The 72089-nt window shown below is 37.5% G+C and overlaps 3 pseudogenes; all 3 read left to right on the top strand.

Moving 5' to 3' along the window:
* Nucleotides 4315-4422, top strand: RNU6-493P (RNA, U6 small nuclear 493, pseudogene; annotated as a pseudogene).
* On the top strand, nt 32982-34765 carry VDAC1P1 (voltage dependent anion channel 1 pseudogene 1; annotated as a pseudogene).
* RNU6-995P (RNA, U6 small nuclear 995, pseudogene) lies at nt 39992-40098 on the top strand (annotated as a pseudogene).

The following is a 72089-nucleotide window of genomic DNA, read 5'->3' on the forward strand; positions in this document are numbered from 1 at the left end:
AACAAAGTATCAAAAAATATGGGCTTATGTAAAATGGTCAAGCATAAAAATAATTTATTTTTCTGAAAGAGAAGAGAAAGCAATAATTTGAAAATTTGAGAGAATAATTGAGGGAAATTTTCCTGGCTTTGCTAGAAATTTAGATATCCAAATACAAGAAGCTCAATTAAATCCTTGGAGATTCATTACAAAAGTCATCACCAAGACATATAGTCATCTGTCTATCTAAAGTTAAAATTAAGAAAATAATTCTAAGAGCAGTGAGACAAAAGCACTTGGTAACCTATAAAGAAAAACCTATCACTAACAGCAGACTTCTCAGCAGAAACCTTACAAGCCAGAAATAATTTTGCTTATATCTTTAGCCTTGTTAAACAGAATAACTGTCAGCAAATAATTTTGTATGCAGCAAAACTAAATTCCACAAATGAAAAAGAAATAAATTAATTTTTAGACAAACAAATTCTGTGAGAATATGCCACTACCAAACCAGCCCTACAAGAAATGTTAGAATGATTTCTAAATCTTGAAACAAAAGCTCAATATGCACCAAAATAGAACCTCTTAAAATCACAAAACTCATGTGACCTAAAAAATAATAACATAATGAATACAAAGTAGGTAACAATTAACATGATGAATGGAACAGTGCTTCATATCTCAATATTAACATTGAATGTAAATGGCCTAAATGCTCTACATAAAAGATACAGATTATCAGAATCAATAAAAAATTATACTGAGATTGTGCCACTGCACTCTGCCTGGGCGAAAGAGCGAGACTCCATCTCAAAAAAAAAAAAAAATTATAAACCAAATATCTGCTGTCTTTAAGAGACTCAGTTAACACATAAGAATTCATATAAACTAAAAGAAAAGGTGTGAAAGAAGACATTCCATACAAGTGGAAACCAAAGTGATCAGGAGTAGCTATTCTTTTTAAATTATTTATTTATGTTTTTAGGATTTATGTATTTATTTATTTTTCCATAGGTTATTGGGGTACAGGTCGTATTTGGTTACATGGGTAAGTTCTTTAGTGGTGATTTGTGAGATTTTGGTGCACCCATCACCCAAGCACCTAAATGCCTAAAATTCACAGGCTATAAGAATGGTTAATCAAAAAGTAACTTTAAATAATGACTATCACAGTTTTAATAAATAATCTAGGCAAACTATTTAAAAAATTAATTAGGTAAATGTAATTTAATAATTGAAAATAAACTTATATAATTTGGAATCTAATGTTATATTATATAATAGGCATTCAGCCAGGCATGGTGGCTTATGCCTGTAATCCCAGCACTTTGGGAGGCCAAGGCAGTTAGATTGCAAGAAGCCAGGAGTTTGAAACCTGGCTGGCCAACATGACATAACCCACTCTCTACTAAAAATACAAAAATCTGACAGGCATGGTGGTGCTTGCCTGTAATCCCAATTACTTGGCAGGCTGAGGCACAAGATTCACTTGTGGGATTACAGGCATAAGCCACCTGGCTCATTTTTGTATTTTTAGTAGAGACGGGGTTTCAACATATTGGCCAGGCTGGTCTTGAACTCCTGATCTCAAGTTATCCACCTGCCTTGGCCTCTTAAAGTGCTGGGATTACAGGTGTGAGCCCATGTGCCCGGAGCAGTTGTGTCTTTAACCAGGGCTGTTCTAAGACTTTTATAATTCACACTTATTTTTTAACTTTGATTCTTTTTGGGCAGTTTATAATCAGCTATTAATCTCTAAAGAGTACTCTGAAATATTAATTTCTAATAAATTTAGAGATTATGCTATTGAGATATAGAGAAAAACTTTCATGACTCCCATAGAGAGCTTATGTATTCATAAGGATTGTTGATCTAATACTGAGCAAAGCAGGAGTTAATTGTATGAACTAAACAGAAGATTAAAATAATCTTTTAAGACTTCTTATTTAAAACATTTGCTGATTCTTTTTGTTTTACCTTTCAGAGTCAAGACAAATTTCTATATTTTAAGCTATTTATGGCTTTTAACAATGAGGTAAAATATACTCTTATAAGCAAATTTTGAAACATAATTTCTTTCTCTCAACCTAATTTCTCCAAAATTTGGGAACTATTTTGTGAGTATTCTTAATTTATGACAATATAGTTGTTTGGATAAGTTCAATAAAAATCTGATTTCTTTTATAACAAGGAATAATTGGAGACACTGGTTATTTTACCAAGGCTTTGGCTGGAATAATATATTTTCAGATTTTCTTGAGAAAATGAGGCTGACTTATAGAGCTGATAAAAACCTTGGAAGAGCTGGCAGCATCCCTTTTCCTTTACTTACCTGTGGTAAGTAAAGAATGTCAGTTAATAACAGGCCCAGGAACCCTAAGTTTTCTTGGGACCTCAAAAACAGAAGCATGTACTAAATTCACACAGGTATTGGCAGGCACAGATAAATCTTTGCCTGGGTTTGTTTCTTTTCAAAAGGTCTAGAATTTTTATTTAAAAAGTTTCAGCAAAGCCAATTTAAGAAAACAAGTGAGCCTATATGGCAAGTTATTATTCTTGCTGCACTTTATGCAAATAATCAAGCCAAGTATAATACAACTAAAACTTATTTTACAAATAAATTGTTTTACTGTAATTTTTATCTTTAATAGAATGGGAAATTGGAGAAAGGAAAATTACCTCTCAATAATAAACTATAATACACCTGTTATTTGATTCTAGCCTTGCCTACTGCATTTCACATTTTTATTATATTCTACAATTTTAACCAAATTGTAAAATTTTCTCTGGCTACAAATCTTCAAAATTATGTTTTAGATATTTTTCTTCTTTCTTTACCTTTTTCTTCATTTTTCCTGATTTAAAATTACTAAAAATTAAGCTGTGCTTTTCTTAAGGCCCTGTGACCTGAAGCTAGACAATTTGAACTTCAGAGGAAAATAACAGCAGCCTATTTATGTATACATATATAAACTATTTTCATACCTTCCTACATATATAAGTACTGATGTATGGACTTCAGAGTCACACAGTTTATATCAGTTTTCAAGCATTGTTTTTCTTTTTTACGTCTGTTATTTCCTCCATTTTTCTGTTTTCTTTCTCTCTTCCTCTCCCTACTTTTTTTGGTGAGACATGAGATTTTACAACCTACTAAAAATGAGCTTGACTAACAATGTGGTACCTTTCCATGCAAGAATAAATGCCCTAGTCATGAGAGATCAGACAAAACCCAAGACTAGAAACTAATTTTCTTCTAAAAAGCTTTCTCTTATAGATTTTATTTTTTAAAAAAGAAGGGGGAGAAATGTGAAGGAAAATAAAAACTTTGGAACCTAATTCACTATGCCAACAGAAAAAAAGTTAAGCCAAAAGTTGGATTATGCAAGAAGCTGCCTTTACTTTTGTTCCTAAGCAGATAGCTACAGGTGAAAGATTAGATATCTCTACAGGTGATTACTCTATGTTCACCTTATCTTATGTAATGTGCTGATTAACTGAGCATGAGACAAATACAAAGTTGACTATTCCTCCACCCGCTCCTTTTTCTCTTGCAACATGTGAATTACCAGACCCTCCATCTGTCTCCTCCAGCCCAATTTTTCCCTTTAAATATTGAAGCCCTCAGGCATCTTTGGAGAAAGGCACAGACCACAGACTGTTTCTTTAATTCCATGTTTATTTTTTCTGAGCATGTCCTTAACCTTGGCAAAATAAACTTCTAAATTGATTGAGACCTGCCTTGGAAATTTTTTGGTTTATAAGCTTAATTAGCAATAACCTCTTCACAAATTATCATTAATTTTATGATTGGTAAAGTAAAATAAAAATATCATGACTCTGTAAAAATATCAACATTGCACTAACTTCAAATATTTTAAAAATAGTGTTAAAACTTTAGGACATAATAACATAGTGTTTATGTGAATGGAAATTAGCAACGTTGACACCACAGAAGAACTTGGATATTTGTTTTCTTTTGTTTTGCTTTTGAGAGAGGGTCTTGCTCTGTTACTCAGGCTGAAGTGCAGTGGCATGATCATGGCTCACTGTTGCCTCAGTCTACTGGGCTCAAGTGATTCTTCCACCACAGGCTCCCCAGTAGCTCCAACTACAGGCATGCACCACCACACTCAGCTAATGTTTTGTAAATTTATTTTCTGTAGAGATGGGGCCCAGGCTGATACTGAATTCCTGAGATTAAGCATATCTCCTGCCTTGGTCTCCCAAAGTGGTAGGATTACAGTTATGAGCCACCATTCCCAGCAGGATACTTGTTAAAATGGAAATAATATGGTTTTAATAATTTGTTATATAAATTGATATTAGCAAAAAGGTCTTGTTGAAAATATGCTATCATGCTCAATTGGAATGATACAAAGAAGATTAGCATGGCACTTGTAAAAGGATAACACACAAATTTGTGAAGTGTTCCATATTTTCATTGAGATTCAGGAGGATGATAAAACCCAATCCAAGGAAAATAAGAATCACAATAAAGTAACACAGTAGCTGAAGGATGAATAGCCAGTATAAAACAGAACTTAATAGGTCAGAACTAAGTAACACAATACAAGAATTTCACAACGCAATTACAAGTATCAACAGCAGAATAAACCAAGCTGAGGAAAGAATCTCAAGACTTGAAAAGTAGTTCTCTGAAATAAGGCAGTAAGACAAAAATAAAGAAAAAAGTATAAAAAGGAATAAACAAAACCTCCAAGAAGTATCGGATTATGTAAAAAGACCAAATCTGCAAATCATTGGCATCCTTTAAAGGAAGGGGATGAAAGTGAAAAACGTGGATAATATATTTCAGGCTATTGTTCATGAAAACTTCCCCAATCTTGTTAGAGAGGCCAACAGTCAAATTCAGGAACTACAGAGAACTCCTGCAAGATTCTAAATAAGAAGTTCATCCTCAAGATACATAATTATCAGATTTTCCAAAGTTAAAAGAAAAAATGTAAAGACATCTAGAGAGAAAGGGCAGGTCACCTACAAAGGAAACCCTGTCGGGCTAACAGTGGCCTCTCAGCTGAAACCCTATAAGCCAGAAGAGATTGGGGCCTATATTCAACACTCTTAAAGAAAAAATGTTAAGACGTCTAGAGAGAAAGGGCAGGTCACCTACAAAGGAAACCCTGTCGGGCTAAGAGTGGCCTCTCAACTGAAACCCTATAAGCCAGAAGAGATTGGGGCCTATATTCAACACTCTTAAAGAAAAAAATTTTCAACCAAGAATTTTATATCTAATCAAACTAAGTTTCCTATGTGAAGAAGAAATAAGATCATTTTCAGATAAGAAATTTGTTACCACCAGGCATACGTTACAAGAGATCTTGAAAGGAGCACTAAATATAGAAAGGAAAGACTGCTATCAGCTAATGCAAAAACACACTTAAACACACAGACCAGTGTCACTGTTAAGCAACCACACAAACAAGCCAACATAAAAATCAGCTAACAACACAATGACAGGAACAAATTCACACCTACCAATACTAACCTTGAATATATGTGGGCTAAATGCCCCACTTAGAATGTACAGAGTGGAAAGCTGGATAAAAAAGAAAGACTCAATGATATGCTGTCCTCAAAAGACCCATGTCACACATCATGACATTCATAGGCTCAAATTAAAAAGATGAAAGAAAATATACTAAGCAAATGGAAAACAAATGAAAGCAGGGGCTACAGTTCTAATTTCAGACGAAACAGCTTTAAAACCAACAAAGATCAGATAAGACAGAAAAAACAAAGACAAAGGCATTACATAATGATAAAGGGTTCAATTCAGCAAGAAGACCTAACTATTCTAAATATATGCACACTCAACACAGCAGCAATCAGATTCACAAAGCAAGTTCTTAGAGACCTACCAAGAGACAAAGAGACATAGACTCCCACACAATAATAGTGGGATACTTAAACACTCCACTGACAATATTAGACAGATTATAGAGGCAGAAAATTAACAAAGATATTCAGGACCTAAGCTTAACATTAAACCAAATGGATCTAATTGGCCTTTACAGAACTCTCCAGCCCAAATCAACAAAATATACATTCTTCCCATTGCCAAATGGCACATACTCTAATAATGACACATAATTAGACAGAAAACAATCTCCAACAAATATAAAAGAACCAAAATCATACCAAACACACTCTTGCACTACAGTGCAAAAACAATAGAAGTCATGACTATGAAAATTGCTCAAAACTACTATGCAATTACATGGAAATTAAACAACATGCCCCTGAATGACTTTTGGGTAAATAATGAAATTAAGGTAGAAATCAAGAAGTTCTTTTAAAATCATGAAAACAAAGATTCAAAATATCAGAATGTCTGAGATACAGGTAAGGCAGTGTTAAGAGGAAAATTTATAGTACTAAATGCCCACATCAAAAGTTAGAAAGATTTCAAATTAACAACCTAACTTCACAACTAAAATAATTAGAGAAGCAGGAATAAATCAACTGCAAAGCTACCAGCTGACAAAAACAAATCAAAATCGGAGCTGAACTGAAGAAAATCAAGACATGAAAAAGAGTTCAAAAGATGAACAAATCCAGGAGTTGGTTTTTTGAAAAACTTAATAAATTAGATAGGTCACTAGCTAGACTAATAAAAAAGAAAAAAGAGAAGATTCAAATAAACACAATTGGAAATGTTTAATAAAATGATACTACTCATCCCTTCCAAAAAAAAAAAAAAGATGATAACCATTATAAACTACTATGAACACCTCTACTCTCACAAACTAGAAAACCTAGAAGAGATGAATAAATTCCCGGACACATACACTCTCCAAAGACTGAGGCAGGTAGAAATAAATTTTCTGAAAAGACCAATAACAAGCTCCGAAATTAAATCAGTAATAAATAGCCTACTAAGAAAAAAACTTGGGGCCTGATGGACAGGCTGGTACAATTCATACAGAAACTATTTCAAAACATTAAGAAGGAGTAACTCCTTTTCAACTTATTCTATGGAGCCAGCATCATCTTGATACCAAAATCTGGCAGAGGCACAACAAAAACAAAAACAAAAAACACTTCAGGCCAACATATTTGATGAACATTGATGCAAATATATATTTTTTTTACATTTAAAATGTTTTATTTGGAAAGCAATTGAGGGCATACACACAGACCAAGTGGTCTCCAGTATGTCCCAAAGAGAATGTTGGAAATTTTATTAGAAAAAGACATATTCTGTATTGTTTTGAAAGAAAGTTCATTCGCACTAGAGAAGCTTTGGGGAGATAGCAAGCTTCTTGCTAGCTCTGATTAGTGAGTGATGGTGGTAAGTAAAACCAGTGTTAGGGTCCCAGCAAGTTGTTTCAGCAGCTCCTAGGTAAAGTTGGTCTTGGGGTTACAGCAGGCCATTTCAACAGCTGGGCTTGTAGAAGATTTAATTCTTGGATCAGGTGCTATAAGCTCCCAGGGCTTTTTCCCTGTGGCCCCTTGACTGATTTATTTGGTTATGACAAGAATGACCCAATTTGAATAATTAACTTTCACACTAGCAATCCTAGTGGATATGAAATGTTGTCTCTCCCTATTTGAATTTCAGTAATGGTTAAATTATGTTAAGCATTTTTTTTCAGGTTGTACTGTTTTTATTGTAGTTGTTATTAGAAGCACAGAGAGGTTAAGTGACTTGCCAAGAGTCTCTGCTATTTAGTTAACAATTGGGGGGTGTGATGGGGGCCTATAATCCAAGTTGGGAGAACTAACGTGGGCCATATTCCATTAGGTGACATCATCTCTCTGTAGCTGCTTCACATTTCATTATTGTCCCCAAAGCTCACCCATGGTCTGGAGGTACATTGAAAAATTCAGCGAGGAGTTAGAGCACCTCCAATAGCTAAAATGAAGAGTCAGCACTCTGTTAGCAATTTGGCTATGGTAGAACAACTAACTGTCCCATTGATAGAATTGAATGAAAGAACACGAAAGAACTGAGGACTTCTGCTCCCATATGGTTTAGGAAAGTGTCCTTTCAACTCAGAGTAGAGCACTCAACAGAGCATTTGCGGGCTTGGAGTTGATAGGTTTAGGTCCAAATTCAGGGTCAGCTATTAGTCAATTTTTGGAAACATATGTAACTTCTCTGAGCCTCCATTTCCACATTTTTGAAATGGATATAATAATAATAGTAACAGTAGTAATACAGGCCCATCAGCCAGGCACAGTGGCTCACACTTGTAATTCCTGTACTCTGGGAGGTCAAGGTGGGTGAGTCATGAGGTCAGCAGTTCAAAACCAGCCTGGCCAACATAGTGAAACCCTGTATCTACTGAGAAATAAAAAAATTAGCTGGGTGTGTGGTGTGCAACTGTAATCTCAGCTACTGGAGAGGCTGAGGCAGGAGAATCACTTGCACCCAGGAGGTCAAGGTTGCAGAGAACTGAGATCACGCCCCTGCACTCCAGCCTGGGTGAGAGACCAAGACTCTATGTAAAAAAAAACAAAAAAATACAAGCCCATCCTGTATTCTTTTTTTTTTTAATTATATTTTAAGTTCTAGGGTACATGTGCACAACCTGCAGGTTTGCTGTATAGGTATACATGTGCTATGTTAGTTTGCTGCACCCATTAACTCACGATTTACATTAGGTATTTCTCCTACTGCTATCCCTTCTGAGCCATGTGTGGGATATAATCTCCTGGTGTGCCATTTTTTAAGCCCGTCGGAAAAGCGCAGTATTTGGGTGGGAGTGACCTGATTTTCCAGGTGCCTGTCTGTCACCACTTTCTTTGACTCGGAAAGGGAACTCCCTGACTCCTTGCACTTCCCAAGTGAGGCAATGCCTCGCCCTGCTTAGGCTCGCACATGGTGCGCACACCCACTGACCTGCGCCCCCTGTCTGGCACTTCCTAGTGAGATGAACCCGGTACCTCAGATGGAAATGCAGAAATCACCCGTCTTCTGCGTCGCTCACTCTGGGAGTTGTAGACCGGAGCTGTTCCTAGTTGGCCATCTTGGCTCCTCCCTTAAATTTTTTTCTGTTTTATTGGTTTTGTGTGATTTATGCTTTAGAGGTTCTGTTTTGATGTGTTTCCAGGATTTGTTTCAAGATTTAGAGCTTCTTTTAGCAGTTCTTGTAATTGTGGTCTGGTAGTGGCAAATTCTCTCAGCATTTGTTTGTCTGAAAAGACTGTGTCTTTTCTTCATATATGATGCTTTGTTTCACTGGATACAAGATTCTTGGCTGATAATTGTTTTGTTTTAGGAGGGTGAAAATAGGGCCAATTTTTTTTTTCTAGCTTGTAGGGTTTCTGCTGGGAAATCTGCTGTTAATGTGATAAGTTTTTCTTTATAGGTTACCTGGTGCTTTTGTCTCACAGCTCTTAAGATTCTTTACTGCTGGTGTCTGGCAAGATATTCGAATAGGAACAGCTTTGGTGTTCAGTTTCCAGGAGATCAATGCAGGCAGGAGATTTCTGCATTTCCAACTGAGGTACCTGGCTCATCTCACTGGGACTGGTTAGACAGTGGGTGCAGCCCACGGAGGGCGAGCTGAAGCAGGGTGCGGTGTCATCTCACCCGGGAAGCACAAGGGGTTGGGGAACTTCCTCCACTAGCCAAGGGAAGCCATGAGGGACTGTGCCCTGAGAAACAGTGCACTCCAGCCCAAATACTAGGCTTTTCCCATGGTCTTCACAACCTGCAGACCAGGAGATTCCCTTGGGTGCCTATGCCACCAGGGTCCTGGGTTTCAAGCACAAAACTGGGTGGCTGCTTGGGCAGACACTGAGCTAGCTGAATGAGTTTTCTTTTCATACCACTGTGGCACCTGGAATGCCAGCAAGACAGAACTGTTTACTGCCCTGGAAAGGGGGCTAAAGCCAGGGAGGCAAGTTGTCTAGCTCAGCAGATCCCAACCCCACAGAGCCCAGCAAGCTAAAATCCACTGGCTTGAAATTCTCCCTGTCAGCACACCAGTCTGAAGTCGATCTGTGACACTCAAGCTTGGTGGGGAGAGGGGCACCCACCATTACTGAGGCTTAAGTAGGCTGTTTTCCCCTCGCAGTGTAAACAAAGCTGGCTGGGTTCTTAGGACTGGGCAGAGCTCACCGCAGCTTCACAAAGCCCCTGTATCCAGAATGCCTCTCTAGATTCCTCTGCTCTGGGCAGGGCATCTCTGAAAGAAACGCAGCAGCCCCAGTCAGTGGCTTATAGATAAAACTCCCATCTCTCTGGGACAGAGCACCTGGGGGAAGGGGCGGTTGTGGGTACAGCTCCAGCAGACTCAAACATTCCTGCCTGCTGGCTCTGAAGAGAGCAGCAGATCTCCCAGTACAGTGCTCAAGTTCTGCTAAGAAACAGAATGCCTCCTCAAGTGGCTCCCTGACTGCTGTGCCTCCTGATTGGGAGACACTTCCCAGCAGGGGTCAACAGGCACCTCACACAGAAGAGCTCTGGCTGGCATCTGGTGAGTGCCCCTCTGGGACGAAGCTTCCAGAGGAAGGAACAGGCAGCCATCTTTGCTTCTCTGCAGCCTCTGCTGGTGATACCCAGGCAAACAGGGTCTGGATTGGACCTCCAGCAAACCCCAGCAGACCTGCAGCAGAGGGGCCTGACTGTTAGAAGGAAAACTAACAAACAGAAAGGAATAGCATCAACATCAACAAAAACGATGTACACACAGAAACCCCATCCGAAGGTCACCAACATCAAAGACTAAAGGTAGACAAATCCACGAAGATGAGGAAAAACTAGCACAAAAAGGCTGAAAATTCCAAAAACAAGAATGCCTTTTTTCCTCCAAGGTATCACAACTCCTCGCCAGCAAGGGAACAAAACTGGATGGAGAATGAGTTTGAGTAATTGGCAGAAATAGGTTTCATGGATGAAACTGGAAACCATCATTCTCAGCAAACTATCGCACGGACAAAAAACCAATCACCGCATGTTCTCACTCATAAGTGGGAATTGAACCATGAGAACACATGGACACAGGAAGGGGAACATCACACAACAGGGACTGTTGTGGGGTGGGGGGAAGGGGGAGGGATAGCATTAGGAGATATACCTAATGCTAAATGACAAGTTAATGGGTGCAGCACACCAACATGGCACATGTATACATATGTAACAAACCTGCACGTTGTGAACATGTACCCTAAAACTTAAAATATAATAATAATAAAATTAAAAAAAAAGAATTAGGTTTCAGAAGGTGAGTAATAAAAACTCCTGCAAGCTAAAGGAGCATGTTCTAACCCAGTGCAAGGAAGCTAAGGACCATGAAAAAAGATTAGAGGAATTGCTAACCAGAATAACCAGCTTAGAGAAGAACATAAATGACTTGAAGGGGCTGAAAAACACAACACGAGAACTTCGTGAAGCATACACAAGTATCAAGAGCTGAATCTATCAAGTGGAAGAAAGGAAATCAGACGTTGAAAGTCAACTTACTGAAATAAATCGTGAAGACAAGATTAGTGGAAAAAAAGTGAAAAGGAATGAACAAAGCCTCCAAGAAATATGGGAATATGTGAAAAGACCAAACCTACAATTGATTGGGGTCCCTGAAAGTGACGAGGAGAAAGGAACCAAGTTGGAAAACACTCTTCAGGATATTACCCAGGAGAACTTCTCCAACCTAGAAAAAGAAGCCAACATTCAAATTCAGGAAATACAGAGAACACCAGAAGGATACTCCTCGAGGAAAGCAACCCCAAGACACATAAGGGTCAGATTCTCCAAAATTGAAATGAAGAAAAAAAATGTTTTTTTATTTTATTTTATTTTATTATTATTATTATACTTTAAGTTTTAGGGTACATGTGCACAATGGGCAGGTTAGTTACATATGTGTACATGTACCATGCTGGTGTGCTGCACCCATTAACTCGTCATTTAGCCTTAGGTATATCTCCTAAATCTATCCCAAAGAACTATAAATCATGCTGCTATAAAGACACATGCACACGAAAAAAAATGTTAAGGGAAGCGAGAGAGAAAGGTCAGGTTACCCACAAAGGGAAGCCCATCAGACTAACAGTGGATCTCTCTGCAAAAACCCTACAAGCCAGAAGAGAGTGGGGGCCAATATTCAACATTCTTGAAGAATTTTCAATCCAGAATTTCATATCCAGCAAAACTAAGCTTCATAAGTGAAGAAGAAATAAAATCCTTTCAGACAAGAAAATGTTGAGAGATTTTGTCACCACCAAGCCCACCTTACAATAGCTCCTGAAGCAAGCACTAAATATAGAAAAAAAAAAAACACTGATACCAGTCACTGGAAAAACATAACAAATTGTAAAGACCATCGACACTATGAAGAAACTGCATCAACTAATGGGCAAAACAACCAGCTAATATCACAATGACAGGATTAAATTCACATATAGTAATATTAACCTTAAATGTAAATGGGCTAAATGCTCCAATTAGAAGACACAGACTGGCAAATTGATTGGATAAAGAGTCAAGACCCATTGGTGTGCTATATTCAGGAGACACATCTCACATACAAAGACACACATAGGCTCAAAATAAAGGGATGGAGAAATATTTACCAAGCAAATGGAAAGCAAAAAAAAAAAAAAAAAAAAAAAAAAAAAAAAAAAAAAGCAGAGGTTGTAATCCTGGAACCTAGTTTCTGATAAAACAGACTTTAAACCCATAAAGATCAAAAAAGGCAAAGAAGGGCATTGCATAATGGTAAAGGGATCAATGCAACAACAAGAGCTAAGTATCCTAAATATATATGCACCAAATACAGGAGCACCCAGATTCCTAAAGCAAGTTTGTAGAGAGCTGCAAAGAGACTTAGACTCCCACACAATAACAGTGAGAGACTTTAACACCCTACTGTCAATATTAGGCAGATCAATGAGACAGAATGTTAACAAGGATATTTAGGACTTGATCTCAGCTCTGAACCAAGCAGACGTAATAGACACCTACAGAACTCTCTGCCCCAAATCAACGGAATATACATTGTTCTCAGCAACACATAGCACTTATTCTAAAATTGACCACGAATTTGGAAGTAATACACTCCTCAGCAAATGTACAAGAATGGAAATCATAAAAAACAGTCTCTCAGACCACAGCGCAATCACATTAGAACTCAGGATTAAGAAACTCACTCAAAATCACACAACTACATGGAAACTGAACAACCTGCTCCTGAGTGACTACTGGGCAAATAAAATTAAGGCATAAATAAATAAGTTATTTGAAAACAATGAGAACAAAGACACAATGTACTAGAATCTCTGGGACACAAATAAAGCAGTGTTTAGAGGGAAATGTATAGCACTAAATTCCCACATCAGAAAGCATGAAAGATCTAAAATTGACACCCTAACATCACAATTAAAAGAACTAGAGAAGAGTCAGCAGAGCAAGAGCAAACAAATTCAAAAGCTAGCAGAAGACAAGAAATAACTAAGATCAGAGCAAAACTGAAGGAGGTAGAGACAAAAAAAAAAACCTTCAAAAAATCAATGAATCCAGGAGCTTGTTTTTGAAAAAATCAACAAAATAGACCACTAGCCAGACTAATAAAGAAGAAAGAGAGAAGAATCAAATAGACACAATAAAAAATGATAAAGGGAATGTCACCACTGATCCCACAGAAATACAGACTAACATCAGAGAATGCTACAAACACCTCTACACAAATAACTAGAAAAATTAGAAATGGATAAATTCCTGGACACATACAATCTCTGAAGACTAAACCAGGAAGAAGTCGAATCCCTGAATAAACAAATAACAAGTTCTGAAATTGAGGCAGTAATTAATAGCCTATCAACCAATAAAAGCCCAGGACCAGACGGATTCACAGCCAAATTCTATCAGAGATACAAAGAGGAGCTGGTACCATTCCTTCTGAAACTATTCCAAGCAATACAAAAAGAGGGACTTCTCCCTAACTCATTTTATGAGGCCAGCATCATCCTGGTACCAAAAACCTGGCAGAGACACAACAACGACAAAAAAATTTTTTGGCCAATATCCCTGATGAACATCGATGCATAAATCTTCAATAAAATACTGGCAAACTGAATCCAGCTGCACGTCAAAAGCTTATCCACCACAATCAAGGTGGTTTTATCCCTGGGATGCAAGGCTGGTTGAACTTATGCAAATCAATAAACGTAATCTATCACATAAACAGAACCAATGACAAAAAAACACATGTTTATCTCAATAGATTCAGAAAATGCCTTCGATATAATTCAACACCCCATCATGTTAAAAACTCTCAAAAAACTAGGTATTGATGGAACATATCTCAAAATAATAAGAGCTATTTATGACAAACCCACAGCCAATATCATACTGAATAGGCAAAAGTTGGAAGCATTCCCTTTGAAAATCGGCACAAGACAAGAATGCCCTCTCTCACCACTCTTATTCAACATAATATTGGATATATTAACACCTGGCCAGGGCAATAAGGCAAGAGAAAGAAATAAAGGGTATTCAAATAGGAAGAGAGGAAGTCAAATTTTCTCTGTTTTCAGATGACATAATTGTATATTTGGAAAACCCCATAGTCTCAGCCCAAAATCTCCTTAAGCTGATAAACATCTTCAGAAAGTCTCAGGATACAAAATCAATGTGAAAAAATCACAAACATTCCTATACACCAAAAATAGACTAAGAGAGAGTCAAATAATGAGTGAACTCCCATTCACAATTGCTGCAAAGAGAATAAAATACCTAGGAATACAACTTACAAGGGATATGAAGGATCTTTTCAAGGAGAACTACAAGCCACTGCTCAAGGAAATAAGAGAGGACACAAACAAATGGAGAAACATTCCATGCTCATGGATAGGAATAATCAATATCGTGAAAATGGCCATACTGCCCAAAGTAATTTATACATTCAATGCTATCCCCATCAAGCCACCATTGAATTTCTTCACAGATTTAGAAAAACTACTTTAAATTTCATATGGAACTGAAAAAGAGCCCGTATATCCAAGTCAATCCTAAGCCAAAAGAACAAAGCTGGAGGCATCACACTACCTGACTTCAAACTATACTACAAGGCTACAGTAACCGAAACAGCATGATACTGGTACCAAAACAGACATATAGACCAATGGAACAAAACAGAGGCCTCAGAAATAACACCACACACCTACAACCATCTGATCTTTGACAAACCTGACAAAAACAAGCAATGGGGAAATGATTCTTTAATAAATTATGTTGGGAAAACTGGCTAGCCATATGCAGAAAACTGAAACTGGACCCCTTCCTTACACCTTATACAAAAATTAACTCCAGGTGGATTAAAGACTTAAATGTAAGACCTAAAACCATAAAAACCCTAGAAGAAAACCTAGGCAATACCATTCAGGACATAGGCATGGGCAGAGACTTTGTGACTAAAACACCAAAAGCCATGGCAACAAAACCCGAAATTGACAAATGAGATCTAATTACACTAAAGAGCTTCTGCACAGCAAAAGAAACTATCATCAGAGTGAACAGGCAACCGACAGAATGGGAGAAAATTTTTGCAATCTGTTCATCTGACAAAGGGCTAATATCCAGAATATGCAAGAAACTTAAACAAATTTACAAAAAAAAAAAAAACCCCACAAACAACCCCATCAAAAAGTGGGCAAAGGATATGAACAGACGCTTCTCAAAAGAAGACATTTATGCAGCCAAAAAACATGAAAAAAAGCTCATCATCACTGATTATTAGATAAATGCGAATCAATACCACAATGAGATATCATCTCATGCCAGTTAGAATGGCGATCATTAAAAAGTTAGGAAACAACAGATGCTGTAGAGGATGTGGAGAAATAGGAATGCTTTTACACTGTTGCTGGGAGTGTAAATTAGTTCAAACATTGTGGAAGACTGTGGCGATTCCTCAAGGATCTAGAACCAGAAATACCATTTGACCCAGCAATTCCATTACTGGGTATATATGCAAAAGATAATAAATCATTCCACTATAAAGACATATGCACATGTATCCTTATTGCAGCACTGTTCACAGTAGCAAAGACTTGGAACCAACCCAAATGCCCATCAATGATAGACTGGATTAAATGATAGACTGGTACGTATACACCATGGAATACTATGCAGCCATAAAAAAGGATGAGTTCATGTCCTTTGCAGGGACATAGATGAAGCTGAAAACCATCATTCTCAGCAAACTAACACAGGAACAGAAAACCAAACACTGCATGTTCTCACTTATAAATGGGAGTTGAACAACTAGAACACATGGACACAGGGAGGGGAATAGCACACACTGGGGTCTGTCGTGGGGTAGGGGATAGGGGAGGGATCACATTAGGAGACATACCTAATGTAGATGATGGGTTGATGGGTGCAGCAAACCATTATGGCACACACATACCTATGTAACAAACCTGCAAGTTCTGCACATGTATCCCAGAACTTAAAGTATAAGAATAATAAAAAAAGATTATTTCCTTTGTCTTAACTTTAGATAACCTGATGAAAATGTGCCTAGGCAATGATCTTTTTGCAATGAATTTCCCAGGTGTTTGTGCTTGTTGTATTTGGATGTCTAGGTCTCTAGCAAGGCTGGGCAAATTTTCCTCTATTATTCCCCCAAATATGTTTTTGAAACTGTTAGATTTCTCTTAGCTTTTGGGAACACCGATTATTCATAGGTTTGGTTATTCAACATAATCCCAGATTTTTTGGAGGCTTTATTTATATATTTTTTATTTTCATTTTTTGTCTATGTTTGATTGGGTTAATTCAAAGATCTTGTCTTTGAGCTCTGAATTTCTTTCTTCTACTTGTTCAATTTTATTGCTGAGACTTTCCACAGCATTTTGCATTTTTACAAGTGTGTCCAATGTTTCCTGAAGTTTTGATTGTTTTTTCTTTATGCTATCTATTTCCTTGACTATTTCTCTCTTCACTTCTTTTATAATTTTTTGAATTTCCTTACATTTGGCTTTACCTTTCGCTGGGGCCTCCCCAGTTAGTTTAATATTGAACCTTCTGAATTCTTTTTCAGGTAAATCAGGGATTTCTTCTTGGTTTGGACCCATTGCTGGTTAACTAGTGTGGTTTTTTGGGGGTATTAAAGAACCTTGTTTTGTCATGTAACCAGAGTTGGTGTTCTGGTTCCTTCTCATTTGAGTAGGCTCTGTCAGAGGGAAAATCTAGGGCTGAAGGCTTTTGTTCAGATTCTTTTGTCCCATGGGGGATTCCCTTGATGTAGTACTCTCCCCTTTTTCCTATTGATGTGACTTCCTGGAAGTTGAGCTGTCAATTATTGTTATCTCTCTTGTGGATCTAGCCACCCAGCAAGTCTATAAGGCTTCGAGCAGGTATTAGGGTTTATCTGCACAGAGTCCGGTGATATGAACTGTCTATGGGTCTCTCAGTCATGTATACCAGCACTTGTTCTGGTGGAGGTGGCTGGGGGGTGAAATGGACTCTGCGAGGGTTCTTAGCTTTGGTAGTTCAATGCACTATTTTTGTGCCAGCTGGCCTCCTCCCAGAAGGTGGCGCTTTCCAGAAAGCATCAGCTGTGGTAGTATGGTGAGGAACAGGTGGTGAGTGGGGCCCTAGAACTCCCAAGAGTATATATCCTTTGTCTTTAGTTACCACGGTGAGCAGGGAAGGACCATTGGGTGGGAGAGGAGGTAGGTATTTCTGAGCTCAGACTCTCCTTTGACAGGACTTGCTGCAGCTTCTATGGGGGATGGGGGTGTGGTACCCAGGTCAATAAAGTTATGTTCCTAAGGAGGATTATGTCTGCTTCTGCTGTGTTATGCAGGTTGTCAGGGAAGTGGGGGAAAGCCAGCAGTCATAGGCTTCACCCAGCTCTCATGCAATCTGAAAGGACCAGCCTTACTCACATCGTGCCCTCCATAACAGCACCAAGTTTTTTTCTAGACAGTGGGCAAGCAGGGCTGAGAACTTGCCCCATGCTACCAGCCTCCCAGTTGTGAAAGCAAATATGCCTTTCTTTCTTCCCCCACCTGTGGATTCTGCACACTGGATTCATGCCATCCCTTGAGTTCTGGCAAGGAGGCTTCTCAATCAGTTCAAATTGTTAAAGTTCAGCTGGAGATTTCCTTTTCTCTATGACCTTTTCCCAAAGCCTCTGGCTGCTCCTAATGGCCCAAGCCTCTGGACCCCTCTTCTTCCTCAGAGCCATGCCAGTGGTGTGACTTGTTCCCCCAGGATTAGAACCACAGCTACTTTCTCACCATTTGAGCCCAAACTTCTGAGGTTTGCCTCAGAGCAACAGATCCTGGCTAGTAGAAGAACTGCGCCCACTTGTGTCTTGGAGAGTAAACCTATGCTTCAAGTTCCAGGAAGTTTTCCAAGAAACTGAGCCCAGAAATATGGCTCCACAGCCACTCTGAACACCGGTGCCATGGATCCCAGTGCACCATGGCTGCCTGTGAGTCATGTCAGACCCAATTCCAACAGAGATTTCCTCAGCTAAAAGTCTCCCATCTGTAAGGAATACAAGAAAAAACATCCCCAAAACCCTGACCTTAATAATCTACACAGCTACTGGCACTGCTGCAGCCTAGAACACTAAGCACATGCAGTTATCACTAATGTTTGTCACAACTGAAAAACCTGCACAGAGGCTACACCACTGCACACAAATGAAACCAGAGCCACCACACCGTACCCAAGCAGCACCTTCAAGCCCATTTGCGGGTGAAAATCTTCCCCTATGAAAGCCAATTTGTAAAATTTGGAAGAGGCCACTACACCACCAGATGCAGAGATATCAATGCAAGGACACCAGAAATGTAAAAAGGCAAGAAAAAATGACACCACCAAATGAATGTGATAATTCTCCAGTAACTCAAAGAAATGGAAATGTATGAATTGCCTGAAAAAAGAATTCAAAATAATAATCTTGAGGAAACTCAACAAGACACAAGAGAATACACATAGACAATTTACTGAAATCGGAAAGACAATTTATGATTTGAATGAGAAATTCAACAAAGGGATAGATATCACTAAAAGAAAACCCAGAAATCTTGAAGCTGAAAAATTCAATCAATAAAATAAGAAATACAACTGAGAGCTTCAGAAGCAGACTGGGTGAAGCCAAAGGAAAAAAATCTATGAACTTGAAGACAGGCCTCTTGAAATGACTCAGTCAGGAAAAAAGAATGAAACAAATGTGAGGACATCCTATGGGACTTATGGGGCACCATTAAGTAAACAAGTATTTGCATTATGGGGGTTTCAGAGGAAAAGAGACAGAGAAATGGACAGAAGGCTTATTTAATAAAATAATTGCTGAAAGCTTCTTAAGTCTCAAGAGAGATATGGATATTTAGATCCATGAAGCTAAAAAGTTTCCAAATAGATTCAGCTCAAAGAGGTTCCCTCTGAAATACACAATAAGCAAACTGTCAAAAATCAAACACAAAGAGAATTTTAAAAGAAGCAAGTGTGGCTTCACAGCTGAATTCTATCAAACATTTGAAGAAAAGTTAATACCAATATTTCTTTAGCTCTTTCAAAAAATAGAGCTGGAGGGAATACTACCAAACACGTTTCATAAGGTGAGCATCAACTTGATACTGCAGCTGAAAAAAGACATAATTTAAAAAAGTAAGCATTACAGGCAAATTTCTCTAATGAGCAATAATAACACAAATCCTCATTAAAATATTAGCTGACCAAATCCACCTCATAAAAAAATTAGCTAACCAAATCCACTTCATAAAAAATATTAGCTGACCAAATCCACCTCATAAAAAAATAAATCCCAACTGGGATTTATTTCTGGCTTGCAAGTCTCATTTAACACACACAAATCAATCAGTGTGATACATCACATTAATGGGATGGAATATAGAAATCACATGATTATCTCAATTGACATAAAGAAAGCATTTGGCAAAGTCCAACATCTTTTCTTGATAAAAGCTCTCAACAGATTAGGTATAGAAGATTTCCTCAACATGATAAAGGTCACTTATGAAAAACCAACAGCTGACATTACAGCCAATGGGGGAAAACTGAAAGCTTTTCCACTAAGATATGGTACAACAAAAGAAGGCCCACACTCACCAATTCTATTCAACATAGTACTGAAAGTACTTGCAATAACAATCAGAGAAGAAAAAGAAATAAAAGGTAAATAAATTAGAAACCAAAAAGTAAAACTATCTGTATTTGCAGATCATATAATCCTATATTTAAAAAAAACTCCAAAGATTACACAAGAAAAACAGTTAGAACTAATAATGACTTCAATAATATTGCAGAGTACAAAATTGAAATACAAAAATCTGTAGCATTTTTATATACAAATAACAATCTAACAGAAAAAAGAAATAAAGAAAATAATTCCATTTATAATTGCATCAAAAATACCTAGGTTTAATCAAGGATGTAAAATAAATTGAAGCATACTTTGTGCTCACAGCTCAGAATGATTATTATTGTTAAAATGTCTATATTACCAAAAGTAATACACAGATTCAATGAAGTCCCTATCAAAATCCCAGTCATTCTTCACAAAAATTAAAAAAAAATTCTAAAATTTGTATAGAGCCATAAAAGACTCCAAATAGCCAAAACAATTCTGAGAAAGAAAAACAAAGTTGGAGGCATCATACCTCCTAATTTAAATTATACTGCAAACCTATAGCAATCAAAACAGTATGAAACTGGCATAAAAACAGACATATAGACTAGTGGAACAGGACAGAGGGCCCAGAAATAAACCCAAACATATGTGGTCAACTAATTTTTCACAAGGGCATCGAGAGGACACAATAAGGAAAGGATCATCTCTTCAATAAATGGTGCTGGGAAAACTGGATTTCCACATGCAAAAGTATAAAACTGCACCCTTATCTTGTGCCATACACAAAAATCAACTAAAAATAGATAAAAGACCTAAATATAAGATCAGAAACTGTAAAACTCCTAGAAGAAAACATAAGAAAAAAGCTCCTGGACATTGGCCTTGACAACGATTTTTGGATATTACACCAAAAGCTCAGGCCATTAAGGCAAAAATAAATGGGACTACATCAAACTAAAAACTTTGTGCACAGCAAGGGAAACAATAAACAAAATGAAACATCAGTCTATTGATTGAGAAAAAAAATTGCAAACCATTTATCTGATAAGGGTGTTACATAGCCAAAATTCATAAAGAACTCCAATAACTCAATGGTGGAAAAACAAATAACTTAATTTTTTTAATGAACAAAAGATCTGAACAGATATTTCTCCAAAGAAGACAGAAAAAATGGCCAACAGTTATATGAAAAAAGTGCTCAATGTCATTAATCATAAGGGAAATGAAATCAAAACCGTAATGATATATCGCCTCACACCTGTTAGGATGGCTATTATCAAAAAGTCAAAAGTTAACAAATGTTGGCAAGACTGTGGATAAAAGAGAACTCTTGTACACTGTTGGTGCAAATGTAGATTGGTACAGCCATCATGGAAAACACTATGAAGGTTCCTTAAAAAACTAAAAAGAGAACTATCATATGACCCATCAGTCTGTCATTTCACCACATACTCAAAGAAAATGAAACCACCACCTCATAAAAATATCTGCAATCTCATGTTTGTTGCAGCACTAGCCACAGTGGGCAAGATATGAAAGCAATCTAAATATTCATCATTTAACAAATGGATAAAGAAACTGCTGTTAAGTATATACAAAGGGATATTATTCAGCTCTAAAAAGGAACAAGATGTTTCCACAACACAGATGAGCCTGGAGGACATTATGCTAAGTGAAATAAGCTAAGCTAGACACAGAAAGAAAAATACTGCATAATCTCACTTACATGTGGAATCTTTTAAAAATTCAAATATATAGAGATAAAAAATAAAAAAAACCGGTTACTAGGGATGGTGGTGTTGAGGGCAGAGAATGGGTATGTAGGATGAACAAGTCTAGAGATCTAATGTACAACACAAGGACTATAAGTAACAAAATTATATTATAATATGGGATTTATGCCAAATGAGTAGATTTTATCTGCTCATGCAACATAAACAAAGTGGGTAACAATGTGAGATAATGGATATGTTAATTTGCTTCACTGTGTAACCTTCTTACTATCTATATATATCCCATAACAAACATATCGTATACCCTAAATATACACAACAAAATATATTCTTTAAAAAAAGAACAAAAGTCTTTAAAAGAGTTTTGTTTTTACTTGCCTACGTCACCATTGACTTCTCCATCCACTCCAGTAAGGACTTTTCCACATCACTCCATTAAAAAATCTCTTGTTAAAGTCACTAATAACCTACATGTTACCAAATTTGATGTTCAGTTCTTAGTCCTCATCTATGTGTTACCAAATGTGATGTTCGGTTCTTAGTCCTCATCTAATTCTACCCATCAGCAGCATTTGACACAGCTGATTACCCACTTCTGCTTTAAACACTTTGTTTACTTGGTTTGTTTTTTGAGACATCTAGCACATTATAAGTTCTTAATATTTAATGAATTAGTAAATAAATGATGGAAAATTATAACATAGTGTTTCTCAGACTTGAGAACTCAAGAACGCCTAAGAATATATCTTTAGATGTCTCAGTTTTTTAAAAATCACAATAAAATTTAAAAATTGTCAATTTATGTGATCTTTTGGTGCTAATTCTATCACTAAGAAACTGTAAACATGAATCCTGAAATCAATGAAATCATACAGCAGTTTCAATTACAAGAGGGTTATTCCAATGATTCAAAATATATTGTACTGACTCTATTCTAAATTATCAACAAAATAAAAATACAAACCTTACTCTCATAGAGGACTCTTAGACTTTGAAAATACATTGGTGGATCCCCAGAGATAACAGAAACTCTGCAGTTTGAGAAACAGTGGCACAGTGGTGATAACTCTTGAAGTCAGAAAACAATAATTTCATATTCCATCTCCACTAGTTATGTGACTTTCCAGTGATTTTACTTATCTAATGATCTGTTTTCTTATTTTAAAATGGAAAAATTATGGTCATTGTTATTTACCTCATATGGGAGTTGTATGGATTACATGAGCTAATTTATGTAGAGAGCTAAGCACCTAGTAAATGGTCAAATAATGTCATCTCATTCTCACTCTGCCTCTATCTATCATCTCTCTGTTTTAAAATTATCTCTGTGTAAATGAATAAAGTTTTATCTCATATCTTAACCTTTTTGGAATTACAGTCTGATGTAGTTTGGATATTTGTTCCTGCCCAAATCTCATGTTGAACTACAATCCCCAGTTATGAAGATGGGTCTTGTGAGAAATGTTTGGATCATGGCAATGAATCCCTCATGGCTTGCTGCTGTCTTCATGATAGTGAACTCTCATGAGATCTGGTCATTTTAAAGTATGTGGCACCTCATCCCCCTATTCTCTCTCCATTGCCCCTGTTGTCAGCATGTGACATACCTTATCCCCCTTCACCTCCTGCCATGATATTAAGCTTCCTGAGGCCTCCCTGGAAGCGAGAAGCTGAGCAAATGCCAGCACCATGCTTCCTGTAAAACCCGCATAACCATGAGCCAATTAAACCTCTTTTCTTTATAAATTACCCAGTCTCAGGTATTTCTTTATAGCAATGCAAGAATGGCTTTACACACAGTCCTTTTGAGAATCTGATGATTGTTAGACACCCTCTGTCCTAAAAATGCACATTTGCACAAAATCTGAATAATGTTTGCCATAATTCTGAATCCCGTAAAGTTGTTCGTAACTTCCTCCCAGGAAGATCTCAAATTTCTAATGTAACTAGAATATAAAATAAATATTAAATTGTGACCCACAGAAGCCAGTTTTTCCTGAATTTACACATCTAAATGATGACAGAAGTCTAGCACTCAGGTTGTCAACATCAGGGATGCCCACTAAGAAATGACAGAGACTTGGACATTGCAGATTGGGGTACAAAAGAAACTCAATTATCAAGGTCAGAGTGGCACCTGTAGCAGATATAAGAAATGTGGCCAGTAAGTTACTGTCATAAATTTCCTTCTCTTCACCCTTCATTTACTCAAGCCTGCCCCGGAACTTGGGACTGAACTAAGTTCAAGTTATCCACAGGTAAACGTTTAGTAGTTAACATTTGGAAAAGTGGGAAATTTGGAAAATCAGTCATGTTATTTCATTGTACTTTAAACAAAATTAGTGTTTTAATTTGTTCTATATTGGAAAATGTTTAAATTCTTCAAAATACAAAAAAAAATTAAGTATCTCATAATGTCACTGGCCAGGGATGCCCAATGTTAACATTTTCGTCTATTTTATTTCATTTTTGTTTGCAAACATAAATAATTTTACATCATGTGGTCTCTAAACTGAAATTGATGTTTACCTTTGAGTCATGAAGAACATGAATTATGGTTAATACCAATGGCATGGATATAACTTTTCTAAGGAATAAAAGATTATTTAAATCTGACTAGTGATTTTAAGTCAATTTAACTTAAGAAAAAATAGCCCTAGTAGTAATTAAATTGATTTTAATTTATTCCCACATTTTTCTGGGTAAAATTATTACATAGTAGCCATAGTCAGTACCCAAGAAATCATAAAGATCATCCCCTGGCAGTTACTAAGTTAAGACAGTGCAATTCTTACCTTCCAAGATCCTAATAATTGTGAATACTAATATATCAGCCTCCTTTGCATATTTTCATCATTAACATCACACCAGTTCTCTGATATTAATTTAGTCTAATAGAGGTCTTATGCAAAAACTTATTGAAGAAAAATGCAAAGTACAGATGAGCATAGAAGCTGAATTTTGTAGAACATATGAAATCAGTATCTTATCTGCAAATCAGCCTACATTTGTAATAGATAATGTTAATATTATTATTTCAATTGTTAGAATATATAATAGTAGTAAATCAAGTCAGATTAACAGGCTGGTTATTCAGTTAAATATTAACAGAAACAAAAATAAATGTCGACTGGAACTGCAGTGATATGTGCATTTAGGAGATTCAAATGCGCTAAATTAAAAGTAAAGAGGATTTAAAACAAGATATCTATAATGATTTCTGTGATTTACAAGAAGGTGAAAACATACATCAAAGTTAAACTTGATGATTTGGGAAAACAATCACACATAAAAATTTCTCTTTGGAAAATTATAATTTTGATGCGATTTTCATTCCTCGTAAGAAACAAGTGCAACATGGAAGGTTTAGTCAAACGACACATAGTTTTGTACAGGATAGTGCATGTGCAATATTATAGTTATCAATACTATATTGTACACTGTAGTTAACAATATGCTATTGTGCCCTTAAAGATTTCCTAAGAGGGCAGTAAATTTTATGTGAAGTTTTCATATCACAAAACAACTAACGATAATAATAATGAATAAAGAAATCAGAAGGCCGGGTGTGGTTGCTCATGACTGTAATTCCAGCACTTTAGGAGGCCAAGGCAGGCGGATCACAAAGTCAGGAGTTCGAGACCAGTCTGGCCAATATGGTGAAATCCCATTTCTACTAAAAATACAAAAAAAAAACAAATTAGCCGGGCATGGTGGCACTGGCCTATAGTCCCAGCTACTCTGGAGGCTGCGGCAGAAGAATCTCTTGAACCCAGGAGGTGGAGGTGGAAGTAAGCCGAGATGGTGCCACTGCATTCCAGCCTGGGCAACAGAGTGAAACTCCGTCTCAAAAAAAAAGAAAAAAAGAAAAAAGAAATCAGAAAAAAAAAAATTGGAAGTGATGAATACATTTATGGCATAGACTGTGATGATGGTTTCAGAGCTTATACGTATTCACAAACTTATCAAATTATATGCATTAAATATATACAACATTTTGTATCTCAATCATACCTCAATACATTTTTAAAGAAACAGGGTGTTAATGGCTTTGTAGAATGAGTAAGAGAGGAGTCATTGCCACAATTTTTTAGAAAAGTTTCAGGAGGATTTGCATCGGGACGTCTTTGTAAATCTGATAGAATTAGAATGTGAATCCATTTAATCCTGTTTTTTGTTTCGTTGAGGGAATTTTTACTATGGCTTCTATCTCACTACTTTTTATTTGTGTGTTTGGGATTTCTATTTCTTCCTGATTCAATCTTGGAGAGTTGTATATTTCCAGGAATTTATCCATTTCCTCTAAGTTTTCAAGTTGTGAATAGAGAGTTGCTCATAGTAGTCTAGAATGCTTTTTTTTATTTGTATGGTATCAGTTATAATGTCCTCTTTTTCATTTCGTTTTTAATACAAATAAATTTAAAAGTTTTTTATTTTTATTTTATTTTATTTTTATGGATACATAGTAGGTTTATATATTTATGGAATACATGAGATGTTTTGATACAGGCTTGCAATGTGAAATAAGCACATCATGGAGCATGGGGTATCTATCCCTTCAAGCATTTATTATTTGAGTTGCAAGCGATCCAATTGCACTCTTTGAGTTATTTTAAAATGTACAATTCAGGTATTATTGACTATATTTGTGCTATAAAATAGTAGGTTTTATTCATTCTTTCTAATTATTTTATACCCATTAACCATTCCCACACACCCCTCAACCCCATACTACTCTTCCTAGGCTCTGGTAACCTTTTTTCTACTCTCTTTGTCCATTACTTTAATTGATTTAATTTTTAGATCTGAAAAATAAGTGAAAACATGCAATGTTTGTCTTTCTCCACCTGGCTTATTGCACTTAACATAATGATCTCCCATTCCATCCGTGATGCTGTGAATGACTGAATCTTATATTTTTATGGCTGAATATTACTCCATTGTGTATATGTACCACAATTTCTTTATCCATTCATCAGTTGATAGAAACTTAGGTTGCTTCCAAATCTTAGCTATTGTAAACAGTGCTGCAACAAACATAGGAGTGCAGATATCTCTTTGATATACAGATTTCCTTTCTTCTGGGTATACACCCAGCAGTGAGATTGCTGGAATCATATGGTAGCTCAACTTTTAGTTTTTAGAAAAACCTCCAAACTCTTCTTCATAGTAGTTGTACTAATTTACACTCCCACTAACTATATACAATGCTTCCCTTTCCCCCATATCCTTGCCAGCATGTTATTGTCTGTCTATTAAATATAAGCCACTTTAACTGGAGTGAGGTGATTTCTCATTGTAGTTTTGATTTGTGTTTCTCTGATAATCAATGATGCTGAGCACCTTTTCATATACCTGTTTTCCAATATGTATGTCTTCTTATGATAAATGTCTATTCAAATTTTTGCCCATTTTTTATCAGATTATTAGACTTTTTCCTCTAGAGCTATTCGAGCTCTTTATATATTCTGGTTATAACTCCCTTGTCACATGGCTATCTTGTAAATATTTTCCCCATTCTGTACATTTACTTTTCACTTTGTTGGTTGTATTTTTTGCAGTGCAGAAGCTTTTTAACTTGATGTGATCCCATTTGTCTATTTTTGCTTCAATTGGTTGTGCTTGTGGGATATTGCTCAAGAAATCTTTGCCCAGTCCAATCTCCTTGAGAGCTTCCACAAAGTTTTTTGTAATAGTTTCATACTTTGAGGTCCTAGGTTTAAGTCTCTAATCCAGTTTCATTAGACTTTTGTATATTTTGATATATAGGAGTCTAGCTTTATTGTTCTGCATATGGATATCCAGTTTTTCCAGCACCATTTATCTTAGAGATTGTGTTTTACCCAATGTGTATTCTCAGCACTTTTGTCAAAAATGAGTTCACATTAGGTGTGTAGATTTGTTTCTGGGTTCTCTATTGTTTTCCGTTGCTCTATGTGTCTGTTTTTATGTAAGTACCATGTTGTTTTGGTTACTATAGCTCTGTAGTATGATTTAAAGTTAGGTAATATGATTTCTCCAGTTATGTTCTTTTTGCTCAGGATAGCTTAGGCTATTCTGGGTCTTTTGTTGTTTCATATAAATCTTAGAATAGTTTTCTTCTATTTCTGTGAAGAATGTCATTGGTATTTTGATAGGGATTGCATTGAATCTATATATTGCTTTGAAAAGTAAGGCCATTTAAACAATATTTATTCTTGCAATCCACATACATATTTTTTTTTCTTTTTTTTGGTGGTGTCCTCTTCATTTTCTTTCATCAGTGTTTTATAGTTTTTACTATAAAGATAATTTACTTCTTTGGTTAATTCTTTGATATTAAATTTTATTAGTAAATTTTATTGTAAATAGGATTAGTTTCTTGATTTTTTTTTCACACTGTTCACTGTTGGCATAATGAAATGTTAATGTTTTTTAATGTTGATTTTGTATCCTGCAACTTTATTAAATTTGTTTATCAGTTCCAATGATTTTCCTGTGGAGTCTTTAAGATTTTGCAAATATAAGATCACATTATCTAGATAATTTTAGTATTTAGTTTTCAATTTGGATGCCCTTTATATATCCCTCTTATTATGTTGAATAACAATGTTGACAGTGGGTATCCTTGTCATGTCCCAGAACTTAGAAAAAAAATTTATGTTTTTCCCCATTCAGTAGGATAGATGCTAGCTGTGGGTCTGCCATATTTCTCTTTTATTACGTTGAGTTATGTTCCTTCTATACCCAGTTTTTGAGGGCTTTTATCATGAAAAGATGTTGAATTTTATCAAATTTTATCAAATGCTTCTTCAGCATCAATTGAATGATTATACAGTTTCTATCTTTCATTTTGTTGATACGATGTATCCCATTCATTTATTTGCATATGTTAAACCATCCTTGCATTACAGGAATAAATCCCACTTGGTCTTTCTAATATGTTGTTGAATTCAGTTTGTTAGTATTTTGTTGAGAATTTTTGCATCAATATTATCAGAGATATTGGCCTGTAGTTTACTTTTCTTGATGTGTCTTTGTCTGGTTTTGGTATCAGGCTTCTGGCTTCGGTATCAGGTACTGGCTTCACAGAAACAGTTTGGTTTTCTTCTAGGGTTTTTATGGTTTTAGGTTTTACATTTAAGTCTTTAATCCATCTTGAGTTAATTTTTGTGTAACATGTAAGAAAGGAGTCCAGCTTCAGTTTTCTGCATATGGCTACCCAGTTTCTTGGATTTCTACAACAAAAACTATAAAACACTGCTCAAAGAAATCATAGATGACACAAACAAATGAAAACACATCTCATGCTCATGCATGGGTAGAATCCATATTGTGAAAATGACCATACTGCCAAAAGCAATCTACGAATTCAATTCAATTCCCATCAAAATACCATCACCATTCTTCACAGAACTAGAAAAAAAAATCTTAAAATTTTTATGGAACAAAAAGAGCCCAAATAGCCAAAGCAAGACTAAGCAAAAGAACAAGTCTGGAGGGACCACATTATCTGACTTCAAACTATACCAAGAGGCTATAGTCACTAAAACAGTATGGTACTGATATAAAAATAGACACATAGATAAATGCAATGGAAGAGAGAACCCAAAAATAAAGCCAAATACTTACAGCCAACTGAACTTTGACAAAGAAAACAAAAACTTAAAGTAGGGAAAGGACATCCTATTCAACAAATGGTGCTGGGATAATTGACAAGCCACATGTAGAGAATGAAACCGTATCCTCATCTCTCACTTTATACAAAAATCAAATCAAGATGGATCAAAGACTTAAATCTAAGACATGAAACCATACAAAATTCTAGGATATAACATCAAAAAAACTCTTCTAGACATTGGCTTAGGCAAAGAGTTTATGACCAAGAACCCAAAAGGAAATGCAACGAAAACAAAAATAAATAGATGGGACTTAATTAAACTAAAAAGCTTCTTCACAGCCAAAAAAATAATCAGTAGAGTAAACAGACAATCCACAGAGTGGGAGAAGATCTTTCCAAACTGCATCTGAAAAAAGACTAGTGTCCAGAATCTACAAGGAATTCAAATCAGCAAGAAAATATAAAACAATCCCATCAAAAGTTGGCTAAGGACATGAATAGACAATTCTCATAAAAAGATATACACAAGGTCAATAAACGTATGAAACAATGCTCAACATCACTAATTATCAGGGAAATGTAAATCAAAACCACAATGTTTTACCACCTTACTATTGCAAGAATGTTCATAATTAAAAAATAAAAAAAAAAGATGTTGACATAGAGATAGTGAAAAGATAACACTTTTACACTGCTGGTGGGAAGGTAAACTACTACCACTATGGAAAACAGTATGGGGATTTCTTAAGGAACTAAAAGTAGAACTACCATTTGATCCAGCAATCCCACTACTGGGTATTTATCCAGAGGAAAAGAAGTCTTTACATGAAAAAGACATTTGCACATGCATGTTTGTAACAGCACAATTCGCAATTGCAAAAATATGGACCCAGCCGAAACGCCCATAATTCGAGTGTATAAAGAAAATGTGGTATACATACACCATGCAATACTACCCAGCCATAAAAATGAATGAAATAATGGCATTCACAGCAACCTGAATGGAGTTGAAGGCCATTATGCTAAGTGAAGTAACTCAGGAATGTAAAACAAAACATAGTATGTTCTCACTTATAAGTGGGAGCTAAAGTTATGAGTACACAAAGTCCTGAGAATGATATAATGGACTTGGAGGACTCAAGGGAAAGGGTGGGAGGGGTTGTGGGATACAAGACTACACATTGGGTACAGTGTACACTGCTTGGGTAATGGATGCACCAAAATCTCACAAATCACCACTAAAGAACTTATCCATGTAACCAAACACCATCTGTTCCCCAAAAACTGACCACTTTGCTATTTTGTCTTATTTTTATTATTCCAGCAATTATATGAGATAATTTTTACTATCACACTTCACATATGAGGAAACAGAATAGACAGTTTAAATCTCTTGCCAGAAATTACATTGTTGATAAATAGTTGAACCTAGATATAAACTCAGATCTGTTTAAGTCTGAAATCTATACTCTTTCCAGTGTGTTTTTCTGCTTCTCATAATTTAGGGTTGTGAAATTATGACAAAAGTTACAGAAGAGGAAAAGAAAGTAGCTAGGTTCAAAAGTCACGAATTTACTAATAACAATATTATATATTGAGTAGTTACTATAAGACGGGCACTCTTTAATGCATATTTCGTTACACTTTTACAATCCCAAGAGAATGGTATTATTATTACTCTTTTATAGATGAAGGAACTGAGGGAGAAAACAGTTATGCACTGAACTTTAGGTTGTACAACTAGCGAACAGTAATAGCAGAGTTTTAAACCTAAGTTTGACAGACTCTAGAGACCACGCTCTGTAGAAAAAAAAAGTGCTTCACTGGAAAACAATCCATTTTCTAGACTCTAGAGAACACCTCTCTGAGTTTTCTGATTCTAAAAGCTATTTAATAACTCTGTAAACTGTAAACAAATGGAAACAATGAAAAATACTTCTTATTTATGGATTTGCAAATTCTGTCTATTCAGAAGTCCAAATAACTTCTCTTTTTTGGTCCCTCATCCTACTAGAAAAAACCAGTTTTGCTTCCATTTGAACATTTATTTTAATTTTTCTGATCTTTAAATTTATTTGTTCTTCAGAGTCTCTTTCGAACCAGTAGTCATATCTGTGTTGTTTCCTCATGGCTAAATGAAATATATAACATATTTGTATGACAGTCATGATTTTACTTTTTTTTTTTTGAAAATTGTCTCTTAACAGTTTTCCAGAGATGCCTAGTGAGTTCTTCTAATGGAACCAAGCAAACTTAACGAGAGAAGTGCACCTCATAAGCGGTTTAAGCCCAGACCAGTCTTTCTTGGCTTCTAAAGGTGACTCCAAATTGGCAATATAGCACTGCTGACTTTCTTTTTGTTGTTATTGTTGTTTTGAGACAGAGTCTCAATCTGTCACTCACGCTGGAGTGCAGTGGTGCGATCTCAGCTCACTGAAACCTCCACTTCCCAAGCTCAAGCGATTCTCCAGCCCCAGCCTCCAGAGTAACTGGGATTACAGGCATGAGCCACCAAAGCCTGGCTAATTTTTGTATTTTTTGTACAGATGGGGTTTCACCATGTTGCCCAAGCTGGTATTGTACCCCTGAGCTCAAAGCAATCCTTCTGCCATGGCCTCCCAATGTGCTGGGATTACAGGCGTGAGCCACCACTCCTCGCCAGCACTGCTGACTTCCTATTTATCTAGTTTTGATCTTCATCTCTACTAATTTTGTGTTTTGATTTCATTTGTTTTTGTTCATTTGTGGCTAATAAGTTATGTATCATAGCTAGGAGTAATTACTGGGAATTTGGTTTTATAGTCTGACCATACACGAGGAATTTGATTTTGTACCCTTATCAATGATATGTGTAAGTGGATTAAATGTTTATAATATCTATGTTGGGTGAGAGACAACAGGGAATCGTATTTGTTAGTTTTTTTTTTTTCAATTTGTTGTCTGTCTATTTTAATTAAGTTCAAATAATTAGGAATTTTTTTTGTCTAACAGGAAGGGGACTAGCTCTTTGATATCTAGACGCGATTTTTTATGTTTCTGTGTTTATTCTTAATTAATATCTGAAATTTTTGTTTATTTATTTGTTTTCTTGAGACAGGGTTTTTATCTGTTTCCCAGGCTGGAGTGGTGTGGCACAATCACGGCTCACTGCAGCCTCGATCTCCTGGGCTCAAGCAATCCTCAGCCACCTAAGTAGCTGAGACTACAGGTGTGCACCACCAAGCCAGGCTAATTTAAAATTTTTTTGTAGAGTTGTGGTCTCACTATGTTGCTCAGGCTGTTCTCAAACTTCTGAGCTCAAGAGATTCTCTTGCCTTGGTCTCCCACAGTGCTAGAATTATAGGTGTGAGTCACTGCTTTTGGCCACATGGCTGAAATTTTGGAATAGAAGCTGTAAACCCCTCTGTGTCTGCATATTTATGTGCCTGTAATTTATAAAGATCTTGACCTCCCATGTGAGCGTGTGATTTTCTACCTTCAGATGTTGTTAATAAATTATTATATTATTTCTAACACAATAAATAAAAGCAAGTAATGTTTACCTCAAAAAATAAATTATATCATAAAGTTACTTAAGTTAAAAGGACCTCCCTGCCTCCGCGCTGCAGCCCCTGCCGTAGCCGCCCCTGAGCCCGCCACCACCGCCTCTGAGCAGAAGATGGCTGTGCCACCTACGTATGCTGATCTTGGCAAATCTGCCAGGGATGTCTTCACTGAGGGCTATGGATTTGGCTTAATAAAGCTTGATTTGAAAACAAAATATGAGAATGGATTGGAATTTACAAGCTCAAGCTCAGCCAACACAGACCACCAAAGTGACGGGCAGTCTGGAAACCAAGTACAGATGGACTGAGTACGGCCTCACGTTTACAGAGAAATGGAACACCGACAATACACTAGGCACCAAGATTACTGTGGAAGATCAGCTTGCACGTGGACTGAAGCTGACCTTCGATTCATCCTTTTCACCTAACACTGGGAAAAAAAATGCTAAAATCAAGACAGGGTACAAGCGGGAGCACATTAACCTGGGCTGCGACATGGTTTTCGACATTGTTGGGCCTTCCATCCGGGGTGCTCTGGTGCTGGGTTACGAGGGCTGGCTGGCCGGCTATCAGATGAATTTTGAGACTACAAAATCCCGAGTGACCCAGAGCAACTTTGCAATTGGCTACAAGACTGATGAATTCCAGCTTCACACAAATGTGAATGACGGGACAGAGTTTGGCGGCTCCATTTACCAGAAAGTGAACAAGAAGTTGGAGACCACCGTCAATCTTGCCTGGACAGCAGGAAACAGTAACACGCGCTTCGGAATAGCAGCCAAGTATCAGATTGACCCTGACGCCTGCTTCTCGGCTAAAGTGAACAACTCCAGCCTGATAGGTTTAGGATACACTCAGACTCTAAAGCCAGGTATCAAACTGACACTGTCAGCTCTTCTGGATGGCAAGAACGTCAATGCTGGTGGCCACAAGCTTGGTCTAGGACTGGAATTTCAAGCATAAATGAATACTGTACAATTGTTTAATTTTAAACTATTTTGCAGCATAGCTACCTTCAGAATTTAGTGTTATCTTTTAATGTTGTATGTCTGGGATGCAAGTATTGCTAAATATGTTACCCCTCCAGGTTAAAGATGATTCAGCTTTAAGATGTTACCCTTCCAGAGGTACAGAAGAAACGCATTTCCAAAAAAGGTTCTTTCAGTGGTAGACTCGGGGAGAACTTGGTGGCCCCTTTGAGGTGCCAGGTTTCTTTTTCATCTAGAGATGGCTGCGAGTGGAAGCTGATAATATGTAGGCACTTTGTAAATTCATATTGAGTAAATGAATGAAATTGTGATTTCCTGAGAATCGAACCATGGTTTCCTAACCCTAATTGATGAGAGGCTCGCTGCTTGATGGTGTGTACAAGCTCACCTGAATGGGACTTTTTTAGACAGATCTTCATGACCTGTTCCCACCCCAGTTCATCATCATCTCTTTTACACCAAAAGGTCTGCAGGGTGTGGTCACTCTTTCTTTTGTGCCATTTTGGGGTGGAGAAGGTAGATGTGATGAAACCAATAATTCAGGACTTATTCCTTCTTGTGTTGTGTTTTTTTTTGCCCTTGCACCAGAGTATGAAATAGCTTCCAGGAGCTCCAGCTATAAGCTTGGGAGTGTCTGTGTGATTGTAATCACATGGTGACAGCACTCAGAATCTAAATTGGACTTCTGCTGTATTCTCACCACTCAATTTGTTTTTTAGCAATTTAATGGCTACATTTTAGAGTCTTCCATTTTTTGTGGAATTAGATCCTCCCCTTCAAATGCTGTAATTAACATCACTTAAGAAAACTTGAATAAAATGTTGAAACCTCAAAAAAAATAAATAAAAGGACCTCTATTCTGTATGGCTTACACAGATAAATAAATGCTTATATAAATTAAATATTTCTAAAATTCCAAGAAATTAAGGAAACTGAGTATTTAAGATTTTCAGTGTGCTAAAAATGCATGCTTGAAGAATCCAACTTAGAAACATTTTACAAATCATAGCTTCTGCACCATTGAATCATGCTTGACAGGTGGAGAGCTCCAATGTGGTGGTCCCTACAGCTGTGCACCAGCCTGCATGTTCCCTCCCTATACTGCAGGTTCCCCTTAACCCACAGCAACTCCCCACATCAGTTTGCTGGTGTGTGTCAGCACAGGCGGGTTTTGCTTTACTTGCCCTGCCAGCACGTGGGAGTGCCATAGCCCCATGACCCCTGCAGACCACCATTGTAGATGGAGCCTTGGTGGACACAGAGCCAGCAAGCTCCACCCCACCAGTTCCCCAATCTTGTGGCTAACGCTGCCCAGAGGACAGGGTCTCCTCCCACACCCTGAGCCATCACTCCTACTTGCAGGGCACAGAGAAGGCACCCAGACCTGCGCTGGCCAGCAGCCTGCCCCAAACCAACATCACCTCCAGTGCAACAGCACACACAGTCTCCCTCAGAGGCCCCCCACTACTCCTTAACTGCCTTCCCTTTGTCACTGTGATGAACTCCTTCAGGGAGGCTGGCACCCCTGCATCCACTAACATTGGGCTATGGCTCCTGCACCTCAGTCCTCCAGCTGCAGTAGCCTCCAAACCTTGAGTAGTCAGAGAACAATGCCGGGGCCTAATACAAGTCCCCTAGAGTTAGAGCATGCAGTCCAGGAGTTGGAAGCTGAATGTTGGCCCCATAAGATCGTCCAGAAATGAAGCCAGTTGGCTGAATCCACCTTATACAACAATCAAACTCTGAAGGTCATCAAATAGGATAAAATTTTAAAGACCATCTAAAGGTCAACAATCTCAAAAATTGAAGGTAAATAAGTCTACAAAGATGAGAAAGAGTCAGTGCAAGAATGCTGAAAACTCAAAAAGTCAGAATACTTTCTTTATTTCAAATGACCGCATCACCTCTCTGCCAAGGGTTTGGAACCTGGCTGAGTCTGAGATGACTGAAATGACAGAAGTAGAATTCAGAATAAGTGATAAGAAAGGAGTTCACTGAATTACAGGAGTGCATGGTAACCCAATGCAAGAAAACTAAAAATCATGGTAAAACATGGCAGGAGTTGACATACAAAATAGCCAGTATAGAGAAGAACATAACCAACATGATAGAGCTGAAGAACACACTACAGAACTTCATAATGCAATCACAAGTATTATTGCAGAATAAACCAAGTGTAGGAAAGAATCTCAGAGCTTGAACACTGTCTTTTTAAAATAAGACAAGCAGACAAGAATAGAGAAGGAAAGAGAGAATTCAAATAAACACAATTAGAAATGGCAAGAGCGATATTACCACTGACCCCACAGAAATACAAACTACTATTGAAGAATATTATGAATACCCATATGCACATAAACTAGAAAATCTAGACGCAATGGATAAATTCCTGGACACATAAACCTTCCTAAGACTAAACCAGAAATAAATTGAATCCTTGGACACACCAATAATGAGCTTTGAAATTAAGGCACTAATAAGTAGCCTACCAATGACAGCAAAAAAGAGGTCAGGACGAGACAGATTCACGGCTAAATTTTACCAGATGTTCAAAGAAGAGCTGGTACCATTCCTACTGAAACTATTCCAAAAAATTGAGGAGGAGGGACTTTTCCCTAACTCATTCTATGAGACCAGTATCATCTTGATACCAAAACCTGGCAGAGATACAACAAAAAAAGAAAACTTCGGGCCAATATATTTGATAAACATTGATGCAAAAATTCTCAAAAGACTATTTGCAAACCACATGCAACAGCACATCAAAAAGCTAATTCACCTTGGTCAAGTAGGCTTCATCCCTGGGATGCAAAATTGATTTAACACGTGCAAATCAATAAATGTGATTCATCACATAAACAGAACTAAAGACAAAACCACATAATTATCCCAGTAGATTCAGAAAAGGCTTTTAATAAAATTCAACACCTCTTTATGTTAAAAACTCTCAATAAACTATTAAAGGAACATACCACAAAATAATAAGAGCCATATATGACAAATCCACAGCCAACATCACACTGAATGGGCAAAAGCTGGAAGCATTCCTCTTGAAAACCTGCACAAGACAAGGATGTCCTGTCTCACCACTCCTTCAACATAGTATTGGAAGTTATGGCTAGGGCAATCAGACAGAAAAAAACACATCCAAACAGGAAGAGATGAATTCAAACTATCTCTGTTTGCAGATGACATGATCCTATATCTAAGAAACCTCATAGTCTTGTCCCAAAAGCTCCTCCAGCTGATAAACAACTTCAGCAAAGTTGTCCGATACAAAATTAATGTACAAAAATCACTAGCATCCTTATATGCCAACAACAGCGAAACTGAGAGCCAAATCAGGAATGAATTCCCATTCATAATTGTCACACACACACACAAAAATTACCTAGTAATACAGCTAACTAAGGAAGTGAAAGATTTCTACAAGGAGAACTACAAACCACTGCTCCAAGAAATCAGAGATGACACAAACAGATGGTAAAACATTCCATGCTCATGGATAGGGAGAATCAATATTATTAAAATGTCCATACTGCCCAAATAAATTTATAGATTCAATGCTATGTCTATGAATCTACCAATGACATTCTTCACAGAACTAGAAAAGACTATTTTAAAATTCATATAGAAACAAAAAAAGCCCTAATACCCAAGGCAATCTTAGCAAAAAGAACAAAGCTGGAGGCATCAATTTACCTGACTTCAAACTACACTACAGAGCTACAGTAACTAAAACAGCATGGTAGTGGTAAAAAACCAGACACATAAATCAATAGAACAGAAAAGAGAACACAGATATAAGAACACACACATACAATCATAAGATCTTTGACAAACCTGAAAAAGACAAGTAACGGGGACAGGATTCCTATTCAATAAATGGTGCAGCAATAAATGGCTAGTCATAAGCAGAAGACTAAAACTGCATACAAATCCAAGTTTACATAATTTAGCTAATACTTTGGCAAACCAGAGCAGTTTAATAATTTTGCCTGTATAAAATAGCCATGTCTTTTTCTCTGATTAATCAGTGTTAAGTATAATACAAGTATACATTTCCATTCTACATGGGTATGTTTTTCCTAGACTTATGCAGGTTTACTGATCAATTAAACTAGCATTACTTAATGTTTAAGATTATGACATATGTAAATTTGCATTTAACCAAATTGAATCATTATTCTGATGAACTATGTTTCAATAGTATTTACGCTTTGCAGTATGTCAGCTTCCAGATAATTTTCTAGATCTTTAGGTAACTTAAAACCTCGGACTCATACTGAATTGAGTTAATCAATGGATTCACTAGATGTCTACATCATTTCTAAATAAAATAAAACATACCCCATTAACGTTTTTATTTTTTATTTTATAGAGATGGGTTCTCACTATGGTGCCAAGGCTGGTCTCAAATTCCTGGGCTCAAGTGCTCCTCCCACCTTGGCCTCCCAAGGTGCTGGGATCACAAGTGTGAGCCATTGCACATGACCGCAAAACTGTATCTTTAGGTCATGATAATATGCTCATTCTTGCCACTTTGAAATGCTGTATATGAGATGTGGGTGGCTTTAAAATGTGTGTTATGCATATCCATGAACTCTCCTACTCTGCTATATGCTGGTGTGTGGCAGGCCATTCTCGGTTACCCACCCCTCAGTTTTCTTTGTGAAATAGAAGTTACTTTGATTAAAAATGATAGGTAATATAAATGTTTGAGACTATATTTAAGAACAATAGTTTTAGAGAAATATGATTGTGTACATGCTTCTGTTTCTCATGGACACTATTAATATGATCCCAAAGCAGCAGTTCTCAGAGGATTTTTGTTTTGTTTTGTTTTGTTTTTGTTTCTAAACTTCTTTATACTCTTTGTGATGGTTAATACTGAGTATCAACTTGATTGAATTGAAGAATGTATTGTTCCTGGGTGTGTCTGGGAGGGTGTTGCCAAAGTAGATTAACATTTGAGTTAGTGACTTCAAGAAGCAAACCCACCCTCAATCCAGGTGGGCACTATCTAATCAGCTGCCAGCACGGCTAGGATAAAAGTAGGCAGAAGAATGTGGAAGGACTAGACTGGCTTGAGTCTTCTGTCCTCCATCTTTCTCCCTTGCTGGATACTTCCTGTCCTTGAACATCAGACTCCAAATTCTTCAGCTTTTGTACTCTTGGACTGACATCAGTGATTTGCCAGGGCCTTCTCTGGCCTTCAGCCACAGACTGAAGGCCACACTACTGGCTTCCTTAATTTTGAGGTTTTGTGACTTGGACTGGTTTCCTGGTTCCTCAGCTTGCAGACACCCCATTGTGGGACTTCACCTTGTAATCATGAGTCAATTCTCCTAATCAACTTCCTTTTTCATATTCGTCTATCCTATTAGTTCTGTCTCTTTAAAGAACCCTGACTAATACACTCTTTGAATGTATTGAGGTCTCCAAGGAACATTGTTTTATGAGTTATTTCTTCAAATATTTACCATATTAAAAATTGAAACTAAGAAAAAATTTAATTGCTTCTTTATTGATTCATTTGAAGTTATCAATGATGAATATATTGCATGTTAATAACATCTTAGTAATATTATGAAATTAGTCCTGACCTCACAGACCTCCAAAATAAAGTACAGTGTCAGTCTGTTCCAGAAAATGAAAGAGCATAATGAAAGTGCAAACTTGGAAGGCAATTTTTGTTTGACTTGTTTTATAATGTCTGAGTCTGAAAAGCTATTACATGTTTTAATATCTCAGCAAAGTTTTCTCAATTTTGATAGGCTTCATTTCCTTGGTTTGCTATTTATTGTCTTTAACCTAGATAGGAAAGATTTTGCATCTTACTAAAATAATTCTCTGTGCTTTATGTTGATTTGATAAATTTTTATAAGACATACTATTTTATTTTAACTGTTTTTAAGTGTACAATAGGTAGTCATATTTTTTAACCATATAATTTTTGGGGGTATCCATTCCCTCAAGCATTTATTCTTAGTGTTACAAATAATCCATTTACACTCTCTATTTTAAAATGTACAATTATGTTGTTATTGACTATATTGTGCTTGCTTCGGCAGCACGTATACTAACATTGGAATGCTACAGAGAAAATTAGTGTGGTCCCTATGCAAGGATTACATGCAACTTCATGAAGTGTTGAATATTAGTAATTTAAAATCTTTTTAAAAAGTTATTACGGGGGTGGAGCCAAGATGGCCGAATAGGAACAGCTCCAGTGTACAGCTCCCAGTGTGAGCGATGCAGAAGATGGGTGATTTCTGCATTTCCAACTGAGGTACTGGGTTCATCTCACAGGGGAGAGCCAGACAGTGGGTGCAGGACAGTGGGTGCAGTGCACCGTGTGTGAGCTGAAGCAGGGTGAGGCATTGCCTCACCCAGGAAGCACAAGGGGTCAGGGAATTCCCTTTCCTAGTCAAAGAAAGGGGTGACAGACGGCACCTAGACAACCGGGTCACTCCCACCCTAATACTACGCTTTTCCAACAGGCTTCACAAACGGCCCACCAGGAGATTATATCCTGCGCATGGCTTGGAGGGTCCTACGCCCACAGAGCCTCGCTCATTGCTAGCACAGCAGTCTGAGATCAAACTGCAAGGTGGCAGTGAGGCTGGGGGAGGGACGCCTGCCATTGCTCAGGCTTCAGTAGGTAAACAAAGCAGAAGGGAGGCTCGAACTGGGTGGAGCCCACCACAGCTCAAGGTGGCCTGCCTGCCTCTGTAGGCTCCACCTCTGGGGGCAGGGCACAGACAAACAAAAGACAGCAATAACCTCTGCAGACTTAAATGTCCCTGTCTGACAGCTTTGAAGAGAGTAGTGGTTCTCCCAGCAGGCAGCTTGAGATCTGAGAACGGGCAGACTGCCTCCTTAAGTGGATCCCTGACTCCTGAGTAGCCTAACTGGGAGGCACCCCCTAGTAGAGGCAGATTGACAACTCACACGGCCGGGTACTCCTCTGAGACAAAACTACCAGAGGAAGGATCAGGCAGCAGCATTTGAGGTTCCCCAATATCCGCTGTTCTGCAGCCACCGCTGCTGATACCCAGGCAAACAGGGTCTGGAGTGGACCTCCAGTAAACTCCAACAGACCTGCAGCTGAGGGTCCTGATGGTGAGAAGGAAAACTAACAAAAAGAAAGGACATCCACACCAAAAACCCATCTGTACGTCACCATCATCAAAGACCAAAAGTAGATAAAACAACAAAGATGGGGAAAAAACAGAGCAGAAAAACTGGAAACTCTAAAAAGCAGAGTGCCTCTCCTCCTCCAAAGGAACACAGCTCCTCACCAGCAACAGAACAAAGCTGGACAGAGAATGACTTTGATGAGCTGAGAGAGGAAGTCTTCAGAAGATCAAACTACTCCAAGCTAAAGGAGGAAGTTTGAACCAATGGCAAAGAAGTTAAGAACTTTGAAAAAAAATTAGACGAATGGATAACTAGAATAATCAATGCAGAGAAGTCCTTAAAGGACTTGATGGAGCTGAAAACCATGGCACAAGAACTACGTGACGAATGCACAAGCCTCAGTAGCCGATGTAATCAACTGGAAGAAAGGGTATCAGCGATGGAAGACGAAATGAATGAAATGAAGTGTGAAGAGAAGTTTAGAGAAGAAAGAATAAAAAGAAATGAACAAAGCCTTCAAGAAATATGGGACTATGTGAAAAGACCAAATCTACATCTGATTGGTGTACTTGAAAGTGACGGGGAGAATGGAACCAAGTTAGAAAACACTCTGCAGGATATTATCCAGGAGAACTTCCCCAATCTAGCAAGGCATTCAAATTCAGGAAAAACAGAGAGTGCCACAAAGATAGTGCTCAAGAAGAGCAACTCCAAGACACATAATTGTCAGATTCACCAAAGTTGAAGTGAAGGAAAAAATGTCAAGGGCAGCCAGAGAGAAAGGTTGGGTTACCCTCAAAGGGAAGCCCATCAGACTAACAGCTGATTTCTTGGCAGAAACTCTACAAGCCAGAAGAGAGTAGGGGCCATTATTCAACATTCTTAAAGAAAAGAATTTTCAACCCAGAATTTCACATCCAGCCAAACTAAGCTTCATAAGTGAAGAAGAAATAAAATATTTTACATACAAGCAAATGCTGAGAGATTTTGTCACCACCAGGCCTGCCCTACAAGAGCTCCTGAAGGAAGCACTAAACTTGGAAAGGAACAACCGGTACCAGCCACTGCAAAAACCTGCCAAATTGTAAAGACCATCAAGGCTAGGAAGAAACTGCATCAACTAACGAGCAAAATCACCAGCTAACATCATAATGACAGGATCAAATTCATACATAACAATACTAACCTTAAAGGTAAATGGGGTAAATGCTCCAATTAAAAGACACAGACTGGCAAATTGGATAAAGAATCAAGACCCATCAGTGTGCTGTATTCAGGAAACCTATCTCACATGCAGAGACACACATAGGCTCAAAATAAAGGGATGGAGGAAGATCTACCAAGCAAATGGAAAACAAAAAAAGGCAGGGGTTACAATCTTAGTCTCTGATAAAATAGACTTCAAAGCAATAAAGATCAAAAGAGACAAAGAAGGCCATCACATAATGGTAAAGGGATCAATTCAACAAGAAGAACTAACTATCCTAAATATATATGCACCCTATACAGGAGCACCCAGATTCATAAAGCAAGTCCTGAGTGACCTACAAAGAGACTTAGACTGCCACACAATAATAATGGGAGACTTTAACACCCCACTGTCAACATTAGTCAGATCAATGAGACAGAAAGTTAACAAGGATATCCAGGAATTGAACTCAGCTCTGCACCAAGCAGACCTGATAGACATCTACAGAACTCTCCACCTCAAATCAACAGAATATACATCCTTTTCAGCACCACACCACACCTATTCCAAAATTGACCACACAGTTGGAAGTAAAGTACTCCTCAGCAAATGTAAAGGAACAGAAATTATGACAAACTGTCTCTCAGACCACAGTGCAATCAAACTAGAACTCAGGATTAAGAAACTCACTCAAAACCACTCAACTACATGGAAACTGAACACCCTGCTCCTGAATGACTACTGGGTACACAATGAAATGAAGGCAGAAATAAAGATGTTCTTTGAAACCAATGAGAACAAAGACACAACATACCAGAATCTCTGGGACACATTCAAAGGAGTGTGTAGAGGGAAATTTATAGCACTAAATGCCCACAAGAGAAAGCAGGAAAGATCCAAAATTGACACCCTAACATCACAATTAAAAGAACTAGAAAAGCAAGAGCAAACACATTCAAAAGCTAGCAGAAGGCAAGAAATAACTAAGATCATAGCAGAACTGAAGGAAATACAGAGACAAAAAAACCCTTCAAAAAATCAATGAATCCAGGAGCTGGTTTTTTGAAAAGATCAACAAAATTGGTAGACCACTAGCAAGACTAATAAAGAAGAAAAGAGAGAAGAATGAAATAGATGCAATAAAAAATGACAAAGGGGATATCACCACTGATCCCACAGAAATACAAACTACCATCAGAGAATACTATAAACACCTCTATGCAAATAAACTAGAAAATCTAGAAGAAATGGATAAATTCCTTGACACATATACTCTCCCAAGACTAAACCAGGAAGATGTTGAATCTCTGAATGGACCAATAACATGCTCAGAAATTGAGGCAATTATTAATAGTTTACCAACCAAAAAAAGTCCAGGACCGGATGGATTCACAGCCGAATTCTACCAGAGATACAAGGAGGAGCTGGTACGATTCCATCTGAAACTATTCCAATCAATAGAAAAAGAGCGATTCCTCCCTAACTCATTTTATGAGGCCAGCATCATCCTGATACCAAAGCCGGGCAGAGACACAACCAAAAAAGAGAATTTTAGACCAATATCCTTGATGAACATTGATGCAAAAATCCTCAATAAAATACTGGCAAACCGAATCCAGCAACACATCAAAAAGCTTATCCACCATGATCAAGTGGGCTTCATCCCTTGGATGCAAGGCTGATTCAACATACACAAATCAGTAAATGTAATCTGGCATATAAACAGAACCAAAGACAAAAACCACATGATTATCTCAATAGATGCAGAAAAGGCCTTTGACAATTCAACAATGCTTCATGCTAAAAACTCTCAATAAATTAGGTGTTGATGGGATGTATCTCAAAATAATAAGGCAATCTACGACAAACCCACAGCCAATATCATACTGAATGGACAAAAACTGGAAGCATTCCCTTTGAAAACTGGCACAAGACAGGGATGTCCTCTCTCACCGTTCCTATTCAATATACTGTTGGAAGTTCTGGCCAGGACAATCAGGCAGGAGAAGGAAATAAAGGGCATTGAATTAGGAAAAGAGGGAGTCAAATTGTCCCTGTTTGCAGATGACATGATTTTATATCTAGAAAACCCCATTGTCTCAGCCCAAAATCTCCTTAAACTGATAAGTAACTTCAGCAGTCTCAGGATATAAAATCAATGTACAAAAATCACAAGCATTCTTATACACCAATAACAGACAAACAGAGAGCCAAATCATGAGTGAACTCCCATTCACAATTCCTTCAAAGAGAATAAAATACCTAGGAATCCAACTTACAAGGGATGTGAAGGACCTCTTCAAGGAGAACTACAAACCACTGCTCAATGAAATAAGAGGATACAAACAAATGGAAGAACATTCCATGCTCATGGGTAGGAAGAATCAATATCGTGAAAATGGCCATACTGCCCAAGGTAATTTATAGCTTCAATGCCATGCCCATCAAGCTACCAATGACTTTCTTCACAGAATTGGAAAAAACTACTTTAAAGTTCATATGGAACCAAAAAAGAGCCTGCATTGCCAAATCAATCCTAAGCCAAAAGAACAAAGCTGGACGCATCACACTTCAAACTATACTACAAGGCTACAGTAACCAAAACAGCATGATACTGGTACCAAAACAGACATATAGACCAATAGAACAGAACAGAGCCCTCAGAAATAATGCCGCATATCTACAACTATCTGATCTTTGACAAACCTGACAAAAAGTAGAAATGTGGAAAGGATTCCCTATTTAATAAATGGTGCTGGGAAAACTGGCTAGCCATATGTAGAAAGCTGAATCTGGATCTCTTCCTTACACCTTCTACAAAAATTAATTCAAGATGGATTAAAGACTTAAACGTTAGACCTAAAACCATAAAAACCCTAGAAGAAAACCTAGGCAATATCATTCAGGACATAGGCATGGGCAAGGACTTCATGTCTAAAACACCAAAAGCAATGGCAACCAAAGCCCAAATTGACAAATGGGATCTAATGAAACTAAAGAGCTTCTGCACAGCAAAAGAAACTACCATCAGAGTGAACAGGCAACCTACAGAATGGGAGAAAGTTTTTGCAACCTACTCATCTGACAAAGGGCTAATACCCAGAATCTACAAAGAACTCAAACAAATTTACAAGAAAAAAACAAACAACCATATCAAAAAGTGGGCGAAGGATATGAACAGACACTTCTCAAAAGAAGACATTTATGCAGCCAACAGACACATGAAAAAATGCTCATCATCACTGGCCATCAGAGAAATGCAAAACAAAACCACAGTGAGATACCATCTCACACCAGTTAGAATGGCGATCATTAAAAAGTCAGGAAACGACAGGTGCTGGAGAGGATGTGGAGAAATAGGAACACTTTTACACTGTTGGTGGGAATGTAAATTAGTTCAACCATTGTGGAAGACAGTGTGGCGGTTCCTCAGGGATGTAGAACTAGAAATACCATTTGACCCAGCCATCCCATTACTAGGTATATACCCAAAGGATTATAAATCATGCTGCTATAAAGACACATGAACATGTATGTTTATTGCAACACTATTCACAATAGCAAAGACTTGGAACCAACCCAAATGTCCATCAATGATAGACTGGATTAAGAAAATGTGGCACATATACACCCTGGAATACTATGCAGCCATAAGAACTGATGAATTCATGTCCTTTGTAGGGACATGGATGAAGCTGGAAAGCATCAGTCTCAGCAAACTATCGCAAAGACAGAAAACCAAACACTGCATGTTCTCACTCATACGTGGGAATTGAACAATGAGAACACTTGGACACATAGCAGGGAACATCACACACTGGGGCCTGTTGTAGGGTGGGGGGATGGGGGAGGATAGGATTAGGAGAAATACCTAATGTAAATGACAAGTTAATGGGTGCAGCAAACCAACATGGCACATGTATACATATGTGACAAACCTGCACATTGTGCACATGCATTCTAGAACTTAAAGTATAATAAAAAAATTCATCACTCCTTAAAATTACCAAATATCCAATGTTGAATTTCCAGTTATCTCATAAATGCTGTAATATTCTTTCAGCAACTGTTTGTTTGAATCAGGGTCCAAATAAGGTCCCAACATTAGGACTGGTTGGTAAACTCTTGTCTGTTTTAATTTGTAAATTTCTTCTCCAGTATTCCCTTTTGTAATGTATTTATTGAAGAAACTAGGTCATTTGTCTTATAAAATTTTCTAAGGTCTGAATTTTGATGATTGCATCTCAGAGGTACAATTTACATTTCACTGCCCCCTGCATTTCCCATAAATAGGTAGTTGGATCCAAAGTCTTCATCAGATTCATGTATGACTTTTCTTAGGAGGGGTAGGAATACTTCATTGGGTGGCGTAGCATTCTTCCATCAGGGGCCTATTATATGTGTGGCTGTTTCTTTTTGAGATGTTTGTAGCAGTTGATGTAAAATGTGTAGATGCATTAATTAATTTGGGTTGCAAAATGGTAATATCCTAATTGTAACATTCCTTCTTAATTTATTATCTGGACTACTTCTATAAAGGGAAACTTCACCTGATCAACTATTTGGTTACCATAAGATACATATTATATTCAGGAGAGGCAAGGCAAGCGTTGAGTTTTTTCCTTTACCAAGTTTCAAAATGGTGTTGTTCACTAGCAGCTTCCATTGGTGACCAATTTATTTACTTAAACCTTCATTATGATTAGAATGATTGATATGTTTCAGTCCCTGACAGTTATTATCTTTATGGGTCCTCAAATTGTTCCTCTTTGACCTGTAGTAATCTGTTCAAGTTGGCTTCTGAGTTTTTTGACATGGCCCCCATTAGTCTAATAATAGCTTCTTTATTTCTGATATGACAAGGTGTTCCAGGCTCATCTTGTACATTTTCTGCCCCAAAACTTGAATTTCAGCAAGTAACACTGCTTCATTTTAGAGGGAATGGTTTTTTTCAAGTACCCTACAATCAGGGTACTAGGAGTGCTCTTTGTTTCTGGGATGATCATTATTTTTAGGTATTTTCAGTAGACAGAGTTAAAGTTAAGAACATTTTTAAAAGATGAAATACTTTATGACACTTAAAATTCAAATCCCAGAACACAAGTTTTAAATTAACCTCTTTGATCTTACTTCTGTATCTGTTTTCTCCAATGTTGTGAATCTCAATTCTCAGTCACCAGGAATGACATAAATAAGAGCTGTGTGAATTTCTTTTTCTGTGACTGCATTGTTCATTTCTCTATCCCATTTATAAAGGGTGGTTATTCTTCCCATTGTTAAAAGCACTTTTATATGTTAGACATGTTAACCTTTTGTTGAAAATTGTTTTTCCAATTTTGCCATTGTTTTTTCTTTGCTTATGGAGCGTCTTTTGTCATGCAAATTAAAAATATATAATAAAATTTATCTATCTTTTCTCTTTTTGCTTTTAGATTTCAAGTTATAGTTAGGAAAGTTTTTCCTATTCCTAAGTTATAATGTAATTTACCCATATATCTTTTCGTATATGTATGTTTTCATTTTTTACACTGAAATCTTTTTATCTATGTAAAGTTTGCCTTATTGTATGGTTTGAGGAATAGATATAATGTTTTCTTTCCCCCATGTGGCTTTTTAGTTATTCTTATGCCAATTATTAAGAGGCTTATATTTTCTTTACTGACTTCATCTGCAGCCTGAATCGAAAGCTGTAGGTGCCCTGTCTGTACCCCTTTACCCTTATCACTTCAGTGCATGTCTACAGGACTTCCAATTACCATCAACTTCCTTTCTTTACCTGAGGTGTTTTCTCTTGCTACCAGAACCTGCTCTGCCCATACATTGTGGGCTAGAAGTACTTGGAAACACACCAGTAAAGCAGCCTACAACTAATGACTAATAAAAGTTGATTACAAAATAAGCCTTAGGAGGGATAACACTGAGGAATGTGTTATGCCCAGAATAACTAGCAGAAGTAAGCTCTAAATACACACAGAGATAACTTCCTTGATGATAAACCCTTTATTGGCTACCCTTTTTTGTTTGTTTCAATTCCCCACTCTCTTATTGGTATTTCCTAGGATCACTACACAAATAAACTGTACTCTAAATCCCCATTTCAGGAGCTCCTTCTGGGGAAATCCAAACTAAGACACTTACTTTATCATATACTATATTTGCATATTGTAATCGAATTTTCTACTAGTTTCCATTAGTCTGTATGTTTATTCATGCTCCAACAGCATATTGTTTTAGTTATAGAAGCTTTATAATGAGTGTTAAAATCAGGCACTAACAGCTTCTCCTTGCTCTTTTGTCTCAGGGTTTCCCTAGCTATGCTTCAATTGTTTGTTTGTTTTTTTCTGTGAACTTTGTAATTACCTTTTCTAGCTTCAGGAAAAAAAATTGTATTGAGAATGCATTAAATTAATGATTTTCAAGTAATTGAATTATTATGATTTTCTTTCTTCCTATCTGTATTAGTCAGCTTGGGCTGCTATAACAAAATACCATGAACTGAGTGGCTTAAACAACAGATGTGTATTTCTCACAGTTCTGGAGACTGGGAAGTCTGAAATCAAAGTGACAGCTGATTCAGTTACTAGTGAGGGCCATCTTTCTGATCTGCAGGAACTGCCTTCTCTCTGTGTTCTCATTTGGTGTAGGGAGTTTCCTCTTCTTATTAAAGCTGCCGCTCATTCCATCTGAGGGCTCTACCATTATGATCCCATGTTATTCTAATTACTTCCCAAAGACCCCATCTCTAAACACCATTACATTTGGGATTTGGGCTTTGACTGTGAGTTTTGGGGGAACACAATTTAGTCCATAGCATTCTGCCTCCAGTCTTCCAAAATTTATATTTATGTCTTTCTCACATGCAAAATGCATTCATTCCATCCTAACAATCCCAGAAGTCTTAACTCATTCCTGTATCAGCTCTAAAGTCCAAAGTCTCATCTAAATATCACCTAAATCAGTTATGGATAAAATTTAAGGTACAAGTGAATCTGAGGCATAATTTCCCTCCAGCTGTGAGCCTGCAAGACTAAATAATTTATGTGCTTTCAAAATAAGTGGTGAGACAGGCATGGGATAGGCATTCCCATTTCAAACGGAGATATGGGAAGAAAGAAAGGCATGATGGGTTCCAAGCAAGCCCAAAATTTAACAATGTAAATTCTATTAGATCTTAAGGCTTGAGAATAATCCTCCTTGGTTCAATGTTTTGCCTTCCAGATCCACCGGGGCTGTAGTCCTGCTTACTAGGCTCTGCTCAGTAGAGGTCATGCTCCCAAGGTTCTGGGTTACCACAACCCCAAGGCTCCACAAGGTGGTCCTGACCCTAGATTTATCTCAGTTGTCAAACTTACTTGAAAAAAATTATGCAAAGTAGTCACATGATTTAAAAAGAGTTCCTTTATTTTAGTTTATTTCCCCTTTGTAATTTCTAATTTTGTATATTTGAGCTTTCTCTTTCATATTTGATTTGATTAACTGTGTCATGTGCTAGCATATTTTGTGACTTTTTAAAAAGAATTACATTTAGGATTTATTTATTATTTCTACCATTTTTATTCTAACTCATTGATTTCTGCTTTACATTAGTTAAGTTTTTCCATTTCCTCTTAGTTTACTTTGTTTTTGTTTTCTTGCTTTCCTTTTAACTTTTATTTCAGATTTAGTGGTACATGTACATGTTTGTTATACAGGTAAATTGTATGTTCCAGGGGTTTGATGTACAAATTATTGCATCACCCAGGTAATCAGCAGAGTACCTGATAAGTAGTTTTTCAATCATCTCTCCTCTCACTCTCCACCCTCAAGTAGGCCCGTGTCTGTTGTTGCCTTCTTTATGTAAATATGTACTGAATGTTAAGCTCCCCCTAGTAAGTGAGAACATGAAGTATTTTGTTTTCTGTTTCTGCATTAGTTCACTTAGGATAATGGACTCCAGCTCCATCCGTGTTGCTGTAACAGAAATGATCTCATCTTTTTTATGGCTGCATAGTATTCCATAATGTATGTGTACCACATTTTCTTCATCCAGTCTACCACTGATGGACATTTAGGCTGATTCCATGTCTTTGCTGTTGTGAATAGTGCTGCAATGAACATAAGCGTACATGTGTCTTTATGGTAGGACAATTTATATTCCTTTGGGTATATAACCAATAACGGAATTGTGGAGTTTAATAATAATTATGTTTTAAGTTCTTTGAGGAATTGCCAAACTGCTTTCCACAGTAGCTGAACTAATTTACATTCCCACCAGAAGTGTATAAGCTTTTTGAATCTGAGTGCTCTTGTGTTTGGTGTGCATATATTTAGGATAGTTAGGTCTTCTTGTTTTGTAATGTCTTTGTTTGTATTCTTTGATCTTTGCTGATTTAAAGTCTGTTTTGTCTCAAATTAGAATAGCAACCCCTGCTTTTTTCTGTTTTCCATTTTCTTGTTGGATTTTTCTTCATCCCTTTACTTTGAGCCTATGGGTGTCATTGCATGTATGATCGGTCTCTTGAAGACACTATACTGTTGGTTCTTGCTTCTTTATCCAACTTGCTACTCTGTGCCTTTCATTTGGGACTTTCAGATCATTTACATTCAAAGTTAGCATAGATATATGTGAATTTGATCCTGTCAGCCTATTTTTAGCTGGTTATTATGCATACTTGTTTGTGTGATTGCCTTATAGTTTCAATGAACTATGTACTTAAGTATATTTTTGTAGTGGCTAGAAACAGCCTTTTTTTTCCATATTTAGCACTTCCTTCAGGACCTCTTGTAAAGCATATCTGGTGGTAACAAATTCCCTTAACATTTGTTTGTCTAAAAATGATTTTGTTTCTCCTTCACTTATAAATCTTAGTTTGGTGGAAATAAGATTCTTGGTTGAAAGTTGTTTTCTTTAAGAATGTAGAATATAGGATTCTAATCTCTTCTGGCTTATAGTGTTTCTGCTGAAAGGTCTGCTGTTAGCCTGAGAAGTTTCCTTTGTAGTAGGCCTTCTCCTTCTTTCTAGCTGCCTTTAACATTTTTTCTTTCATTTTGGCCTTAGAGAATCTGTTTACTATGTGTCTTGGGGATGGTCTTCTTGTGTAGTATTTCACAGGAATCTCTGCATTTCCTGAATTTAAGTGTTGGCCTCTCTAATGAGGTTGGGGAAGTTTTCATGAATGATATCCTGAAATATGTTTTTCAAGTTGCTTTCTTTCTCTCCCCCTCTTTCAGGGACACCAATGAGTCATAGAGTTGGTTGTGTTACACAATCTCATGTTTCTCAGAGGTTTTATACATTCTTCTTTATTTTTTCTTTATTTTTGTCTAAGTTATTTTAGAAAGCCAGTCTTTGAACTCTGACATTCTTTCCTCACATTTGCTGATTCTGCTATTAATACTTGTGATTGTATTCTGAAATTCCTGAAGTGAGTTTTTAAGCTCTATGGGATCAGTTTGGTTCTTTCTTAAAACAACCATTTTGTCTTTTATCTCCTATATTATTTTACTGTATTCCTTAGAATCATTGGTTTGGGTTTTGACTTTATCCTGAATCTTGATAATCTTTGCTTCTATTTATATTCTTACTACTATTTGTGTCATTTCAGCCTGGTTAAGAACCATTGTTGGGTTACTAGTGCGGTTGTTTGGATTTCAGAAGACACTCTGGCTTCTTGAGTTGCCAGTGTTCTCACACTAGTACTTTCTCATTTTCGTGGGCTAATGTTCCTTCAGTCTTTGAAGTTGCTGTCTTTTTTTTTTTTAATTTTGTTTGGTGTCCTTGGACGTTTGATTGTGGTATAAGATGTGTTTAGTCAACTGGCTTCAGTTATGCAAGATTTTAGGGAACCAAGGCTCAGCTCAAAACTCCTGGGCTGTGTGCTCTAACTCTGGAGGCCTGGTATTGGGACCCCAGCTTTGTTCTCTGGCTCTTCAGGTTAGTGGCCTGCTGCACTGGTGGGGCCAAAGTGTTCCGGGACTGCTGGTTACAATGCTCCAATTGGTGCATTGGAGCCAAAATGCTTCACTGGGCAGTGCCAGTGGGATCTGTGCTCATATGCATGTGTTAGCAACAGCAATGTGGTAGGGTGCATGCTTGTCAACTGTGCTGGTGGGCATGGTGGTGCTGGCCTCCATGTGGGCATTCACAGTGATGGCAGTGGTGGTTCAGCACATGGTGGGGTGGGGCCCTAGCATAGTGCATGTGTTCACCCTGGTGATGGTGTCAGCTTGGTGTAGGGAACCGGTGGGTTCAGGGCTGGTGCTCTCCATGCACTCATTCATTCTGCTGGCAGTGGTGGTACAGGGTGGGGTAAAGGGCCCCTGGGTTCTGTGTGCAGATTCATACTAGTAGCAGTGTCAGTGTGGGAGTGAGGCACTGATGGCCATGGCACTGGAGCTCTCCAGCAGTCAGGCACACTCTGCCTGAGCTATAATATAGGCCCTCAGGAGCTATAATATAATATAGGAGCTATAATATAATATAATATAATATAATAAACAGGAGCTATAATATAGGCCCTCAGGAGGCACCCAGGCTCAGTATCTGAGGCTGCACTGCAAGCAACCATGTACAGGCTGGGGCCCTAGGAGAGGCCAGCAGACAGGGTTGTGCACAGGTTGGACCTGCCTCATCTCATATACCAGATTTTCCTGCTTTGTTCAAGTCCAGCAGTTCCCCTGAGGCTAAAGTCTCTGAGGGAAACAAGACTAGCTTTGGGGGATGGGCGTCCCTAGCCGTGCTCCACTACAGATGCTCCCACACCAAGACCCCTGGGTTTTACATCAGCTGGAGTTCTGTCCCTACCACCCCCTTAAGCAAATCTTCCTGCCAGCTCTAGTGTCTGTGGGGGTTGTGGGATCTCCGGCTGTCAAGATTCTAGATATCCATGGGGAAAATCTGTCATTTCTTGCCCACTCAACTCACCCCTTCCCCAGGAGTCACTGAGGGCCAGGAATGAGTCCTGATGTGTTCTAGCCCCATGCAGGGTTTCTAACTTCTTCCTCCTTTAGAACAACACCTGTGTCTTTCTTTCATCCACTCTTAATGCCTTCCCTCCAAAGGTCTGCTTAGGGTGTGCCAGTCTTCCTGTTGTTCTTCCAGATGTTTCTCCTGGTTGTATCTAGTCGGCCATCTTGTCTGTCTTTTCTAGCCTTCTGAAATGTGTTTAATTAATTTATTTTTAATTTTTATTGATGTTGGTGTTCTTATATAGGTATTTAATATTATAAAATTTTAAAATATATTTTAAATATGAAATATCTTAAATATGAAATATAAAATTTCATCTGATATCTGGTTAGCCACATAACATAGGGTTTGATATTTCATGTTTTCTTTATTATTAAATTTATTACATTATGTCATTTTACTTTCTATTTCCCACTTGACTAAAAGGTTGTTTAGTACTATGTTTTGTCTTAGTTTTCTAGGTAGAAAAACCATTTTTTGGTAGTGGGATGACTGTTAATTTCTTGTTTTATTGCATTATAGTCAAAGAATGCAGTTTGTATAATATTTATTCTTAGAAATTTATTGAGATCTTCTTTGGGGCTAAAATATGGGTAGTTTTGTGAATGATTTATGGTCATTTAAAAAGAAAGTACAGTTTCTATGAGTGTGGTTTATGAGTTGAAGTTATATTGCATATATTTTATTGATTATCCTGTTTAGTTGTTCTGCATTGTTACTATATTTTCCACTTGATTTGTACTGAACAGAATGAGGTGTGTCAAAGTCCTCTATTATTAATTCTTATTTCTATTACTTCTTGTATCCTTTATAGTTTCTGTTTTATTAAATTGTTGCTCCTATTGTGTATACAAATAATAATAGTAGTAATAATAAAGATAATTATCATAACATTGTGAATTTTAGTTACATTTCAAAGCATCCTTGTTCTTTTTGAGGCTTTTTGTTCTGAATTAGGTGTCAAAATTGTGAGTCTTGCTTTGTTGTTATTTTATTTCTATTTACCTGATATTACTCCATATGTCCTTATTTGTTGTTTTCTGCCTTTCCCTCTCTATCCTTTCCTTGTGGTGTTCCAATTTTGTGTATATAGACTGGAATAATCCTACAGCTCACTGACACTCTATTCAGTTTTAAAAGTTTTTTCTCTATGTTTTATTTTTATAGTTTCTATAGCTGTGTAATTAAGGTTTTACTGGGTTTTCCCTCCCTGCACTTCAGCTTGGAAACACTGAAGGCTGTATGCTGTATTTGTCAAAACTCCTAGAACTCTACACCATAAACAAACAACTTTTTTGTATATAAATTGTAGCGGAAATTATAGGGCTCATCTTATTTGTTTTCCTTCTCTGAGTGATCACGGTCTTTTGTTGCCTGATGCCTCAAATCGTGGAAACTATTGTTTAATACACTTTGATTATTGATTTAGTTGTTTCATGTAGGAGAGTAAATCTCCTTTCTGTTACTTCATCTTGGCCCAAAATGGAAATTCTCTATGTACATTTCAAAATCAGCTTGATGGTATCTGCAAAACCTTGCTGGAATTTTGATCAATTGCATTGAATCTAAAGATCAATTTGGGAAAATTGACATCTTACCACCAGTATTGAGTCTCCCAATATAAACTTGGTAAAGCTGTCCTTTCATTTATATCTTCTTAGATTTCTTTCAAGTCTTTTGTAGTTTTCAATATATATATATTATACAACAAGCATGTGTGTGTGTGTATATATATGTTTGTGTATGTGTGTGTATATATATGTTTGTGTATGTATATATATATATTTGTGTATGTGTACATATATATATATATATATATATATATATATATATATGCACACATACACATTCTTCACACACGTTTAAAAGGTTTACTCCCAAGTAGTTCATTTTTGGATAATTCTCTATTGCACTGTACTTAATGAAAGAAACTGGATTTAAAAGGCTAAATTCTGTATGATCCTTTTTATTTGATATTTTGGAAAGGCAAACTATAGTGATGGAGAACAGATCTGACAAGGGCTAAGGGTGGGTGGAGAATTTTACCATAAAAAGTAACACAGGGAAATGTTTTGGTACGTTACTTAACTGTTCAGTACCTTGGCTGTGGTGGTGCTTCCATGATTCTCTGCATTTGTCACAACTCATAGAAAAATTCACCAAAAAGAAAAAAAAGTTTATATGTCAATAAAAAAAAAACTCTCTGGTGAACATTTGTTTCAGCAGGCCATCAATACAGTTAGGTTCATACTGTAAGTTCTGTCGTCACACTTTTTGGATAGTGGTATCAATGTTCAGTTTAGTAATAAAAGCTTTTGCTTATGCCAATTTGGGTTTCTATCACATTTGCGCAGCTTTAAAATAACCCCAGGCCTTTTGCAGGTTTATAAACAGTATTAGAAGATCCTCGCTTCAGCTCTCTCCCCTCCCACTCTCTTCAGCCTGAAGAATTTTCTTTTCCTTGTTCTCTGGTCAGAAAGACATTATTTCTCTCAGAGTTTTAGCTTCCTGAGATGCTCCTTGGCTGTTCTGCAAATGGGGCAACCCATATGAGTTAAAGTTACAAGATAAAAGCAAAAAAAAAAAAAAATGGAACGACTCCCTATATATGGATTATTTATTCACTTTGACACTTCCCAGTTTGCTTGCTTTTGTTTACTTTACAGGGTCTTCATATAGTTTCTTTTTGTTGTTGCTTCAAATTTTTCACTTATATTCAGCAGGAGAAACAGGATGTATTGGGCTTATGTTTAAAAATTCTTCTTTGTGACTCCTTTCATGTGAATGTAGGATTTTATTTGCCATCTCCTATATATGTCACTTTCTCTTAAATATTTCTTGTCCCTTTTTTATTCAGAAGTTGTTTACTTAGCTTCTGACTTTTTCCTTAAAAACTGGAATTCTTTAATGAGAACACATGGACACAGGGAAGGGAACTTCACACACCAGGGCTTGTCAGGAGGTGGGGGGCTAGGGGAGGGATAGCATTAGGAGAAATACCTAATGTAGATAATGGATTGAAGGGTGCAGCAAACCACCATGGCCCGTGTATACCTATTTAACAAACCTACATGTTCTGCACATGTACCCCAGAACTTAAAGTATAATAAAAAAATGGAAAAAAAGAAAATAAACTGGAGTTCTTCTAATGCTTATAGATTTAACATTTTATTTTTTTATAGTATTAAGAACCTCTGAATTTTCAAAGCCTGTAGTTATTTGAAACAGTACGCAGAAAATTACATGGGTTATAAAGCACTAACTTTTATATAAGGCAAGAATGTAGTAAGAATTATGTTATTTGATATAAGAATCAGTGATGTATTTATTAAGATTTTCCTAAAGTTAAACTGTGTATCTAAGCCACGTAAGTGCTTAGTAAGTTATGATGGCACTGACATAAATATTTAAGATTATTTTTACTCTGAAAACACAGTGACTTCTAATTTTCATTGACAACTTAAAAATTAGTAAAGTAAAAATCTTCCTCCTTTTTACCTTCTATTTCTCAATATCACTTATGCGTTTCTTCTAATTTTGAATTGATTTTTGAAATACTTTTGATCAATTTCTAATTCTTTTCTGAGTTTTATTGTCTCATTTTTCTGAGATGTCTTATTTGTATTTTATATTTTCTATAATTTTCTTAATGTATTTTAGCTTATCTTGAAATGTTAGATTATAATTTTAATCTGTTTTGTGGGATTGCCTTTCTGATATACTTTTTTCTGTCAGTTCTTATTCTGTTTTTCATATTCACTCTTTATTTCTCTGTAGCAATCTTGTATGAGATTCAGCCACAATACTTTTCTGTTGCTTGTTTTAACATGCCATTACTTTTTTGAGCTTTAGATAGGAAGGGTGGGTAGCAAGAGCTTTTCTAGCTTCATAGCTGTAGAGTTCCTTCTGTTGTTTTCACAAAATTATTTTCAAAAATGGCCCTTTCTTTGAAAACTTCTGCTTCTTTACTCTAACCTCAGTTTAGTTTAGATTTTCTCTCTTTCGCTCAGTTTGGAGATTCTTCTGTCTTTGGAATATCTCCTGATCAATTTTGGGGATTTTACTCAATGTGGGCCTTGTCCTGGGAGTTTCAGATGATTACTTTCAAGAATTGTTAGGGTGCAGACTGCTTCAACTCCTTTAACCTTTTTACAGATCACTTAACTCACCTGAAAATTGGAAGCATTCCCATTCTCAGCTGCTTTCTCAAATTAGTTTACTAAAATTTCCAGTGAGTAACTGTTTGCTGCTTTGGGGCTTTCTAGTTCCCATATGTGTTAGCTGCTGTGTCACTTCCTGCTATGGTTTGGACATTTGACCCTCCAAACCTCATGTGGAGATTTGATTCCCAATATTGGAGGTAGGACCTAGTGGGAGGTGTTTGGGTCATGGAGACAAATCCCTCATAAATAGATTAAAGGACCTCAGTGTTGAAGGGAAACTAGATGAGTGAGTTTTTGCTCTATTAGTTTCTCTGAGAGCTGGTTGTTAAAAAGTGCCTGGCATCCTCCCTCCCTTCTCTTGCTCTCACTTGCCACCACGAGATCTCTACACACTTGCTCCCCTTTGCCTTCCACCAAGAGTGGAAGCAGCCTGAGGCCATCACCAGATACCAATACCATATTTCTTGTACAATCTGCAAAACCATGAGCCAAATAAACTTATTTTCTTTATAAATTACTCAGTTTTAGGTATTCCTTTATATCAACACAAACCGACTATTAGTTCCTAGGAGAGCTGATTTTTAAAAAGAACCTGGTCACTCCCTCCCTTCTCTCTCACTTCTGTTAAAAGAAAACTTCAGACAAGTTAAAATTAATGGAGTTTAACTGAGTGAAGAAAAGAAACGATTCACAAATCAGGCAGCCTCCATAATCACAGCAGATTCAGAGAGATTCCAGGGTGCCTCGTGGTCAGAACAAATTTACAGACAAAAAAGTAAAGTGATGTACAGAAACAGTGAGATTGGTTACAGCTCGGTGTTTGCCTTACCTGAACGCAGTTTAAACACTCAACAGTCTATGAGTGATTGAAGTATGGCCACTGGGATTGGCCAACACTCAGCTATTATAACAGATCCATACTATTAAGTTAGATTTTCAATTCTGTCTGTTTATTAAGCTGGGTTATGGTTCATCCACAAGCACTCAAATATAGAAGTATGGAGTCCTTCTCAGGCCATATTTAGTTCCCTTTAACAATTCCCCACTTTTGGTCAATTTATAGAGATTGACCAAAACTTTAGGCATTGACGCCACTCTCTGCCACCATCATAAAAACTCATTGGGTCTCAGTGTGGAATTCATTAGTCTTCTTTAGTTTCAGTTTGGAGTCTCACAAGTCTTCTTTGGTGTTAATATGAAATTTACAAGTCGCAGCTTTGTACCAGCTAAATGATTCTTTATCTTCTTGCTGATCTAGTTGGAGTGAGACCATCCAACTCTCAATGGATGGCTGTATACAAAACATTTAAGACTTAAGAGGATACTGCATGACGGGGGACTATCATTATGACTATCAAGAGGATACTATCAAAATGCCAAGGAGTACTCCTTAATAAGAATTCTTATGAAACAAACCAAACCAAATTAGCCAAGTTAAGGTTCAGACAATATAGGTAGTTTAACAGTATTAGGGTCTAATTTGTCAGAGTCTTAGTTTGCAGTATGATAGTGGTTAAGGACCATAGTTCGCTTGACTTAAAGAGGTACTCATTTTCATTGTTACCCTGGTAATACAAGTCATAATAACTTGGAAACCTACTAGAAAATATATAAAGATCAGAAACCCTTGGAAAACACAAGCTTGCCATCCGCCACCTAGGATGCCTGCAAACCAACTGTTAGTTGCTCCTATAAACACATCATGGGTTCCTTTCTCTTGAGAGATTTTTTTAATGTATTTGGTGGCAGTGTCTAAGGAAACAGCAGTATCAGCCACCATTTTAATTAGCCTTTCTGTAGTAACAAAATCAGGGGAGAGATAAGTACATTCATTTTTGTTTAAGACCAAACATAGGCCTCCAGCTTGAGCAAAAAAAAAAGATCTAAAGCTGCATGATGTTTCATTAAGTGTTTTTGTTGAATATGTATGTTGTCATCTACCTTTCTGAGAGTAACTTCTACATGTCTGAAACCCTGGGAGGTTTAATTGATTACAAAATCCAAGAATTTTCCCAATTTACAAATTAGCTTTAAATTCTACACAACTGGTACCCCACTACCACCAAGAGTGAGCCCCAGGAACCCCACTGGAATCTTTCCTCAGTAGAAACTAGCTTATCCTCATCTATTTCAAGGCTAGTGCTAATTTCAGTTATTGATTGTTTTGGCCTCCGATTATAAGGGCTACCATGAGAATTTTCAGGGGAAACTATTCAAAAGGCAGGAGCAACCCAGGCCAAATAACATGAACCAAACCAACGAGGGGGCAGAATAGAATATGCAGATTCTCCAGAGTCCCAATATGGACCCTCAGGGGTTGGAAAATAGGGTCACCTAGTTGCATTTGAGCAGGAATCTTTCAGGTATGTTTGACCATAAATCCACATAGTTCCTGAACAATGTTCAGTGGGAAATTTACTTTCTGCTGCCCCTTTATAGCAGGTTCTAAGAGTATATAACCACATCTAGTAAAAAGAGACCTAACTGGATTTAATCCAGTTACATTATACAAGCAATCACTTGTACCAACATAAACAATTCCCTAATCTTGAGTGCATGATGCCTGGAAGCACAATATATCTTTTGCAGACATTACTTGGATTGTTTTTTTATATTTGGTAATGATCGAGTTATCAATTGAAAAAGTTAAAGTGTTGTTTTTAGTGAGTGTAGGAAAGCAAGTAGCAGAGATGTTTAGAATACCAAGAATAAATTTCCATTCTTCCCTTGGAGTTTCAGGGTGATTCTCATTGGGAACGCAGAAGGGCATTGGCACCAGGGGAATCATTTCCTGATTTTTTGGCATTAGCCCACAAACCCAACAATTACTCTGGTTTTGTGCTAGAGCATAAGCTTGAGCTAGAGCCATCCACTGATTATGGTCCCATGGATTTTCCTATAGGGAAAAGGAAAGGATTAGGGCAAAAAATGAAGAAAACAGAAAAACACATAAGGCTTTCATGATGGTAGAGAAGTGTTGATCTGTGATCTTGATCTTGGGAAAGCTGTCTACAACTAGGATGCCGTCTGCTTCTTGGGAGAGATTTTCCTGGTCAGCTTTACCTTAAAGTCTTCAACAGATGTACAGTTCCAGGAGTCTGAAGGGGCCCTTTTGAGTTGTGAGATGTGGACTCAAGGCTCAAGGCCCTGAAGCTTCACTGCAGTGTGTGTGGTGAGAAGAACTTGATATGGTCCCTTCCAACCAGGATCAAGAGCAGTCTTCCTCTGATATCATTTCCAGAAGACCCAGTCTCCTGGTTCCAGACCACGGAGGGTTTGATTGTGCTCAGCTGGTGGATCTCAAAAAGCTTCCTTTACTGGGTGGAAGTATACTTTGACATAATATATTAAAGCCTTGCAGTATTTAGTCATATCAGAGTTTAAGAGAGCAGAAGAAGCATGAGGTGCTATTATTGGGGACATAGGCCTTCCAGTGACTATTTCATAAGGGGTCAATTTATGTTTTCTAATGGGAGTGGATATTATTGCAACTAAAGCCGAGTGTAACACCTTTGGCCAAGGCAACCCAATTGATTCAGTTAACTTTGCCAATTTCAGTTTTAATATGCCACTGTGTCAGTAACATCTTATTTAACTGCTTTAAAACTAGCCCAGTAAAATGAGTTCCTCTATCACTGGAGATTTTTAGAAGGATTCCCCATAAAGGAAAAATATTTTCAAAATTATTACTTTCATAGCTGCAATCACAGCATCAGCTTTCCTACATGGGAAGGCCTCTATCCAACCAGAAAACATGCAAGCTATTACAAGAACATACAATACCCCATTGAGGGTGGCAACTGAATGAAGTCCATCTGTAAATGCTGAAATGGTCCATCAAGTGGTGGAAATATACAACCAAAGTTTTGATTGTTTTTCCAGGATTATGAGTTTGACAAGTCAAACATAGAGTATAAACCATTTTGGCAATTTTGGAACAGTCACTCTACCAGTATTTTTTCATAATTTGTATCATTTTGTCTGTTCCATGATGAGTTGTGGAGTGCAGAGCTTTCAATGATGGAAGCTTCAAAGACTCAGGAAGGACCAGGCAGCTGTCCAGGCCTTCTGTGAGTCTTCACTTCACATTAAATTTACATTCTTTTAGATACCAACTTTGTTTTTCAAAATCATGTGCATCGCACGGTTTGGAACTTGGCTTGGGTTAATCTTATGGAATTTATTCAGATTGCATATTTTGACAGTTTCAGCACTAGCTGATTTAGCATAAAAATATGGTAAAGCATTTCCCTGATATTCAGGTTCAGTTCTACACGTATGAGCTTCAGTCTTAATAACAGCAATCTGCAATGGTAACAGGATAGCAGAAAGGAGCTTATCTACTTGGAGTCCATTTTTGGTGGGGGTCCCACTAGTGGTAAGAAAGCCTCATAGTTTCCATATCATGCAAAAATAATATACTACTCCGAAAGCGTATCTACTATCTGTACAAATATTTACTGACTTGTCCTTAGCTATATGACATGCTCAGGTAAGGGCAAAAAGCTCTGCAGGATGTGCTGACCTAAATTGAGGAAGAGTTTTCTTTTCTATTAACTCATTTTGCATGGTAACAGCATATCCAGCCTGATATTTTCCTTCTGAGTTTTTGGCATAAGATCCATCAACCAAAAGTATTAATTCAGGATCATCCAGTGGAGTATCTTGCAAATCAACACGAAGGGCCACGATTTTTGACATTACACTTACACAATTATGGTCTTCACCATCGTCAGGCAGAGGTAACAGAGTAGCAGGATTAAGTAGATAACGGTGTTTTAGATGAAGATTAGAAGATAGGAGAAGTAATTCATAAGATATTAGTCTACTCACTGAAAAATGCTGGGTTCAGGTGGAATTTAATAGACTTTCCCCAGCGTGTGGAACTTGCAAATTAAGTTCATTTTCTAAAACCAGATCTCATGAAGTTTCTACCAGGTTTGCCACTGCTGCTACTGCTTTTAAACAATTGGGATATGCCTTAGTGACTGGGCCTAATTGCAGGCTACAGTATGCAATAGGTTTATGTATACCACCATGTTCTTTTTTTTTTTTATTCTTATTATACTTTAAGTTTTAGGGTACATGTGCAAAATGTGCAGGTTAGTTACATATGTATACATGTGCCATGCTGGTGTGCTGCACCCATTAACTCGTCATCTAGCATTAGGTATATCTCCTAAAGCTATCCTTCCCCCCTCCCCCCACCCCAAAACAGTCCCCAGAGTGTGATGTTCCCCTTCCTGTGTCCATGTGTTCTCATAGTTCAATTCCCACCTATGAGTGAGAATATGTGGTGTTTGGTTTTTTGTTATTGCGATAGTTTACTGAGAATGATGATTTCCAATTTCATCCATGTCCCTACAAAGGACATGAACTCATCATTTTTTATGGCTGCATAGTATTCTATGGTGTATATGTGCCATATTTTCTTAATCCAGTCTATCATTGTTGGACATTTGGGTTGGTTCCAAGTCTTTGCTATTGTGAATAGTGCCACAATAAACATACGTGTGCATGTGTCTTTACAGCAGCATGATTTATAGTCCTTTGGGTATATACCCAGTAATGGGATGGCTGGGTCCAATGGTATTTCTAGTTCTAGATCCCTGAGGAATCGCCACACTGACTTCCACAATGGTTGAACTAGTTTACAGTCCCACCAACAGTGTAAAAGTGGTCCTATTTCTCCACTTCCTCTCCAGCACCTGATGTTTCCTGACTTTTTAATGATTGCCATTCTAACTGGTGTGAGATGGTATCTCATTGTGGTTTTGATTTGCATTTCTCTGATGGCCAGTGATGGTGAGCATTTTTTCATGTGTTTTTTGGCTGCATAAATGTTTTCTTTTGAGAAGTGTCTGTTCATGTCCTTCACCCACTTTTTGATGGGGTTCTTTGTTTTTTTCTTATAAATTTGTTTGAGTTCATTGTAGATTCTGGATATTAGTCTTTTGTGAGATGAGTAGGTTGCGAAAATTTTCTCCCATTTTATAGGTTGCCTGTTCACTCTGATGGTAGTTTCTTTTGCTGTGCAGAAACTCTTTAGTTTAATTAGATCCCATTTGTCAATTTTGTCTTTTGTTGCCATTGCTTTTGGTGTTTTAGACATGAAGTCCTTGCCCATGCCTATGTCCTGCATGGTAATGCCTAGGTTTTCTTCTAGGGTTTTTATGGTTTTAGGTCTAACGTTTAAGTCTTTAATCCATCTTGAATTAATTTTTGTATAAGGTGTAAGGAAGGGATCCAGTTTCAGCTTTCTACATATGGCTAGCCAGTTTTCCCAGCACCATTTATTAAATAGGGAATCATTTCCCCATTTCTTGTTTTTCTCAGGTTTGTCAAAGATCAGATAGTTGTAGATATGAGGCGTTATTTCTGAGGGCTCTGTTCTGTTCCATTGATCTATATCTCTGTTTTGGTACCAGTACCATGCTGTTTTGGTTACTGTAGCCTTGTAGTATAGTTTGAAGTCAGGTAGCATGATGCCTGCAGCTTTGTTCTTTTGGCTTAGGATTGACTTGGCGATGCGGGCTCTTTTTTGGTTCCAGATGAACTTTAAAGTAGTTTTTTCCAATTCTGTGAAGAAAGTCATTGGTAGCTTGATGGGGATGGCATTGAATCTGTAAATTACCTTGGGCAGTATGGCCATTTTCACGATATTGATTCTTCTTACCCATGAGCAAGGAATGTTCTTCCATTTGTTTGTATCCTCTTTTATTTCATTGAGCAGTGGTTTGTAGTTCTTCTTGAAGAGGTCCTTCATGTCCCTTGTAAGTTGGATTCCTAGGTATTTTATTCTCTTTGAAGCAATTGTGAATGGGAGTTCACTCATGATTTGGCTCTCTGTTTGTCTGTTATTGGTGTATAAGAATGCTTGTGATTTTTGTACATTGATTTTGCATCCTGAGACTTTGCTGAAGTTACTTATCAGCTTAAGGAGATTTTGGGCTGAGAGAATGGGGTTTTCTAGATATACAATCATGTCGTCTGCAAACAGGGACAATTTGACTTCCTCTTTCCCTAATTGAATACCCTTTATTTCCTTCTCCTGCCTAATTGCCCTGGCCAGAACTTCCAACACTATGTTGAATAGGAGTGGTGAGAGAGGGCATCCCTGTCTTGTGCCAGTTTTCAAAGGGAATGCTTCCAGTTTTTACCCATTCAGTATGATATTGGCTGTGGGTTTGTCATAGATAGCTCTTATTATTTTGAGATATGTTCCATCAATACCTAATTTACTGAGAGTTTTTAGCATGAAGGGCTGTTGAATTTTGTCAAAGGCCTTTTCTGCATCTATTGAGATAATCATGTGGTTTTTGTCTTTGGTTCTGTTTATATGCTGGATTACATTTATTGATTTGCATATATTGAACCAGCATCCCAGGGATGAAGCCCACTTGATCATGGTGGATAAGATTTTTGATGTGCTGCTGGATTCGGTTTGCCAGTATTTTATTGAGGATTTTTGGATCAATGTTCATCAAGGATATTGGTCTAAAATTCTCTTTTTTGGTTGTGTCTCTGCCCGGCTTTGGTATCAGGATGATGCTGGCCTCATAAAATGAGTTAGGGAGGATTCCCTCTTTTTCTATTGATTGGAATAGTTTCAGAAGGAATGGTACCAGTTCCTCCTTGTACCTCTGGTAGAATTCGGCTGTGAATCCATCTGGTACTGGACGTTTTTTGGTTGGTAAGCTATTGATTATTGCCACAATTTCAGAGCCTGTTATTGGTCTCTTCAGAGATTCAACATCTTCCTGGTTTAGTCTTGGGAGAGTGTATGTGTCGAGGAATTTATCCATTTCTTCTAGATTTTCTAGTTTATTTGCATAGAGGTGTTTGTATTATTCTCTGATGGTAGTTTGTATTTCTGTGGGTTTGGTGGTGATATCCCCTTTATCATTTTTTATTGCGTCTATTTGATTCTTCTCTCTTTTTTTCTTTATTAGTCCTGCTAGCAGTCTATCAATTTTGTTGATCCTTTCAGAAAACCAGCTCCTGGATTCATTAATTTTTTGAAAGGTTTTTTGTGTCCCTATTTCCTTCAGTTCTGCTCTGATTTTAGTTATTTCTTGCCTTCTGCTAGCTTTTGAATGTGTTTGCTCTTGCTTTTCTAGTTCTTTTAATTGTGATGTTAGGGTGTCAATTTTGGATCTTTCCTGCTTTCTCTTGTGGGCATTTAGTGCTATAAATTTCCCTCTACACACTCCTTTGAATGTGTCCCAGAGATTCTGGTATTTTGTGTCTTTGTTCTCGTTGGTTTCAAAGAACATCTTTATTTCTGCCTTCATTTCATTCTGTACCCAGTAGTCATTGAGGAGCAGGTTGTTCAGTTTCCATGTAGTTGAGCAGTTTTGAGTGAGTTTCTTAATCCTGAGTTCTAGTTTGATTGCACTGTGGTCTGAGAGAGAGTTTGTTATAATTTCTGTTCTTTTACATTTGCTGAGTAGAGCTTTACTTCCAACTATGTGGTCAATTTTGGAATAGGTGTGGTGTGGTGCTGAAAAAAATGTATATTCTGTTGATTTGGGGTGGAGAGTTCTGTAGATGTCTATTAGGTCCGCTTGGTGCAGAGCTGAGTTCAATTCCTGGATATCCTTGTTAACTTTCTGTCTTGTTGATCTGTCTAATGTTGACAGTAGGGTGTTAAAATCTCCCATTATTATTGTGTGGGAGCCTGAGTCTCTTTGTAGGTCACTCAGGACTTGCTTTATGAATCTGGGTGCTCCTGTATTGGGTGCATATATATTTAGGATAGTTAGCTCTTCCTGTTGAATTGATCCCTTTACCATTACGAAATGACCTTCTTTGTCTCTTTTGATCTCTGTTGTTTTAAAGTCTGTTTTATCAGAGACTAGGATTGCAACCCCTGCCTTTTTTTGTTTTCCATCTGCTTGGTAGGTCTTCCTCCATCCTTTTATTTTGAGCCTATGTGTGTCTCTGCCCGTGAGATGGGTTTCCTGAATACAGCACACTGATGGGTCTTGACTCTTTATCCAATTTGCCAGTCTATGTCTTTTAATTGGAGCATTTAGTCCATTTATATTTAAAGTTAATATTGTTATGTGTGAATTTGATCCTGTCATTATGATGTTAGCTGGTTATTTTGCTCGTTAGTTGATGCAGTTTCTTCCTACCCTCGATGGTCTTTACAATTTGGCATGATTTTGCAGTGGCTGGTACTGGTTGTTCCTTTCCAAGTTTAGTGCTTCCTTCAGGAGCTTTTAGGGCAGGCCTGGTGGTGACAAAATCTCTCAGCATTTGCTTGTCTGTAAAGTATTTTATTTCTCCTTCACTTATGAAGCTTAGTTTGGCTGGATATGAAATTCTGGGTTGAAAATTCTTTTCTTTAAGAATGTTGAATATTGGCCCCCACTCTCTTCTGGCTTGTAGAGTTTCTGCCAAGAAATCAGCTGTTAGTCTGATAGGCTTCCCTTTGTGGGTAACCCGACCTTTCTCTCTGGCTGCCCTTAACATTTTTTCCTTCATTTCAACTTTGGTGAATCTGACAATTATGTGTCTTGGAGTTGCTCTGTTCATATTCCTTGGACACTTTTTGATGGGGTTGTTTGTTTTTTTCTTGTAAATTTGTTTAAGTTCCTTGTAAATTCTAGATATTAGCCCTTTGTCAGATGGGTAAATTGAAAAATGTTTTTCCTATTCTGTAGGTTGCCTGGTGACTCTGGTGATAGTTTTTTTTTGGCTGTGCAGCAGCTGTTTAGTTTAATTAGATCCCATTAGTCAATTTTGTGTTTTGTTGCCATTGCTTTTGGTGTTTTAGTCATGAAGACTTTACCCATGCCTATGTCCTGAATGGTATTGTCTAGGTTTTCTTCTAGCGTTTTTATGGTTTTAGGTCTTACATTTAAGTTTTTAAACCCTCTTGAGTTAATTTTTGTATAAGGTGTAAGAAAAGGGTCCATTTTCAGTTTTCTGCATATGGCTAGCCAGTTTTCCCAGCACCATTTATTAAATAGGGGAACCTTTCCCCATTGCTTGTTTTTGTCAGGTTTGCCAAAGATCAGATGGTTGTAGATGTGTGGTGTTATTTCTGAGGCCTCTGTTCTGTTCCCTTGGTCTACACATCTATTTTGGTACCAGTACCATGCTGTTTTGCTTAATATAGGCTTGTAGCATAGTTTGAAGTCAGATAGCATGATGCCTCCAGCTTTGTTCCTTTTGCTTAGGATTGTCTTGGCTATGCAGACTCTTTTTTGGTTCCATATGAAGTTTAAATTAGTTTTTTCTAATTCTTTGAAAAAAGTTAGTGGTAGCTTGATGGGGATAGCATTGAATCTATACATTACTTTGGGCAGTATGGCCATTTTCACTATGTTGTTTCTTCCTATCTATGAGCATGGAATGTTTTTTCCATTTCTTTGTGTCCTCTCTAATATCCTTGAGCAGTGTTGTGTAGTTTTCCTTGAAGAGGTCCTTCACCTCCCTTGTAAGTTGTATTCCTAGGTATTTTATTCTTTTTGTAGCAACTGAGAATTGGAATTCACTCATGATTTGGCTCTCTGTTTGTCTATTATTGGTGTATAAGAATTCTTGTGATTTTTGCACATTGATTTTGTATCCTGAGACTTTGCTGAAGTTGCTTATCAGCTTAAGGAGACTTTGAGCCAAGACAATGCGGTTTTCTTAATATAGAATCATGTCTTCTGCCAACAGAGACAATGTGACTTCCTCTCTTCCTATTTGAATACCCTTTCTTTCTTTCTCATGCCTGATTGCCCTGGTCAGAACTTTCAATATTATGTTGAATAGGAGTGGCAAGAGAGGGCATCTTTGTCTTGTGCCAGTTTTCAAAGGGAATGCTTCCAACTTTTGCCCATTTAGTTTGATATTGGCTGTGTGTTTGTCATAAATAGCTCTTATTATTTTGATATATGTTCCATCAATACCTAATTTATTGAGAGTTTTTAGCATGAAGGGCTGTTGAATTTTGTCAGAGGCCTTTTCTGCATCTATTTAGAAAATCATATGTTTTTTGTCTTTGGTTCTGTTTATGTGATGGATTACATTTATTGATTTGCGTATATTGAACCACCCTTGCATTCCAGGATGAAGCAGACTTGATCATGTTGGATAAGCTTTTTGATGTGCTGCTGGATTCGGTTTGCTATTATTTTTTTTTGAGGATTTTTGCATTGATATTCATCAGGGATATTGGATGGCCTCATTAAATGAGTTAAGGAGGAGTCCCTCTTTTTCTATTGTTTGAAATAGTTTCAGAGGGAATGGTACCAGCTCCTTTTTGTACCTCTGGTAGAATTTGGCTGCGAATCCGTCTGGTCCTCGACTTTTTTTTGGTCAGTAGGCTATTAATTACGGCCTTAATTTCAGAACTTGTTATTGATCTATTCAGGGATTCGACTTCTTTCTGGTTTAGACTTGGGAGAGTGTATGTGTCCAGGAACTTATCAATTTCTTCTGGATTTTCTAATTTATTTGCATAGAGGTGTTTATAGTGTTCTCTGATGTTAGTTTGTATTTCTGTGGGATCAGTGGTGATATCCCCTTTATCATTTTTTACTGTGTCTGTTTGAGTCTTCTCTCTTTTCTTCTTTATAGTCTGGTTAGCAGTCTATCTATTTTGTTATTTTTTTCAGAAAACCAGCTCCTGGATTCATTATTTTTTGGAGGGTTTTTTGTGTCTCTCTCTCCTTCAGTTCTGCTCTGATGTTAGTTATTTCTTGTCTTCTGCTAGCTTTTGAATTTGTTTGCTCTTGCTTCTTTAGTTCTTTTAATTGTGGTGTTAGGTTGTCAATTTTAGATCTTTCCCACTTTCCGATGTGGGCATTTAGTGCTATAAATTTCCCTCTTAACACTGCTTTAAATGTGTCCCAGATGTTCTGGTACATTGTGTCTTGGTTCTCATTGGTTTCAAAGATCATCTTTATTTCTGCCTTTATTTCGTTATTTACCCAGCAGTCATTCAGAGCAGTTGTTCAGTGTCTATGTTGTTGTGCAGTTTTGAGTGAGTTTCTTTATCCTGAGTTCTAATTTGATTGCACTTTGGTCTGAGAGACTGTTTTTTATGATTTCCATTCTTTTGCATTTGCTGAGGAGGGTTTTACTTTCAATTATGTGGTCAATTTTAGAATAAGTGCAATGTGATGCTGAGAAGAATGTATATTCTGTTGATTTGGGATGGAGACTTCTGTAGATGTCTATTAGGTCGGCTTGGTCCAGAGCTGATTCAAGTCCTGAATATCCTGGTTAATTTTCTGTCTTGTTGATCTAATATTGACAGTAGGGTGTTTAAGTCTCCTACTATTATTGTGTGGGAGTCAAAGTCTCTGTGTAGGTCTCTAAGAACCTGCTTTATGAATCTGGGTGCTCTGTATTGGGTGTATATATATTTAGGATAGTTAGCTCTTCTTGTTGTATTGATCCCTTTACCATTATGTAGTGTCCTTCTTTGTCTTTTTTGATCTTTGTTGGTTGAAAGTCTGTTTTATCAGAGACTAGGATTGCAACCCCTGCTGTTTTTTTGCTTTCCATTTGCTTGGTAAATATTCCTCCCTTTTTTTTTTTTTTTTTTTTGAGTTTATGTGTGTCTTCATACATGAGATGGGTCTCCTGAATACAGCACACTGATGGGTCTTGACTCTTTATTCAATTTGCCGGTCTGTGTCTTTTACTTGGGGCATTTAGCCCATTTACATTTAATGTTAATATTGTTATGTGTGAATTTGATACTCTCATTATAGTTCTAGCTGGTTATTTTGCTTCTTAGTTGATACAGTTTCTTCATAGTGTCTATTGTCTTTACAATTTGGTATGTTTTTGCAGTGGCTGTTACCAGTTTTTACTTTCCCTATTTAGTGCTTCCTTCAGGAGCTCTTATAAAGCACAGCTGGTGGTGACAAAATCTCTCAGCATTTGCTTGTCTGTAAAGGATCTTATTTCTCCTTCACTTATGAAGCTTAGTTTGGCTGGATATGAAATTCTGGGTTGAAAATTCTTTTCTTTAAGAATGTTGAATATTGACTCCCACTTTCTTCTGGCTTGTAGAGTTTCTGCTGAGAGATCTGCTGTTAATCTGTTGGGCTTCCCTTTGTGGGTAACCCGACCTTTCTCTCTGGCTGCCCTTAACATTTTTTTCTTCATTTCAACCTTGGTGAATCTGAATATTATGTGTCTTGGCATTGCTCTTCTCGAGGGATATCTTTGTGGTGTTCTCTGTATTTCCTGAATTTGAATGTTGGCCTGTCTTGCTAGGTTGGGGTGTTTTCCTGCATAATATTTTGAAGAGTGTTTTCCAACTTGGTTCCATTCTTTCTGTCACTTTCAGGTACACCAATCAAACGTAGGTTTGGTCTTTTCACATAGTCCCATATTTCTTGGAGGGTTTGTTCATTTCTTTTCATTTTTTTTCTCTAATCTTGTCTTTATGCTTTATTTCATTAAGTTGATCTTTAATTTCTGATATCCTTTCTTTTGCTTGATTGATTCAGCTTTTGATACTTGTGTATGCTTATTGAAGTTCTTGTGCTGTGTTTTTCAACTCCATCAGGTCATTTATGTTCTTCTCTAAACAGGTTATTCTAGTTTGCAATTCCTCTAACCTTTTTTCAACGTTCTTAGTTTCTTTCCATTAGGTTAGAACATACTCAAGGAGGGTGAGCAGAAGCAGGATGGGGTGTTGCCTCACCCAGGAAGTGCAATGGGTTGGATAACTCCCTCCTTTAGCCAAGGAAAGCCTTGAGGAGCTGTGCTGTGAGGAAGGGTGCATTTTGGCCATGATACTAGGCTTTTCTCATGGTCTTTGCAACCTGCAGACCAGGAGATTCCCTTGGGTGCCTATACCACCAGGGCCCTGGGTTTCAAGCACAAAACTGGGTGGCCTTTTGGCAGACATTGAGCTAGATGTGGGATTTTTTTTTAATACCCCAGTGGTGCCTGGAACATCACTGAGACAGAATCATTCACTTCCCTGGAAAGGGGACTGAAGGCAGAAAGCCAAGTGGTATAGCTCAGCAGATCCCACACCCATGGAGCCCAGCAAGCTAAGATCCACTGGCTTGAAATTCTTGCTTGCAGCGCAGCAGTCTGAAGTCGACCTGGGATGCTCAATCTTGGTGGGGTGAGGGGGGTCTGCCATTACTGAGGCTGCAGTAGGCTGTTTTCCCCTCACAGTGTAAACGAGCCCCTGGGAAATTTGAACTGGGCAGAGCCCACCGCTGCTAGGCAAAGCTGCTGGAGCCAGCCTGCCTCTCTAGATTCCTCCTCTCTGGGCTGGGCATCTCTGAAAGAAAGGCAGCAGCCCCAGTCAGGGGCTTATAGATAAAACTCCCATCTCTCTGGGACAGAGCAGCTGGGGGAAGGGGCGCTTGTGGGCACAGCTTCAGCAGAGTTAAACATTCCTGCCTGCTGGCTCTGAAGAGAGCAGCGGATCTCCCAGTACAGCGTTCAAGTTCTGCTAAGGAAGAGAATGCCTCCTCAAGTGGCTTCCCGACCCCTGTTCCTCCTGACTGGGAGACACTTCCCAGCAGGGGTCGACAGACACCTCATTCAGGAGAGCTCCGGCTGGCATCTGGCTAGTTCCCCTCTGGGATGAAGCTTCCAGAGGAAGGAACAGGCAGCAATATTTGCTGTTATGAAGCCTCCGCTGGTGATATCCAGGCAAACAGGGTCTGGAGTGGATCTCCAGCAAACTCCAGCAGACCTGCAGCAGAGGGGTCTGACTGTTAGAAAGAAA

This window comes from Homo sapiens, chromosome X (genome assembly GCF_000001405.40).
Source record: "Homo sapiens chromosome X, GRCh38.p14 Primary Assembly".
Taxonomy (NCBI): Eukaryota; Metazoa; Chordata; class Mammalia; order Primates; family Hominidae; genus Homo; species Homo sapiens.